Source organism: Dromaius novaehollandiae, chromosome 2 (assembly GCF_036370855.1).
Source record: "Dromaius novaehollandiae isolate bDroNov1 chromosome 2, bDroNov1.hap1, whole genome shotgun sequence".
Classification (NCBI taxonomy): Eukaryota; Metazoa; Chordata; class Aves; order Casuariiformes; family Dromaiidae; genus Dromaius; species Dromaius novaehollandiae.
In genome coordinates this window covers 156,262,693-156,334,781 of record NC_088099.1, presented here as the reverse complement: position 1 = coordinate 156,334,781, position 72,089 = coordinate 156,262,693, and the positions used below count along the sequence as shown (strand labels likewise).

Genomic DNA, 72,089 nt, shown 5'->3' with positions numbered 1-72,089 from the left:
ACGTTAGAGGCAGTTGGAGCAGTCATTACGGGCCACTAGTAGCCTGAAATACATTAATCTGTGAGAATACCCAGGATTATACTGTAAAGGTAATTTAGAGCTGCCAAAATGTTTATCAGACACCTCAAGTGTCAGCAAGAAATATAGTTTCATGCCCCTCCCCACCCGTTTCCTGAGCCGCATGGCCAGACGTGAGCCCAGCTCCCCCCAAAGCGCAAGCCCACCCCAGGAAATCCTGCGCCGAGCCTAAAATTGAGTTTGCTTTTTCATGCCTGACCTAGAGAGGCTCTGTGAGGCAGAGACAGGCAGCCCTCGGAGCCGTCCGCATCGGAAGAATACAGCTGCTCTTTTTTTTTACAAGGGGAGAAAAAGGAGGCTTTTATGGCTATCCCTGAAGAGAGGCCGCTCACAATGCGCGGCAGTGTCTGAGCAGACCTACGTGCCGCGATCCCACTTGGCAGCGCGGAGGGCCTTGCGTCGCTCCGGCTTCCCGGCTGCAGGCGCACCGTCCTGCCGCAGCCCCACGCACACTCCGAGGTCCGCGACACTGAAACCGGGACAAAAATGAAAATTGTCTTTTGCTATTGTCCGTCTATTTACCCTTTGCTTTGGTGGGTTTCCATAGCAATAAGAAAGGGATCGCATGCGCACCCGCCGGAGGAGGTGGGGGGATTTGGGGAGCGCGGAGCTGCAATTCGGCACACAACCGCGCCCCTCTGTGGCTTCCCTGTGACTGCGGCAGCCCTCGCTCCCCCCGGTCGTTTGCTCTCAGCGTGGCACAGCTCGGCTGTGTGCTCTTCTTCTTTGCTTTACAAAGCACAGCAACTTAAATTACGTGAATTGTTGAAGATACGTATTACTGCAGGCTCCCCCTGTGGTATTAAAGTGGTCGAAGGAATTCACTTAAGGCACTGTCGTCACACATGGAGGATTTTCGCATTACACCAGAAACTGTTTTGTGACACTTCTTTTTAACTGTATCAACAAATTTATTGGAGTGCTCGCTCTTTTCTCATGGGGAACTCATAAAGCCATGTAAAATGCAAGCTTGCAAGAGAAACAAACCTTTTTAGGCAGGTACCTGTCCAAAAAGTATCTCCTAGAACAAAGGAAAATCTGAAAACAGAAGGTTCAAGATAATACCTGTCTTTTCCCTGAATCTGTATCAGCTCTCACTGACATGTTCATGGCGGTGCAGAGATAAACACCAGTGTGTGGTGCTGGGTGTGTTCCAGTCCCTCTGCCTATGGCAAAATTCACTGATTTCAGCAGGGTGGATTGAAAAGAAAAGCTGCCTTCTGAATGGTCATTCCACCATCAGCCTTTTCCCTGGATATTTGATGAAGTCTGGGGAATTTCTACTTGCCCGAGCACAAGCACTCAGCCAAGGCCAACAGAATGTGGCAGCTCTTCCTCCATTATCCATGTACTTCCCATTAGAAATGTTATTATAGGATTAGAATGGATAGTACCTGTTACCTAAGACTCAGAAGTTAGGAAAAGTCCTAGGCGAAGGAAGAAGCCTGAGGTGTGGGAAATAAAGACACCCCCCCCCCCCAAACAGTGTTTACAATATTCAGAATTTTTCAGCATTACTGAGTCATGGATTCCTAGTTCAGTTCACTCTACAGCTTTATTGATATAAATGCATAGAAAAATTTAGCTGGAAGAGACCTCTAGATCTTACCTTCTCCCATCTCTTCCTCAGAGCAGGGCTAACCCCCAAGCCGGGTCGGGGCCGTGCTCAGGGTTGCTCAGGGCCGTGTCCAGTCCAGGTTGGCAAACCCCAGGGAGGGGATCTCTGGCCACCTGCTCCAGTGCTGGACAACGTTTTCCTTCATTCAACTCGAATTTCCTTCTTGCGACTTGTGACTGTTGCCTCCCATCCTTTTACTGTGCCTGTCTGAGAAGATATTTGCCCCATCTTCTTTGCAAATCTCCTTCATATAGGGGAAAGGATTTCCTGGAATACAGTAATAAAAAAGCACCCGCTTTCACAGGCCATCTTCTCACTCTCCATGTCTGTGCTTTCAGAGCAGATATTAGATGAACACAAGAAAGGGGGCTGACCAATTGCAGGTGCACGTCAGACCTCTCTTTTCAAAAGCTCTGTGCAGTCAGAACTAGGCTGCTTCTGGTATCCCAGCTGCCTTCTTCAAGGCTAATGTAGGCATCTTTATAGTTCATATCTTATAATGTCTAATTTATGAAATATCCAATAAATCAAGTGCATTTGTGGGAAGAGGCAAAATATGTATCTAATAAAGAAAATCAGAGGAGCAAAGATTATAACTAATCCACTCTTTGTGATGTATAGAGAATAAAATCCTAGGTTTGGAGGCAGAATTAAGACACTTTTGGTTTTAGAAGAGACCTTCTATTACAAACACAGAAATATTCCTCAAGACTGTTTTTCTCTGATACCAGCTGCATCTCACACAAACATCTTGTCAGCACTTTTTTCAGCAAAGGGATGTGGCTTACCAAAAAGAGGAACAGGGTACTTTTCTTGCTGTTTTCCAAGTGGGGAAATCATAAGGGTATTTCTGACAGTTGCAAACAGATCTATAAGCTTTTATTAGCCAGAAGTCTTGCACAATTTAAAAGTGTAAGCAGCCATATATTTTGTCTGTGTTTAAACAATCAGAAGACATTCAAGTTGCATGAAAAGCCTTTGACCTGCTTGTGCAGAAATCTTGCAAACAGTAAGAACTTTTCCTTTAGGTCATTGTAAATAATGGAATGAGGTTGATTTAAAATTGTGTTTTAATTAGTCCATCCGGTATGAAGAGTGCACATGGCATTCAAGTCTGTGATTTATACAGCCACATAAGAGTGTAAACTTCCTAGATCCACAAAACAAGTATATATTTAAACCACAAGCCAAGTCCACTCTTTTGCTCAGTCCCTACTGCAGTCTTACCTGAATCCAAAACTAGCAGCTCACATTAAGCTCATTGACTTGTCTCATGTGTCCTGCTAAGCAAATAGCCCATCCTAGTTCAGACATTACAGATAGATATTTAGGTCTTCAAGTCTGCAGTTAGGGGAAAACTGAGTTTCACAAAGCTTCATCTCTAACTCCAGAGATTGAATAGAGGTCAATGGTAAAAGCAGTTACACTGTTTTAACCAAAATCTGATCCTATATTTTGAAGACAGTCTGTAATGTTTAGGATTGAGGTAGGAATCTCTCTATTTTTATTGCAGAACAAGAAAAAACAATGTTCATTTCTGTCATATGAAAGTTTACACTGGAAAAAAAAAGACAGCTCTATTCAAGCAGATTAAAATAGCCCCGAATTATTTTTAGCTCTGCTATTCAGGAGCAAGGAGAAGAATCTTAGCATTTTCTGTTTCTTTATCAGTCAAGGAATATCTTTCTTGTGGCTACAGTAACATCTCCATGACGATAACAACATCTGGCCGCAAGCAGCACTTCTGATCCATAGGAGACTATCTACACTGCCTGCGACTATGCTCCAGGTGACAAAAGCAAAGACCTGTTTTTTACATGTGCAGTGCACAGAGAGTACGCCCAGCATCATGTTCCGTACGAACACCCTGCCAGACACACAAGCGGATGCTCTTTGATAACGCAAACTGTCTGCTCATGTGCCTCTGGGCTAGTGCACCAGTTTCTGATGAGGACCTCATGCTTTTTTTGACATTTCTTTTCCGCAGGCCTCCCTATGTCTGTCTGAAGCTGAAAGACTCCTCTGCCTTCTCCATATACGTGATGGAAACAAATGAGCCCCAAGAGAGAGGAAAATGACCTTTGCACTTCAGCAGCTTGGCAGAGGTGCAGCAAAGGCCTTCAGATCCTCCTCCAGATCCTTGAGGAACCCTGGGAGGTTGACAAGGTTCAGAGGGGATTCCTTTCCTGTTCTGCTTTCTGAAAAGAGAAAGTGCCGGTGACCAATTTAGAAAAATTATGACACTCCCCATTTGCTGGAAACATGCGATAAACAGATTAATAACTTGCTGGTGCTTTTCTTCTTTTTTATTTCTTTTTGCTTATTCCTCAAACTCCAACACAATGGTAGAAAAGAAGAGAGATGGAAAAGCTGTCTGACTGTTTTTCTTTGCAAATTGCTTGTTAAAAAGTAAGATGTTTCTTGAAAAATCCCATAGATAATAAAAGTCTGCAGCTGGTTAGGAAATTAGAGCAAAATTGCAGTATATTCACTATACTTGTATCCTATGTGGGATTCTTTTTTCTTCAGTACCAAAAACATATATACTCTCCTGTAAAACTCTGTTTCTTTAACCTCATGTTCATTCCTGTAGGTTCAGAGCCATGTTTTTGAAACCTAAGACCTAAATTTCTGGAATTTATCAGAAGATTTAATAAACGTTACTACAAAAGCTCAGTGTTCACACCTTATCTGTTTTGTCACAAAGTACAATAACTTGAATCTGCTAAGGATCATGTACTCATGTAACACATGGAATAATTTTGGAAAAAGTCATGAGAGACTTGATTCAGTGGAAATACTCATGATTTTAGTGGAGAGTAGGTCCTATCAACCACTCCCTTCCTTCCCTCCATCATTCCCTCAAATATTCATTGAAAAAATTGAATCAGAGACTTTAGGGTGATTTCAACAAAGCAGTACTTTCTGGGCTACGAGGAGGTGGTCCCTCTGGCAGGAGAATTTGAAAGAAAGGTCTAACAGAGCTGAGGTTCCTTGTTAATTGCCAGAAGCCTTCGCTGAACTGAGATGTTCATGTCTAGATCCTCAGTGATTTATGGAAACTCCAATGGGAGTCAGACATCCAAATAAGAGGATGTGATTAACAACCTTTGAAGATCTGTATCAAAAACTCTCCTAAAACCAATGCTCTTCCTCCATTTTTGAGTACCATGTTAGAAAGCCCTATGTCAAGGAGACTTGAAGCCACACATAAAGCTAAACTTTATGGCCAAACTGCAAAATTTAAAATTGGACATGTAAGGTCTGCACACATGATGCCTTATCATCAGAATCTTGTTGATTTTAGCAGGATATCTGAATGTTTGACCTCTCTGGAATCCAGATCATTTGTCCCAAAGGCTTAACTATGGATTTAAATGCTTAAGATCAGACCAGTATCTGGGAATTCCTACTAACTGAATCAAAAAAAAAATAGTGGAAACTAAGTATTTCTTAATCCACAAAACAGATTATAAACTGACTATTTTTAGGAGCTGGAGTTTTTTGAGGGGAGGGTTCTTCTGTATGGCATACTAGTAGCTAGACCGCAAACCAAAGTGAGAATTTCCAACAGAAAATTTGAACCCATACAAAGTTATACAAAAGGAAAACAAGCTCAAATAAATAAAACAAGTTGCTAAAACTGCTAAGATGTAAGGATAAATGCCTCTGGATATGGATAAATGACTCTGAATGGGAAGGATAAATACATCTCTACATTTGCACAGAGTCTAGTAAAACAAACATTAGTTTCAACTAAGAGATTCCTGTGCTATTCTAATATAACAATAATAGTGCCTAAAAGGGACAGATAGCCCCAAAACAGCACTGTCTGCTCAGGTACAACCAGGAGCAGTGAGACAGTCCTCTGTACGAAAAAGAGTAGTCAAAGTGATGCTCTGGGTCATGTCTAGTCTCCTGCTATTACAAGAAGCCATGCTAGAGAACCAACCTCCTTCATAAACTAATTAAGGTCCTTCTTAAAAAGAGATGCAGTCCAGAGCTAATGATCTGGACACCAGCCAGCGCACTCTCACCCGAGAGGACAGGGCTCTATATCCACCACAGAAGACTTCTGCCAAGGACCTGGCATCAGAGTGACTCCTGGAGATGGGCAGGGGAGAAACCCTAAGATAGCCAAACTGAGCTTGAGAAGTGACCTATATATATCACTTGCATGGATTCAATGCATGCAAAAGGAACCATAAAACTCTAGATCCCCCCAACTTCTTGTTTGATATAGGAAAGTATGCAGGTAAAAAATAATACACATTTATTCTAGTAAAACAAATAGTTACATTCTCCAGAAAATGAAAATGTTTCCACAAAACTCAAGCAAACAGTGTACCTGACAAGAAAACTCTCTTGTAGCCACCAGTCAAGGTATTTCAGGCATATCTCAGCTACAGAAACAGAGGAACACAACATATATTAGTTGGTGTTGGATTTACTGAATTAGCTATAAGGAGAAGAGTGTTGCTAAGGCCATGACACTCACCTTGTAGATGAAAAGATGTGGATGGCTTCATGGACAGCTGCAGCACTGATATGCTTCAAGTTAGGCAATTGCTCAACTGGCTGGATCAGAGCCAAGCTTTTCCTGATAAAAGGAGATACATTGGTCACTTTCTATTATTTCTAGGATTAACGCTTCTATACTTTGAAAATTAAAATCATAGCACTTCCTCCCCCATATTTCAAAGACAGTACGTATGTCTCATTCCACTTGCAGAACATGATACCACTACCCATGAAGCTAACAGTATAACATTTCAGCCGCAATGGATATGTGTGTGTGGTTCATACAGCCAAAAAACTTAGCTTCCCCGTTCCAGGGCTGCAGTCCCCCAGTCATCCATGTTGTATAGCTGATGTGTGTCCCGGGCTCGCTTTTGGAGTGAACCAAGCAATTATCTGGTTGGTCTGCATTGCTGTTTTAGTTTAGATAAGAAGTGAACTTCTGAAGCAACTCTCCCAGCTGCACCCACTTACTGTGCTTCGCTTCATGCTGCTGGGCAGTCTCCCAGTGCACAAACACTCTTCTTTTGGGGGAAACTGAACTGGAAGTATGCACAGCAGGCACCCCATCTGCAAAAAGGCATTCAGTCCAGAGGACCAGACTAGAGCTAGTCTGAAGTCAACCCCCTGAAACATGTACAGTGTGGAGATCAGGTGCTCAGGACCAACTGCTTCACTGTACAGATCCATTCCTATTGATCTGCATTGCCTGCTAATGTAGAAATAGCCTCTGACACGAACCCTACGTGCATTTCTGGATTGTGCTTCAGGTAGGTGAACAATAGATATATTGCGCAGAAGATAGTATGCATATACATATGCCCAGGAGACAATATAGACAAGACGGCATTGGTTTTGTCTTCCTTCTCTTTATGCACTCTTCCAGCACTATCCCAGAATACTTGGCACCCTCAGATAGCTCTATATGCTCTTCCTGCCCACTTCAGACCTTGCAACACCTCAGTTTAATGCCATCAGTCACCAGGGCAGACACGTTTGGTAAGGGAGACATAACCAAGTGGGTCCACAGTAGCATTTGCAATTCATGAGGAAAAATCTATTAGTGAGAGTTGCCTTATATTTGGGACTGGGGGAGAACTGCAATCCAAAAGTATCTTTACTTCCATGCTTTTTAACTTGACAGAATTACAGCCATGAATCAGGCAAGAAGATCTAGCTACCTATAAATAAAAGCAAATAGCTGTCCAAACATGGCTGCTCATTCAGGCTCAGAGCTCAGCAGACAGACCCCATCTACTCCAATACAATTAATCTTTGGGGGGGTTATGCACAACAGACCTTCTCTGAACTCTTTGCAAGTGGTGATTATTTCTTTCTTCTTGAGTCCACTTTGTTTACATTAGCAACCCTCGGACAAAGATTTAATTTTTGAACAGATATGCTCAGCAGCTTTCATCTTCTTTGCATTTATCCCATTTGGTTCATAACCTGGGACTGTGTCCAGCAGAAGATTAAATGAACAGACTTTCTCTTAGGCCCACATGTCTCTCTCATTCCCCATTGATTTATATCGGATAAAATACTATATGACAAAATACATCAAAAAGAGTCTTTAGGGGCTGAGGAGATAAACTGAGGTAAGGAAGAACTGGTTCATTATCTGTCTTACTCCCTTTTAGTTCCCACCACTACACAAATTGTCCTTTTAACATCCAGTTCACCAAACTCTTCACTTTTCCAGGATGTAGAACTGCTGAAGACTCTGAATTATTTTGCTTTTCATGTTTTTTTGCCTTCCTGAGCTTGTATGCTTTCCATCAGAGAAATCTTAGGGACTTTTTAGTAGACTCTTACAGTTATATTTGGAGATTAATTTAGGATGAACCTATATACCAGAAAAGCTTTTGTTCTCTAGAAGCTGCCTTGCAAATAATTCCTATCATCTCTAGCACTGTCCACCCCAATTAACAGCATTTTCATATGGAATCATTCACTTCACTTCTTTAATCCTTTCTGACACATATTTCTACTTGTAACCAAGGACCATACCATATAGATGCACAGCCAGAAACAACCGTTTCCCTAAACAAAACAGGAAAAAACAAGTCACAACAAGGCTGTATAATAAGTCAATGAGCATCTTAGTAGTAACACACTAATCTCATACTCCACCTACATTTTCTTGTTTGAACACTAGTGGCTTTCCAGCTCATGTCTTCAAGGATGCTGGCTGGCATGAAGTATGCTCAATGCCGTGCAGAATGAGGTCTTAAAGATGTGAGTAGCATCTGAGGTGCAGTTTCACTAAATGTGACAAAGCTGCTTCACAAAGTAACCCTTTGCAAATATCCACGCTGCAGCTCTCCAGACTCTCTGCTATGCAGGTACGACAGTGTGCAGGGCTGACAGTATCATTTAATTCCCTCATACAGTCCTAAAACTATCTATCTTTTGTCACTCAAGTAGAAAGAGAAGGAAAAAAATGTCCTGTTTTTTGTCACCACCTTTAATTTTCTCTAGGTGTAAGATATAGTCCATCAGCACCCATGCTGACTGCTTCCTCATTTTCAGTTAGGTTCATTAATTCTGCTCACATTCTTAATGTTATATGCATACAGTTATAGCAGGGCTACGGTCTACAGTCCATGTAACAGGTGGATATAAAAGCTGTATTTCCACTACCAGTATAAAGCCAGAATGCTCACTCCCTGTTGCAAAACGCAGCAGATGGGAAACTATCTGCCCACAAATTATTATTATTTTGTTATATAGGCTCCTATTGTACTATGACCCAACTTTAACATTAGACCAGGTTGCTAAGGGCCTTGTCTCATGGCCATCTCTTGCCTAGAACACAGTACTTTCCGTAGTTCAAAAGGAACAAGCAGAGGAAAAGGTGGACTTCTAATTTTTGGCTCGTGGGGATAGGCAAGATACTGTAGAAGATTCTATGCATACATTATGTATAATAAACTGGCTGGACATCCATCATCTTCTTAATGTAACATTTCAGCAAAAACACTGATGGCTGTTACACTTGGAGCACTTTGTATTGCATGTTTCCCAAGGGATAATGTTCTCCATTCCCCTCTCCCATTGTCTCCCTCAGGATCCCAGAACTGTTAGCCTGTGATACAATACAGCCTGCAGCACAACAAGGCATTTTAGGCTCAGGCCTTAAACAGAGGCAGAGCTAAGAAGTTGGAGAAGACTTATCATTCTTGACTGCATGCCTGCCGTTGGGCTGCTCAACTCCTGCAGACATACTTTCTCCAGGAACATTCTCCTAAGCCCTAGCAGTCAGACACATCCTGCTGTTCGCGTTAGGGCAAGCAAATTTCAGATCTTTTCATTCAGCAATTCAAATGTCTCCCATGTTTCCTCAACAGTCTTTTCAGCAACTTCTGAAGCCCAGGATTTTTTCTCAGCTGGGGATGAGTCTCCCAAATATCAACTAGCTTGCTAGAATATACCTGGGCAAAAATGCATATTAGAATATTTGCATTTAGCAGGCAAACCTACAGAGCTCCATCTCTGACCTCAATGCATCTTCAATACCAGTAGTTCACTGAATATATTAAACATGCTAATGACCTCTCCTTGTCTGCTGAGACACTCCACAGAGACCTGTGATGGTTCACTCTGGAGCTTTAGTGGTTTGAATGCAGTTATTTCTAACCTTCACTGGAAAGCAAAAGTCTCCCTGATGTGGCAGGCAGATATGAATAGGTCATTTTTGTGCTCTTTGACTATAATGGTATGTCTTTCTTCCCCCACAGCCCCACGCTGTCTCTTTCTGTCTTCTACAACCTCCACTTTTAATAGGCTTTGCATCCTGTTTTAACATTAGTCAGTTCCTCAGTTTTACATAAATCATAGCTTCAAATAAAGAAAAACATCTTCAATTTCCAGGCTGCTCCACAGATAGAAATAACTGGTCTGCATGTGTTTATTCTTCATCATTTCTGAATGTGTTTTGGAAGGCCATAGGGCCCATGAGCACTTAATGACAGTTACTCCTGAGCAAGGATTACAAAATCCAAGCCTTTAGCTGCTGAAGTAATATGAAAGCAATTAGCACATGTTGAGATGTGCCTAAAGTAGAAACAAGCTAGAAGTTGTGGACTTGTGTTTTTGGCTTTTATTCTTAGCATTAGCATTGGACATGACTTTAAAAACAGTTCAGGACTATGATATAGTGAAAAAAAGGTACTTCCTTTCCTATCAGCCTGTTTCACCTTCAAAATAGTGTTACCTACCGACAAACTACAATCCCTTCTACATTCTTGATAACAGTGGATCCATTTAAGAGTTTCTACAGCAGGTAATAGATGTTGTTTTGGATCTCAGAAAAATACATAGCACTTGATACTGAAGACCAAGTCTTAGGACTTGGTGTATAATGACTCCACTGAAATTAATGGTCTTATTCCCTAAAATCTGAGGATTGATTGGTGGTAGCAGGCTAATTTTGTACAGCAGAACAATATAGTCAGATATTGCAACACTGCAGAGACATTGGGCTTCCTGAAGTAAGGGGGACTGTTTTCATCACAGACCAAAAAGCTTCAGGAGTTCCCAGAAAGAATTATGAATGGTGATGGAGAAAGTGTTCATATTAGTGATAATGTAAGTAGGTCAGGGCTATCTCATGTGTTTGCAGCTTCTTTTTAATTCCAGTTTGGGCCAACAGAGAAATATTTATACAGAACAATGAAGTGTGGTTATTGCATCGTGTAGGAGATAAGCAATTATCCACCTGCTTCAATTTTGCTCCATTAGTCTTGTTCACTAGAGGACTAGGGGAAGGAGACAGGCTCTGCTGTGGTAGAAATGAGTATACTGAAATCTGTAGTAGACAAACATCCAGCAATACAGGAGCAGATGACAGAGTAGGAAATGCTGCAAAAAGGATTTACCCCATGGACTAATTACCATCTATAGCCAGCTCAGAGAAGCCTTTCAGATCTCAGAAACTACAGTAGACAAATCTTGTCAACAGTTAAAAGGGGGAATTCTGACTGGAGTGGAAATCCGCTTTGTGTATGTTAGAAAGGCTGGCAGAGCAGAGACAAGGTGTTCACAGCACATGGCAGGAAGTGAGGTTCCCGTTTCTGCAGCAGGAAGGTTTGTGGGACACTTTGGAGGACACTTCCTCTAGCATCAGTGAAAGCCAACCCAACTTTCAGGCAATAAATCCCTCTCCATTGAGCTCTAAGAAGTGCAGCTGTGACAATTAGGATTACAAAGAGAAGGCCTTTTGCATTCCTGTTACAGAGCAGACATGTCCTTTATCCCAGAGTTGACCAGTCCCTCATCTTACCCCACTTGAATTCATGTCAAAAAAGAACATTGCCTGTAACAAAACGATGAGAACATACTGCACAGAAAAGAGCTCGAAGGGACTTGGCTAACCCGATTTCTGTTCAGCCACACAATGGAGATGTCCCCCAGTTGCAGCTCTGGGCCACATGATGACAGACACTGTGCAAAGCTGTCAAAAAGGGTAGTCTTTACCCCCACAAAGTGAGACTGAGCAAAGCACAAGAAACAACATCTGGGTACACACAGGCAAATTGCAGAGCCCAGTAAAACCTTCACATCGTTTTGCTCTGCATAATAGATGGTGGCCCCATCTGTGCAGCTATGGTCAGGATTCAGGGAGCGTGCTGAGGGGTGCCAAGGGGTTGCCTGAGTCCCAGGAGAGGAGGTTGAGAGAAAGCCACCTGCTATTTCTGAATTCATGCTACTAAAACATAACATGGCTGTGTTTTGGGAGTACAGATAATATTAAGAAGCAATTTCAGAAATCTTAAGATCTCAACAGTTTTACTGCAAATTCTTTTCACTTCATTTTAGAGAATAAAAGTATTGATGGCAACTTTGCAGCACAGAATTGTGAGAGAGAGAAAACTGAAACCTTCTCAGAGGTTGATAGTGAAAGGATTTTTTTTTTTCCCCTTAAGAAACAATTTTCAGGCAGAAGCTCTCAAAGTCCTTTGAGGCCTGGAAGAGTAGTGATGTGCTACAAAGTCAGGGCTCTCTGTTGCCTAGTCCTGGGTGGTACATAAGATATTTGCAAAGGCACAAAGTATTGGCCTAAGTCTGCTCCCCTTAAAGTCGTTTTTTAAATCCATGTGATTTTCATAAGGAGAAATCCTTGATCTAGGCACCTGGTTTATGCTTCACAAACTTGTAGAAACAGCTGTTCCACATAAAACGTTATGAATTGCATCCTCTAGTAATGGATATCTGTCCCTGGGAAAGGTAGGCAAGGAGCAGTGGGAAGTGTAGGGGTGCTACGGGACACAGGGAATGATAGTGGACTCGAGGGAACCCTCATGAAGGCAGGGGAAATGAGGGCACGTGGCAGGTATGAAGGATTTGAGGACTGCATGTGTACGGAGAGGCTGAGGTCTTGGAAGCCTGTGGGCTTTGCGGTGAAGTGTGGGAAAGACTTGAACCCCAGTTTAGATAAACTGAGCACAGTAATAGTTCATCCCACTCACAATGCTAAAAGGTCCATGACAAATACATGCAAAATATGTTATGCTGGCATTGTCTCACATCTGGCATATCTTTATATATACTATGCAGCTATGACAGAGAGGATCCTCTGGTGAGTGACAGAAAAGGTGAAAAGTACAACATTGCACGTTATTACAATAACATAACAGAAAAGGACTGGTACAACTTAACACTAAACTTTACACTTTCTTACACCAAAGAAGCCTACATAAATTACCACAAAGTGTTGAAAGATTACTTGGCCAGTTGGCTTCAAAATGAAGAAAACAGCTTGGTTTGACTAAAGCTTGTCAAATACTTCATCAGTCCTTCTCAGAGAACATTCAGAACATGTTTTCTGTGTTGTTTATCACTAGTCAGTACCTAGTAACATAGAGAGAAATAAGGAAACATCAGTTTTGACCCACTGATTCCTGCTGTGAAGATGATGGCTTTGGCCCACCTTTGGTAGTGAGTGCTGTGCAACATGAATCGGAGAGGAGCTGTGAAGACCAGAGGAAGCTTCAGAGTAGAGGGCAATGAAGCAATACCACAAACATGCTAATAATATTCTGCCTGGAGGACAGATGACTAGCCCACGTGAAAAGAATATTTGGCTTGTATCCATTTAAAAAGCCCACAAACAGAAAGGAATTTGCAGTGGTTGTATCATAGCCTCTAGTGGATAGTTATCTGCGTCGTGCAACCACCAAGCAGTCCAACATCATGCCCTCTCTGATTACCCATGGATACATCTTTGCCTCTGCAGGATATAAGTGATTCTCAGCGAAGCCAGCAAGGTCCACATTTCCTCTCACCTGATTCTGTATGTTAGCTCTCTAGGTTTCTTCTACAGCCAGCGAAGAGAGAGGGAAATTGAATTGACTGATATAAAAATGTACCACTGTATGCAGATAGCATTCCTTATTTCTCTTGGCATGAATCACCTTCTGGAGGTACTTATCTATTGACTATGTAGCAAAAGAGATTACTTTAGATTAGAAGTCTACCTTTTAAATGGATTAGGAAAGGTGATGTGATTTCTAACCTCAAAAGTCATTCAAACATATTGGGTGTGAAATTGCCCAAAGATATCTTGCAACAAATATGAGTGGGAATTGCACAGCTCTGAGCCATAGAAAACTTGAAACTGGTAAAATGGATCTGTTGCGCAGAAAATAGCTACAAGACCCACTGGTATGGGGAAATCCCACACAATAGTATTGCATAAAGTGTTCCCTTTCCATGGTTATGCTTTTAATGGCTGTGTGCACACATCTTGGATGATCTTGGAGCAGAGACTAGGATAGCTGCTCCCCTGTGGGAAGAAGGATGTATATTTGGCATACTGGGATAGTTTGTCATTTTAATCCAGTGTCCTAAAGGAACAAGACTTACGTGATCACAGTCCATGTGTGTGTGTGTTCATCTCCATTTCTAACAATTGAACAACTGGTCAGTTAAAAACAAAAGAAAAAAGCAGAAGAGTAAAAGTTCCAATTTGAAGAAAACAGGCAGATTGGTAGAGGAATTCCAGTGGCAGAAAGGTTTCAGCAACAGTTCAACCCTCATTAGTTATCAGAGGATCCAGACAGAGAACACACATTATGAAGGACACACATAAACAGCTTAAAAAGAAGTTCTGTTAAATATTTCCACTTCACTGGGTAGCAGAGAATCCAGCCATGAAACCAGCTCATTGTCTCTGTAAGCTGCATATGTGTGTGAACTAATTGGAACGCAATCAAGTATAGGACTGTATGAAAATATTCATGCCTTTAGGTTTAAACACATACCTCTTTAACACATTAACAATTATTGCTTGGAATACAGAAGACAAGGCTGTCTTAGACAGACTGGTGAAGAGGAAGCTGTTGCTGCTGATAGCTGCCAAATGTCATCTGATCACGCAGAGCCTGCAGCACAATCTGGTGCATGCGTGAGAGCACATATTTATTTCTCAAAAGTCTACTGCAGAACCAACAAGGGAGTATTACGAGCAGCAATTTGAGATAAAGCACTTCTACCACACAGCCTGAAAATTCTGGGAATTGAAAGTCAGGCTTTATGGTCATGTATTTTTTCTTCCTGATGATGGGCCATTTCCTGCAGTAAAACAAAAAAGAAGGTTGGAGGCAAACTGTAACTTCTGCAAGTCTTGCTTTGCCTTCTTGCCTTCCGACCAGTTCCAAAGAAGTCTTCCATCCTCACAGAGGCACAGCTCAGAATAATACTTGGGCCTGTGGCTGCAACTTAGTTGACAATTCTTTGAACAACGAATGAGCCAAAACAGTAACTTCCTTTTCCATAATGTTATAAGGGCAGCTCGGAGGAGCTCTCTCACTGGTGCTGGTAACATAAGCAGAGCTGAGAAAATGCACACACATGTACTAAAGTGCATGCAGAGAAATCTGTGTTTTGCATGGGAGTGCATTAATCCCAGTCACATTTCCCTCTAAAGTCTTACCTTAGCAAGCTCATGTGTTCATATGTGTGTTATAATGAACTTTTCAGCACCAGTAAGGGACCAGTAACGGACCTGTGCTGCTGACTGCAGAACCTGCTGCCACTGGAAGGAAGGAAGGATGGGGGAACGAGCCAGCAGCAAGTACTGGTACTGTCAGCCTTACTGAATTGTTTTGAGAAAATGGTACTTCAGAGGAAGATCCACAAAAGATGCTCTAGTCTGAGGAAGACATCCTCATAGTCTTTGTCAAGCACGCAGAGAAAGCTATGGAAAACAAGGTAGAAATGAAAAAAGACACTTCCCCCTACTTTCCAGCTCTGAAAGATGAAGATGACAAAATTGACCTGGCCCTTATTTCTCAGTTTATATCTAATACTTTGGCCAACACCTGGAAAACCACAACTTATTCGAGAATGGATTATCTGCTATAAAACCATCAGTAATGTAGAAAAGTAATAGGAGTAACAGGATGAAAGAGTAACAAAATGAAATTACTGCTGTACATTCATTTAGTTTAAGTTTAATTAGATCTCTCTTCTCCCATAATGTGCCCTCTGAGACATCTTTGGCATTTTCAGGCAAGCGTGCGGGAGAGTGTGGAGGAGGAAGGGAGAGAGGTACATCAAGTTTTGCTGCTTCAAGGAAATACAGTTTATTTGTATCCAGTTTGGTTCATGCCAAAGGAACAGATGCAGCCTAAAGAGTGTTCAAGCTAGACCCCACATTTAAGAAATTCCTTCTCTGTAATAACCATTTGTTGATGCAAAGGATCAGCTTCCCAATAATGTCTTCTCTTTTTCTCAAAGTTGGAGGGAACTGACTGTTGTTCCAAATTTCTGCTTTCCAGACCGATGCCATAAAGATGAAGGCTATTTCCTTTTCTTTAGACCTGCAATCTGTGCTAGTTCAAAGGCAATAACATTGCCAGACCTGGTGAAATCTGAAACAGAGGGAGATCGACACTGTCGTCTCCCAGCGAGGTCTGTAGCACATGGCTGGGTGCAGCAGGCTCTCTCCCACTCCATCCTCTCACGCGCTCAGCACAGCTGGGTCAAGCAATTCATGATCTCTTGACCACCAATATCATGTTCATGGGAGCCTGTAGAGCTGGGCTTTCCTCCCAACCTGCCCCCTGCTCAGGGCCACCCTCTCCTGTCCCAGCATACCTCCACGTCCTTTTGCAGCATCTGGCTTAGCACCATTACCTGGAATCATCTCAGGCATTAAAAAGGTCATTTGAAAGGTTGGGTTTGAGCAGATGAAGTGCTGCAGATGCACCTCACCTTACTCTCCAAGTCAGCCTTGGTTTAGCTTTTCTGTTTCTTAGTGAACAAGTGATGTCAAGGTCTTACAGGAAACAAATTGCTAGTATGGCATAGGCTGGGGACTGCAACTTTATATGAAAGCTAAGCTAATTTTGTGTTTTTAGCTTCTCCAAGTGAAGGATTTTGCAGAATCCAGAATCTCTCTCTACCTTCTTTCACTTCATGATGTACCATATTTACAGTAATTAAACACTGGATATAAAAGCTGCCTAAAGTATCCAGTCTTCAACACCTAGTGTAACTCTTTTGGTGTCCTTTTGGTTTGAAGTCTTAATTCAAAAAAATCAGTGTATCTTCATTCAGCCACTCCCTCAAACTCGTTCTGGTATTTCACCATTGTAAAATATGTATAGTACTGTATTTTCACAGACAACCAAGAAACTGTTTTGTAGTAGCAGTATTGCAATTTTTAGATAGGTGTTCTCGGTTGCTCCAGTTTTCTGAGAGGTTAGATAAAAAGTCCTGGAATTCAATTTTTTTAGCATTTTAAAATTTAACTTCTTATAAGCCTGACAACCACAAACAAATAAATAAACAGAACCATAAACAAAATACTATAAACAAAATAAAAGCAAACCAGAAAAAGCACATACAGTTTTACCAATATAATCACAAAGATCCTTTTCTAACACTGTACTTTTAGCTCTCTATCCACTTCATAGTAACTGTCCCCCCTGCAGTTCTTTGTCTGATGTGGAAAATAATTTTAAAATTAATACACATTGTTTTACAATACAGAAATAATTTAAGATATAAAATGCTTGTCAATACTGTAGAAATTTTTATTCAAAATAATTTTTAAAAAATAACACAAACCTTTGAATGGTTTTCTTCATTGTATTTGCTAACATTCAGCAAGTGACATATATATAAAGCAAAAGAATAGCAATTTATCTATCTTTGGTAGCATATTTTCTGGTAGTATGCTAATTTTCCTTTTAAAATAAACAGTCAGGTCTTGCAATATGTTACTAACTCTTCTAACTACTTTAGAGACCCGTGACAATGGGTGTGTTTCCTAAAGCACCATCTTCCCAAAACAAGAGATTAAATTGAAATTCCAGCTTTCATTTACAAAAAGAATAAATCAGATTTACATTCTAGACATTGCAGCCACAAAGGAAAGCTAAAAATCTTGCATAAAGAGGCCAGAAGTCAGGCAAAGAAGCAAAACTACTTGCTAACTAATTCTTTTGCTTGGTAATGTGTTGGAGGACAGCTCATATTTTTTAAGTAGCTGGGGTTGGCAATACCAGCTACAGGACACAGTATAAACACGGTGGTTCCTAAGGGCTGCACAGTCATGTTCTAGTTATGTCAATAGCAGCACAGCAAAAGAGAGGGAAAATAGTTCAGTGTCAAGAGGTTTTGCAGAGTAGACCATACAGACCATACCAGAGTAGACCAAACATAGGGAGGGCGTGAATAATTCCCGTAACAGGCACGGTCAGCCAGGGTAATCACCCCGAGCCCTGCTGGGTTACTCTTGGGACATGCACAAGCCATCTGCTCTGCAGATGGGAACAGGGGAGGACCCATGCCCTGAGCTTCCCCCAGTTTAAAACTATCTCTTGCCATTGAATAAAAGGCAAAGCCAAAAGGATTTCATCAACTATTTAAAAATCAAATTTTGGCTTGAAAACAGTGATAAAGTGTTCAAAAGGCCAGGGCCAAGAAATAAACATTTTGTGGCTCTGATACAGGGATGTGACAGCCAAGCATTGCCCTCCTTCCTGGGCCCTCTAAGAAACTCCCCAATCAGCATGTGACCCTTCATTTCCCCCTTTTTGGGACTGCGACTTAGGCATTAGTCTTTCCATCCTTTGGGCTCTGCCAGCACTGACCCATCGAATATTAGCAGCAAATCTCTCTAAACTCCACAGTCACAAGCAAAATGCAGCATCCTACTGAGGAGGGGAGGATGCAGGTGGGGGCTTGTTCTGAAGACCCTTCCCATCCTCCATCCCAGGGATCCAGACACCACTCACTAGCTCAAGCCACTACCTGAAGTGGAGGGGCATTGCTTTTCATAGTATTCCCCCCAAACAGTTGATTTTTTGCAGATATAATTAAGTATTAGGAAAGGAAGAGGGGGACAAGAAGGGGAAAGGATTTAACAATACTGACTGTCCAGTTAGTTTTATTTACATCTACCTGTGCTTTGTTATGGAGTGCACTTCACTCTTCAGTAAAGGAACAGAGCCAGCTTGCCGTATTTGGGGCCAGCTCTGCTCCTCTGAGTATCTGCAGGTCTCTGAGCAGTCACTCCCACCGGCATCAGCACCAACCAAGCTGGTTGCAGGGCTCCCACCTCGCGCGGTGCTGGAGTCACTAGTTGGTACTTGCTCTGACAGCACCTCCTGAGGAGCCCTCTGCTTCTCCAGAGCTGCAACCACTCTTCTTTGGGGGGGATGTTTTGCCTGCAGGTTTGAAACCAACCACTCTTCTAACACACTGTAAAAGTCACATACATAAACCACAGATAAGTAATAATGCTTCCCAAAGACTTCTGTCCACCCAAAGAGTACAAGCTCTCAAAAGAGAGAAAGAACAAGCCAACTCCAGGGCACAAGCTCGTCAGTCCAAAGATCCAGATCTCCAGTTTACACCAGTGAAGAAGGTGGCCCCAGGAGCTATTCTCAAGCCTACCATACCCCCTCAGGACTAGGCAGCAAATTTCTTCAACTCAGCAAGCTTTAGTTTCCCCATCTAAAATGAAGATTGTGATAATTATTTAGCTTTTTAGAGCTCCCTCTTGAAAGGCAGATGCTAAACACTTCCATAAACAAATATGAGTAACAGTGAAGTCACAGCTGAGAGGATATGGCTGAAAGCAGGGCAAAAGAGTTACAAATGAGGAGAGCGCAGTAGGGAAGTCTACAGCTGGGCGAGGGAGGGTGTGTGTGAAGAGAAGATAGTTTTTATTTGAAACACATGTGTGCTGGTTAATCAGGGCTGGAACCTAGGATCGGGCGAGAATCTGCAGTTGAGAAGAGGTGGCAGACTCAGGGAAATTATTTTTTATTTCAAACATGTATTAAAATGGCCTTACGTTGATGAAACTCAATAAAGGGGAGATTTAAAGGGGGATATACTGTGATGGGAATTTGTAGCTGGGAGGCAGAAGGGAAACTGATCACTTGCAATAGGCATATGAAATCACTGCGTGCGCTTGGTGCAGAGACAAGGGTGGGACCCAGCTGGGGGAGCAAGTGGAAAGGAGAGTCCCAGCCACTGCTGTGGCAGAAAGCGGGAAGAAGAAATAGGCTTGTCCAGCAGGAAGGGAGGGAGAAGTATGTGGTAGGGGATATATTAGATATCTTTTTTAATTTCTGACTTCAAACACAACTAAAATTGCTCCGTTAATATATGATACTAAAGAATCAGTCTGGTCAGTCCTGTGAGTGCTTTATTTCTCACTGCAGCATGTTTGTGCTCTCTTAACATTTATAGCAGGATGTCTGATTGAGATTTTTGTGTTTCAGTCAAAAATTTTGTAATCTTTGTCATTCAATGTGAAGATAGCATCTCACTTTCTCTTCACAGTTTTCTTTTTCTTTGCCTTTTCTTTAAAACAATGTGTTAGACAGCTATGTTCCTAATTGGGTTGAAGGTGAGAGCTGTTATCAGCTTTGCCTCCCTGGGGAGTCTGCAATCAGAAACAACAAGAGGTTTTATTTAAAAACATAAACACATATTACTATAAGTAAATAAAAACAAATTCAGAATGGTCAAGACCTGACCAATTTACATATAGCAGCAGAGGAAAATTGGTGAAATCTCTGTTTGCATGAATAGCAATTTTGAAAGTAAATAAGTGTCTAGATCCAATCTGAATTTTACCTTGAAGAACACCAGCAGTCAAAATAAAAGGGAAGAAACCTTTCCAAAATTTGGTGGCTACCCAGAGGTAAGCGTCTGGATGAGTGCACAGCATCCAGACTTCCATCACTGTCAATGAAGATCTCATCAACGTTGTCACCAGGGTCCTGGATGGGATGCATCTCACCATTTACAGGTCTTTAGGTTCAGGTAAGAAGAATCCCCTCATTGACTATACTGACCAGCTGTCCACGCTTTACAAAAAAAGACTAGAGTGGCTTGCTCAGATGGATGGGCCTGCCTGCCTTGGATAAGCCCTCTTTTAATCAAGAGAATCTGAAGTGTTTCATTTTTCCTACAACAACAGGTTTTTGTAAGAGACAAAGACACATGACACTTTAACACATATTTTTAGGCACCCAAGGACGCAAATATACAACTAAGTTACAGTAACAAAGAGCACATGCTCAGTTGCCATGGCACTACCAATATACAGTGACTTGTTAGCCCTAGGAAATTCATTGCATCCCTAAATCGGTCATAAAAATAGCTGAATTTTCAAAAGCTCTCAGACAGACCTTAGCCTTGGAATTTTCAATTCAGTTGCCTGAACCATAACTTAAGCAGCATTTAATTAAAAATTTGATCCAATATATGCTGTCTTGTTCTCATATATGGATGAAAAGTGCTAAGCATTTGCATTACTTGTGACTTGTCGTTAACCCAATAAAAAGAAGCAATTGGAGGTGCGTGATTCTGGGCTGCACTGGAGTAGGAAATAGCTGTTCTGAAGCTCTGGGGTGCAACCCCCTCTCACCCCCCTTTTTGGAGGTCTGTCCCCAGGAAATGAAGCAAAGATCCTCCACTGCAGCCACAGCTCAGCCATGTCGAGGAGAAACCAAACCAGCACCCACCAAAGTCCTTGCTGTTTGCACTCTGCTGTAACAAAGAAATCTCTCCAGAGATTTCTTTAGGAGAGAAATTTTCTTTCCTTCCACTTTGGATATCACAGAGAAAGTACAGTTGATGCAAAGAACCAGAATATGCATTAGTATTTAGGGCATTTTTCTGAGTTTTTCTTGGCTCTGTCTTTTTAAATAGCATTGCCAGTTTGCAGCAAAAGGCAAAGTAGAAATCCATGGGAAAGAAAACTGAACTTACATCTTGAGAAAAGCTGTTTGCTATCAGCTTCTGCTGGTTTCAATCCACTGCATGACTAGAACAAGGCCATTTTATGCTCTAGGTTTTCCTTTCAAAATCCAGACACAAGGGAAGTGCCTGTCAAAAATTATTAGCATCTTGAACAGGGTTTACTATAGACAAAGACATTAAGATACATTTGAAAACGCCCATGTACATTATAAAATTGGTAGAAATGTGCTTTTTCCAACACTTTTTTAGGATAAAGAGAAATGTGTATTGTGTGTTTCTTTTGGGACAGATTCACTAGCAGTGATTTGACCAGAAAGAAGCTTCCTTAACTTCTCTAGCGTATAATGAAAGAAAACTGAGCTGTAAGTTAAAGATTAGGGTGAAACCCTGATCCCAGTGAAATTAATGGGAATTCTGCCATTGATTTCAAAGGGGCCAGGCTCTCAATCAACATATAAACTTTATTTTGTTCTGCCTTGATCTGAGAGTTACTCTGGAATAGTGCTATGCATGAAGGTGGAGTTGGGTTTTTTTTCTGGGGGGGGTTCTCTGTCCAAAGTAGGGGTGGAGGGAGAAAATAACCCCCAGCCAAACAAAACCCACTGTTTGTTTTGCTAAAACAACAAAAATTCAGAATCCATTTTTTGTCAGCAGAGGCATTTCTTTTGTCACAGTGTAGTGTTTAGGAGTCTCTAATCTCTCAGGCTTCTGTCTTAATTTATTAATGAAAACAGTTTTCAAGAAAAAACAATTAAATTTTTTTAAGATGTCCAAACAAATTGCTTAGTGTTTTCTAAGTCTTCTATCACCCAATGCTTTTGTCCAATAGCACTCACTAAACTCAAAAGGAATTCACTTGAATTATTCAGAAACTTAACATTTTGTGAAAGAAACTTTTTTTTTTTTTCCCATAAAAGAAACAGACCTATTCAGGATTTCAATCTGGCCAGGACTGCAGAGAGAATATAGATTAGCTTTGAAAGAATCAATTACTAGATTAAAACTACTTTACCTGGTAGTGAATTGGAATTGTATTTCAGAGGATATCTTCAACATAAGTTAGCATTTATTTTTTGTGTAAGTGAGTCACAGATGGAAGAATGTGGCCCAACATTTAGTTGCAAATGACAGCATCAAGCGTATTTGAGATCCTGGTGTCTCTAGCTCTGAAAAGACAGGTACCTCTTATTGCTTCAAAAACATCTCTAAAAAACTCCCTCACCTCTTTCAGTTATGGATTCGAGGGAAAAATGTCATAGTTGCATATGGACAGGTACTGGGTCATAGACAGGATCATAGCACAACCCAGCCAAAGGTGTGAACTGTCAGAGTTTGGGGGGTTGGAATTGATTGGGGATTTTTGTTTTTTTGTTTTGTATATCAATGTAAAACAGGTTTGAGGAGTTCAGACTTTACAGAGCTCAAGTAGAAATGGAAAGTCCTAACCACAGATTAAATCATCTGTATTGTATTATGAATAGTCAGCTCTGTTGAGAAAGGACATTTGACTTTGCAATGTGGTAGATATTAGCAAACACTTAAGAGAAACCACAAAACCTCATGTATTTGCCTGGAGTAAGGCTGCAACATCTGCTTGAACCCTTCTGGGTCTACACTGTTAAGAACATAAGTCAACTTGTTGGTCATTCCTCTGAACTTGAAGCCAGATGAGCAAATCCAAGCCATTTCATGGTACAATCACTCTAATCATTTCAGTATGGTTACTAGGGTTTTTTTTGCAGAGGACATGAGCTTCAGAAAAGTATTAGGCAGCATTTGCAACACTTCCCTCCCTCACAGAGATTAAGTTGTGTGAGTTGCAGAGCTCTGAAAAAAAAGTTCTTATCTGTCTGTCTGTTTTTTAGTTCATTTATTAGGTTACATTCCCAGGCCTTGTAGTTCAGCTTCATGTACGTAGCACTATGGGCTGTTTTCTTCATGACCTGAAATTGCCCATTTTGTATTCTTACTCAAAAGAATGGCTCCCGTCTATATACATGAAGCAAAGTTTATAAGGATACTTGTTTTTTATCGCATAATATTTTAATAACTGCTGGGTGTACAGGGTATACTGGGTGTACAAATAGCTCTATTAGGTGGAACTGGATTTGGTCAGCTGACACTGTAAGTCCTGACAGGTGAGTGAATAGAGGTTATTCTCCTCAGCTGTTACTAGTAGATTTTTAAAGCCACCAGGCATATCAAGATAGTCTTGGTGTACCACAGCAGCAAAAGAGCAGTGAAAGCACAGGCAGACACAAATGCGTTGCTATATTTGTACAGAATCATGGATATCGATGGCAGCCTGCAAAATCCTGAAAGCAACAGGTCCCCATCCTAGGTACCTCACAATCCTGAAAAGACACAAGGGGATAAGTCATAACAGTAGGTGTGATAAAGAACAGGTTTCTTCTGTGTGGTTGCAGATGTCTTATTAGTTATGGTTTTCCATCACTGCTTTTATCCTTTTAATCTGTTTTGGGACAATTACGTTTGCTCATCAGGCAGACATGATTTAATGATAATGGGAACAAAATTTATTGCCCAATTAAGACAAGAAGAAGCTCTTCAAGTACAGAATGATAATTTTTCCAAGTCTGTGTCATTTTGGAAATAATCACACACTTCCAGGTGTCTGTAGACAACTTTCTGTTTTGAAAAGAGGTGGACAAAATGAGTGTTTCTTGAAGCCTGGGTATCGATGGGTAAAACCTATATTCTTGGTGGAAATTTCTAAATCTGATCCAAGCATTTCATATGGGAACCTGGTCAAGGCTTCTGCAATGGATGAAGCCAAATTAGAATTTTATTAGTAAAAAAATAAAAATAAAAATAAAAAATAAAAATTGGAAATCCCTGCTGCCTGGTTCTCCTCTATTGCAGTAAAAATGAAAAAATGTAAAATATCACTGCTTTTTTTCTAAAATGAAAAAATGGAAGGAGAGGAAAGAAAAAAAATCAAGAAAACACAAGCATTTTTGAAGCATTCACTTGTAACTAGAAGAAATGAATTAAAATGTAAGTGTGTTCCAGAAATGCATTTCCTCACAATAGCCACTTTCAGAGCTGACCAAACAGGTGGGTACCTCATATAGAATACAAAAAATAACAATGGCTGGTCTTGAAATGAACTTGAATAAAGATTACCCTTTCAAAGTTTGCAAAAATCCAAAGGAGTTCTAACAAAAAGCTGGATAACTTTTAGAAAAGTGTGGAAACTTATCCATTTTGGGTATCTTTTTCAAAAGGAGGCAGCTGGAACCATTTCTTTCAATGCTTTCCAGAATAAATTACTCTTGGGCCAAGTTTGAGCAAAAGGATTTGTACCTAAAGGAATTTAGAGAAGATGTGGGTAACCAGACATAAATATAAGCTAGAACAAAGGAGATCTGGCTTTCGATTATCTCATTCTACCACTGCAATTACTGATGGAAGTCCCAAATCTCAACAAGTACAAAATGATGATTGATATGAGCAAAAGCGAAGAGCCAGAAAGACAGGATAGACCCAACTGCATACACTGTCCATGTACATGCTATAAAGAAGTAACAGCAGAATCATTTGCTGGAACCATAGCACTGAGTCAACCAGTGGCATGCTGCCAAGCAGAAACTTTCAGGGGATTTTGCCCTTAATACCAATAAAAATAGAGTGCATTGGCAGCTTCTGGGCAACAGCTACTATGGGGATCCCCTGAGGGCATTTCAGTAGAAAAGCCATCAGAGGGTGAGATGATGCAGGCTTTCCTTCACCATCAGCACTGACAGGGGAATTACAGCCAAGACAACACAGGAGTGTGCCAGAGAGGTGGCCAGGGCCACTTCCTCCCTTGGATATATCAAGAACTGAGAGACTATTCATTTAAACTATTAGCTACTGTGGGTTTTGCAAGGATCTTGCATGATTTTTTCCAAAAGAACCTCTGAAGAACAGAAGACAAATATGTACATTCTGATCAGTTTTGATTTTGGTAAGATCTGTCTCCTTCTGCTTTCATATCCCATGCCTGTATTTCTGTTGACTGAGGGAAGATATTTCAGATATCACAATTGCCCTTTGGCCCTTTACTTGGCAGAGAGAAAAGAAGGAAGCCATTTCATCCCCACTTTGCTCCCTGCAGAAGGGGAATTCACCTGATGCTTCTGAAAAGGTATATTCCATATCTTCTTTATAGTCTGTAGGAGACCTACACCAGTAACTTGGATTTTTTGCGCAGGAAAAGATACGAAAAAACAACGGCCCATGAGTCAAACATCTGTTTGCTCTCCAGCTCTAAAGGCACCTCCCAGTTCGTTGCTCATTGTTTCTGCATCACTTTTTACCTGGTGTTATCACCTCCTCACAGCCATGAGGGAATCATTGCAGTGGGCTTCCACAATCTGTACTTTCCATATTCCTTTCACAGCTTCAGCTACAGCCAATTCCTAATAGCTTACACAGAAACCCAATACTTTTTCCTACAGTGAAATGATCCCTACATGAAGCTACTAGAGCTGGAGCTCTAAAAGTAAAGAAAACTGACCCCAGGAGTCAAACCCAGGTTAGCCTGCCCCTGACAATGCTCAATTAAAAAAACAGAGCGGATGAGCAGTCTCAGAATTAGTGGTATGATCCTCTGGCTGCAGGCATTCATAATATATCTGGGTTTTTTGCATGTGTGACCAGTCCACAACACAGTGTGTTATTACAGTTGAGTATTGTATGCATCTGTTGCAATCTGCAGGAATAAGTTATGGGCTGTCTAAGCATCCTGAAATTGCTCCAGAGTTAATGGGCCTCCTGGCCTCCTAAGGGCACCCCCTGCTTTGGTTTCCAGCATCACCTCACTCAAGAGCGGGAAGCTCAGTTAGCTTTCCCGCAGGAGGGTTTTTAAGGGTACAGTCCCCTTCCAGTTCTGTGTGATTATCTCAGCAGGTCTGAGTTTAATTCAGCAGATCTGCTCTCTTTCAAAGATAATGAGAAAGTCTGAGAAAGTTAACCACTGACCAACCACTTTTCACAGAGCAGACTATTTGCTAAGGCCAAACCCGTTACAGAAAAAGCCTGTAAAACACAGAGTTCACATGCGTGATATCTGGTACCTCCTTCAACATAGGGCCTTCTCATATACAGGACATAATTTTTAAGTACTGAGAGTCAGCATAAGCCCTAGCAGAACAAGTCTTTTATGCATGTTCATCTCTTTTTCTTTTTTTTTTCCTTCCTCTTTCCACAAAAATAATGTTTGTTCTTCTTCCCCTCCTTCAGGCTGAAATTTCCATAGCCTGGTAACCGGTGACATGAAGCTTCCTACCCATGAGGTCAGGAACGCAGAGCTACATTTAAGGTTTATACCACTGACACATTAGTCTTTGAATATGCTGTTGCACAGGCGGCATTGCCTCTGTCACAGGAATGCATTTGCACAGAACATGATTTTGTCTATACATATTTCTATACAAGCAAATTTGTTTGAAGATCAAAAAATAATTGGAATATCATAAAGATGGTACCAGGAAGGTTTCACTGGCTACTGCTGTAAATTAACAATAAATCCGCCTCACTCAGTTGCCTAAACTGTGCCTAGAAGTTAGGTCTGAAGTAAGTGCCTCTGTGTCAGCACAGGCAGCAGAGGAGGAAACAGCTGCCAGCCTCCAGATGAAGGTCCACTCTGCTAAACTTAGGTGCCTAAAATTATGCATGCATTAGGGCCCTACACCATCCTAGATGTCCAAGTTCATTTTAGCACAGTCCAGAGAGCTCATACATTTTAGCATCTGCTAAAATCAGAACCTATTTCTTACTCCTTGTCCTATTTTTTTTACCTTGCCATAAAACACCTTTAACAGAAACATCAGCTTCCATTTAAGCACCATTATAAGTAAGCTACCTGATTCTCAAAAGACTTCAATAACTTAGGCTTTAGAAAAAGAAAAATCTGGTTGGAGGGACAGTGGGAGCTTTTAAGCACTGAAAGTTTCTAAAATTTTATCCTTGAGTTACATATCCTAAAGAAAAGAATCAGGATCTTCTTAAAAGTCCAGTTTCATGAATAATGCACGATAAGAAACTTGCCTGAGCCCAAACCACAGTTCTTAACACACCCCAACTCTGGCTGGTTTTGCAACCCAACTGATCTCAATATCTGTTTTTGTCCTAATTCCAATGGAATAAATCCAAACTTCCTTTTCTAAAAGGTTCCAGGTCAAATTCTGAGGTTTAGACTGCCTTTTGCTTCTAATGGCCATAGCAGAGTGAAAAATGCCAGAGCGTAAATCAGATTTCTTTAGCGACAGACAGGACGTAACCAAATGTTTAAAGGAATTGATACCTGAGCCAGCAACACATTTCACTTAGCCGTCCTTTTTTTGCTTCTAAATATAAAAGAAAATTAGGGCCAGATCTGAAGTGAGACTGAAGTGTCCAAAACAGGAGTTAGATAAACTTCACATGCCAAAAACCAAAACTGCAGTTAAAAATCCCTTCTCAATTAGAGTTGAGCGTTAGCTGTTACCTCAGTTCAATCTGAAAGCGTGTCAGACCATGCTGCTCAGCACCGCACATGTCCTCAGAGCTCTCCCAAACTAGTAGCCTGGGGGAGCTCCCTCATCTAGAGCAGCTGGAGGCACAACATCTAAAAATGAGGTTCCTCCAAACTAGTCATCACACTGCTTTAGTCCATCTCCAGGTGAAGATTGTAAGAGGCTGAAAAAGCAAATAGTATGTGCCTTTAAAATTCAGACAAGTCTCTAGATTTTACAGCGGTGAAAGTGGGAATATTCTCATCCGCAATGTCGTGCACTTAGCAAGCAAAGAGCTTCAAATCCTTTATTAATGAGTTCATTAAAAGTACTAACCATCAAGTTCTGGTGCTCATCAGTGCTGGCACTCTGCTTTTGAGAGACTATTCATCTTCCAAATATGAAAGCTTCCAAACATTATTAGTAACTTCTGTGCTAAGCAATTAAATTGGAGATACCTGTATACACTGAGAGCTGCAGACAAAGGGGCAGCCAAGCCAGATCTTTGTACATAGAAAGATTTTCATTAGAAATTGTACAATTCTTAAATACATTGACTTGCTTTGACAAATGGCCATATTGTGTAACTTTTCTTTCAGTTTCCTTTAATTTATAGACAATTGCAGCTTCCATGTACAGCCCCATATCAGGGAAGTACTGACCCAATACTTATTGTCGTAGATTCAGAGGAAGAGTCATTGGTGCCTGTGCACAAAAAAGTAAGCAAACTGGCAGCTGAAGTGGTTGAGCTGTCAAATACCAGTAAATAAGAAGTGTTTCTCTTTACCTAGTCACTTGTAAGGCTCCTAAGGATCCTCTTAGATGAGTTTAATTATGTTTAGCAGCTCCTTTCAGGAAGGAATTAGGTTATATGCATGAACTTTGGAACTTGGCAAGTACTAGACATGCATTCATTTGTTAAACTTTTGTATTTGCCTAAAAAGAATTAGGAAAGTACCCACATATAAAGTTTCTGGTACTCTTCCTTGTGAGAGATTCATTTTCTTTCCAGACTCTGCTGGACTAATGAAAAGCTACAAAAATTCTGACAATCTTTTTTAGTATGAGAGACATTATTTGGTGAGATCCAGGCAAAGATAAAACACTTACATGAATGACTTTAGTACCTGCAGGTTTGGTAGCCATGATAATTATAAAGACTTACCAAACCTTCTGCTTTAGCACATAATTTAAGTGGCTCAATAAAACCATCCCTTAATTCATTGAAAATATTTTCATTGACTTCAGCTGGTGCTGTTTAAGGTCCCAGCCTGGTTAATGACTCCTCCCCAAACTATATTAACATTGGCCTGGCTAGGAACTTAACTGGAAGATAATATTCCTTCATTTGTAATTATTGATACTGATTACCTGGTATTTGTCATCATTGAAGACAGGCTACTGAGCTAGAAGAAACAATGGTTTGATTTGCTAGGTTTTTTTTCTTTTTTCCTAAACAAGAAGGAAAAGATTTTGGTTAAGGTAAGCTAGAAAAAAAGTATCCTTAAGAAAATCTATTTTCTGCTTCTTGCTTTAGCTCTGTTTATAAAATATTATTTTTTTCCTCATATGTGAAGAGCTAATACAGACTAATCAAGAGGTAGTGATGAATTTTTGGTTGTGATCAATCTATCTCCTGGATAAATCAGAAACATTAATCCCATGCAAAAAATCAACCACTCTATTTCACAGTAGTTGGACACTGTCATAGGAATAGCAGAAACTAATACTTCTACAGCAATCAGTCAGTTCATTAGTATTCTCCATGTTTCACCAAAGTGAACTCTGTTAATGGAGATGGACCATGTTGGTAAGTCTCATATACCATACACAGATGTCAAGCGCAATTTTTATAGGAACACCAGGAGAAGATGCAGATAGGACATTCTGAGATTACAAAATAAATGGATATTCTTCAACATAGAGGTTTCCAAGAAGCAGATTTAGTGCTTAGCAGGCATATCTCTGTTTCATAATAATTTAAAATTTCTGTAATTATAACACATGTTAACAATCCAAGCACTTGCAAATGTATTTCCTGCCAAAGTAAAAGCTTGCTGCTTCTGTGCTCCATGTTAGAAGATTAAACTTCACCAGAGCTTGGAAAGCCAGGATCCAAGCTATCAACTTCAGGCCTCTGATGTTTATTATCAAATTCTGCTTAGCTGTCTTATACCAAAACTAAGTAGCATAGGAGGAGGTTAACAAGAGAATTTTGCCTGTTTTTGACTCTGTATTCAAGGTAACAAGTTGTTGTCTTCATCACATTAGGATCTGCATTCTGATCAGCTTGAAGAGACATTTAATTCCATTTATTCCATAAATGATCCATCTGGGTGAATCAGTGGAATTAGATTATGGATAAACCAGGGTGTCTTCTGAAATTACAATTTATATAATCACACGGCTTTCACCACAATGGTATGTGACCACTTCCTAATCTAGTTTTGCATAACAAGAAGTGGAAAAATGCAATCTTCTTTCTACAAGCAGAGAACTCCAGGACAAAGAGAAAGAGACGCTTTCTGAGAGTTTCACAAGTGGATATCCCCTTTTCAAAAGTACACAATTTTAAGTTCACAGCTCAGATTTGCACCTGAGTTCTTAAAAAAAATCCTGTAAGTGACCTTGCCCAAGTCAGTTGGAAACCATACCAGTATGATACATATATTTTCATTCCTGAGCTGCCTTCTTAATGAGAAGTCGTCTTTGTGGGACCATCAGAGGTCTAAAATACACCTATTAGCACTTCTTGACTGTTCCACTGAGTCGTTGTTTCAACAAGACTTTTCAAATGATAAAATTAACCATCATATAATTATCATCTTAGATGATTATATTTCTGGCCAAGACAAGTAGGATTTCTCTCAGCATTCATGCTTTTAGAAGTTCATGACTGAACAAGATAGCAGGAGACATGCATATTCTCAGGAACTGCTGTTACGAATAACCGTCATAACCACAGATCCATCTACCACCAGAACTGTTTCTTCTCCCTCCAGTCAAGTAACATGTGTACAGCTGTTTTTCTGGGACTAGTGAAAAATACAGCTTTTCATGTCTTTCTTATACAGTCCTGAAATACCATATTCAAGGGCAACAGTAGCCTATGAACCCCATTTTTAATGTTAGTCATAGAATCCAGCCTGATTTTGACCTTTGAGTCTGAAAGTATTCTTTTGTCTTAAAGCTATGAAGAGTGATTGAAGTATTTTTAACTAGAAGTTAAGGATCTAAGTTTGTTTTGGCTTCTTAAGTCACCAGCTATCTGTGTTTCAGGTTTTCCCACTGAAATTAGAGAAAGGAGGTGTAACAGCTGTACTATACCCAGCATGGCAAGTGTTTCTAGAAGTTGGACCTCTGGATCCAGTAAAGGTGCTGTAGAGTGAAAATCATTTTTCAAAATCTGGCTTTGAAAGTGAACATTTTTTGTCTGAAAACCTAGCCTATGCTCTTCTCCTTCTGACAATCTAGTGGGTAACTAAATAGAGGTTGTTTCAGTATAACCCCAAATGGGTATTTATAATTAAAAGCTCTTTCTGGTAGCCTAAACCTAGTAAACATAAACCTGGAAATCCACTAATGTCTAAACTGAGATTCTGGCAAATGTACTGTTTTAATGAAGCCGGTGCACTGGGGATGTTTGCCTCTGGATTTCTGTGTCCTGTGTAGTTTGAGGCAAGACCTGTCCAAACGGCCATGTGCTACATGAACATCTTTCAGCACTTGACAGGGAATCACGGTGCTCCACTGGCCTCAGACCAAGGTCATCAGCGCTGAAGTGATGTGCTCATTTACACAAAGTCTGAATTGGGTCCCAATACTCTCTTGAGCTTGCTCAAAAAAATCTGTACAGAAAAATCTCTACAGTTTTGTTACAAAATCAAAGTCAACCGAAGAAAAAACTCTTATGACTAATCAAATAAAATAGAAGTTTAAGTACAAGAATTACAGGCAGACAGTAATCCAGACTTTTTAGCCTGAAGGCAGGGGGTTATTTATCTTCTGCATTTTAATGACAGTTTCAGAGAAAAACTAAGGAAATTATTGCTTTTCAACCTTACTTCACTAGTACTTTGTAAAACTATTATCGGTTTGAAAATCCCTTAATAAAAGAAAGCATGTCACATTCACAATAATAGCCAATTTAACAGGCCCACAGATAACCTGATTACTATCAGGTTCCTAAAAGGAAATGGTTCACCTGGCAAGACTTTGAAGAAGGGAAATCTTTTGCGTTGTTTTGTTTCTGTTGCATTTTTGTGTGTTAAGTTTAACCAGTTTCAATTTTATACAATCAAGTCAACCATAACCAGCCTCCAGCACCTACAGAAACTCCTGTGATATTTTGTTTTTGTAGAATTAATGGTGTATGCAGAAGACAGCCTGTGCAAGAAAGTTATGCATCCTAAAGGAACAGTATTCAGCAGCAGCAAACATTCAGGGGTAAGAACTACTTTCATCTCCACATGGTCCAACCATATGAAATGCACATGTTTTAACGATCTCTTCTCTGAGCCTCACCGGAGAGGAACTCTTTATATGTATATATATATATGTATTTTATTCCAGTTTCCAGGCAGTGGCCTCGCAATCTGTGGGTGGGACAGTGGGGCCCATCAGCCTAAAAGAACTAGACTAACTAGCAAAATGCCTGAAATATTGTGGTAATATGTTACTACTACAGACTTAACAACTCCCAGTTAACCTTTTCCCTCCTCATTCCAGGCTGCCTATTATAACTCCATGCTTTGGAATAATTAAAGTATGATTTCACCCTTCTTAACCACTTGTAAAAGCAGGATTTCTTCTTAACTGCTGTAGGTACTAAGAAGACCTGGGGACACCACTTTAAACACATGGAAATGATGGAGGTGACAACCAAGAAGCAGTGGGAGAACTGCTGAGAAAAACTCCATAATCCAAACAATGTTTGTGGACACAGCACAGTGCAGGGTCACTCAGAGATACCAGATGCAAGTATTAAAATCTGTCTTAGCTTTAGTTGCCTTAGAATAGCATTTTTCTGGCAGGCATAGCCATGTTTTCAGCAGGGCTTCTGCAGCCAAGTTAGTTCATTCAGCACTGGCTCGGGTGTCTCTGCACATACAAATTGCATTGTGTAGGAAGTCACAGAGGGTCTAGAGCTGGATGTTGAACCAGGACCAAAGAAAAACTAAGACTCAATTCCATGATTCACTGTAAACTTTCTGTATGAATTTGGGCAAAACAGATGCTGGAGATGAGGTAATTTGCCTTGCTTAACTTTAAGCACTGGTAGGCTCTCCTATAAGCACTTAATGTTGCTCTTCTCAGCAGCTGATGAAGCTGATGAAGGCTTTAAAATCCCCAACACATTTTCATCTTAGAGAGCACTCAGACAAGCAGTACACTTAGAACCACTGACTGCAGAAGAGGGCATCTGTCCAGGGGCTGGTGATATGTCCAGACTTGCACTGTGTGATCAACTGCACAGCCAGGGAAAACGTCGCCATTCTTTGGTTTTGAGTACTACTGTAATAGCCACCACTATGTGTTTTGTTTTTCAAGTGAGAAGATATTTCTTCTCTGCTGCATTTTCCCAAGCTTATGTCATCTCTCTCACCATACCCCCTGCAATCACTTTTTCCACAGGGCCAGCAAGAAGGGAAGGTCATTAGAGATAAAGCTTTTCACTCTGGTTCCTGCAGATCAACCCAAGTGTTTCACCCCCTCCTTTGGTCCTCTGTTCATAGAAGAAGCAACTGTCTTAATTTTGAGCCATATTTTGAAAAAAAAGAGATGCTTGGAAAAACAGTGTTATCTGGGGAAATGTAGAGTAATTAGTTTATTTCTGCAGAGAGTAGGCAGTGAACAGAGTAATATACTAGCACATGACGTAACAAATCTTGTTTTATTTCCACAAGTATTTGTATTTAAACAGCTAAGAGTGTCTGTAAGAAAAGCTCTAAGCATCCGGAATCAACTGAACTTGCATAAAACACTTATTACTACCCTGTAAACCCAGTAAACTCATTCAATGTGGAAAGACATGCTTCATCTTAACCAGCTAGCAAGCCACAATAGCAGAAAAGCTCCTTTCTTGCCCGAGAACATAATCTCAGCTTTCCCCAAAAAGTCAGGGAAATACATATAACAAAACCTCTCTGCTTGCCTGCAGTCCTTTTATTGTGATCTCTTCAACATATATCTCAGATACCTTTGAACTACCCTGTTATGTAGAAGCCATGGACTTTTAAAAGAATATTCAGTCAAAGCAGTATGTATGACAGGCAAAAGATACAGTCACCAAAAAACTTTAGGCTCACATGAATTCTCCATTTCATTATGGAAAAAGCTAGCATCTGAACACTCTCCAAACCATATGGCAATTCTGGACTCAGATCTGAACATTCAGGCTCAAACCTACCTCTCTTTACTGATAACATTTACATTGACACAAACCACATACGTTATGTATCTGCCTCCTTTTCCCCTTTTAAATTGGCTTCCCTGTTAATCTGAGAGAAAGAAAACATTAATTTCTTTTTATCTTATTTTCTGAAAATGAAAACTCTCAGTTCTGCTCCTGAGATGTAGAACATTGTTCACAATATTATCATTTATATTCACAGTTCTCAAACTGGTGGCAATATCTGCTTTTACCAGGAACTGAAAATACTGAATACTATGTGAAAAAAATACTTCCCTAATTCTTACTTACCTTGGGGTAGCTGGGTTGATATGACTGTATTCAGCCTATACTTGGTAGGCTTTGAAACACTCATGCTTTGGCTCAGGGTCTATTTTGGCAAGCTATGTAAATAAAAAAATAAAATTTTCCAAACCCATAGCAAAGAGCAAGAAAAAGAAGTGCCTGTTTTTTTTTTCTGGGGTATTATGAAATTGGAATCCAGAACAATTATTTACATGAATTAAAGTGTTAGGCAAAGATGATTAATAAGATCAGCAATGCACTATAAGCCTCTTTTGAGGATGGATTCAGGATGCCAGTTGAAACACTGATTCTATTCCATTTACCTGTGCTTATAATGCATGGATATTCAAGAGTTTCAAGAAGTATTTGGATGATTCTTTGCTTAGAGTGAATGTGGAGTTGAACACTGGAACATGTGTACAGTATATAATCCCTGGTTTGGGCAATTATCAAAGGATTTGCTAAAATATCTCCAGGCAAACATTCTAAAATGGTTAGAGATTGTTGAATTTCAGATGGAAGTTGTTGCAGGGATCTTATAAAGATGTGGAGTCACTAATTAACCCAAAACAACACTGTATATTTATGGACACATAAATCCGCAATGACTGGAAAGAAGTGCTTTTCCTGTAGTTTCTGAAGTAATAATTTATTTGGAGACAGTTTTCCCATGACAGCCTACAATTACTTCGTTGCTAATTATTCTTTCCCTTTTATGAAAAGTGAAGGATGAAATGGAAAAGTAATGGCAGAAGAGCGACCATATGTGATGAAATGTGTGTTCTATAATTTGCCATTTGTGTGGGAAGAAGCAAAACTCCTACCTTCAGCTAGGGAAGTACAGAAAACAACATATAACCTTTCTCCAAGGATTTTGTAGATAAGGAGATTGCAGGGAATGCTTTGGTATGTTTATTGTACAAGTAATGAAGTTTATTCCACTCTGCAGGAAGTGTTGAACAGTTGCAGGAAGAGTCCCCAGCCCTTGTCCGTCATGAGTGGATCTAGGGTCTATGAAAACCCTGTCTCTCTCCAGCCAGATCACAGGAGTGGTTCAGGTAAACCGTAACTCTGGAAAGTCTCTTGCAGGTTTGCTTCTGTGACTGCTGTGAAGTGAAGACTACAGCCCTTGCCTAAATGTCATTACTCTTTTTTATCAAGGTGTGGCAGTTCAAAGATATTCTTAAGTTAAGCCATGCCACACTGGCCAAAAATGACAGTCCTGGCATTTGCTAACAAATTATCTGCCCAGGTGTTCAGTAAAAAAATACAAAATGTAAAATATAAAACATAAAACATAAAATATAAAATATAAGAAGAGAGCATAGAATGTGTAGGAATTAGTTCCAAAGCTTAGACCTGACAGCAACGTGATAATGACTGCATTCAAAAGGAACATCACAGGGACATAAAATAGTCAGATACAGACACATCTGTAGTGTGGATGACATCACAGGTGTAGAGGCCTCCAGCATGCAGACAGATAACTAAGTGCATAATATGACTTATTTTGACTTGGTCTGTCTTCTAGAATTTGCTTATTTTTATATTTATTACTCAACACATTGCAGATAATTTGCTAACATCAGCTGTTCTCACCCGCTGCCCTTAGGAGCCCTTGGCAAATGAATATATTTGAAGTCAATAAAAAGCAATCACCTTAAGACAGAGAAAAAAGTTTATTTCTCATAAGGAACAAAATGTTTTTTCACCTTCCAAGTATTCTGTTGTCTGTTTTCAAATTGGCAGACATGAAGTTGAAATCATGTCTAGATGGGTTATGTGAGAAGTATAGGATTTTTTTTATTTTATTGGGGGCAAAAAGAAAAAAAATCAAGAAGTTTCTCAGATATCTGCCAATATTTGCAACAGTAGTTATATAATGGGTTAAAAACCAAAATATCAGGAAACTCAGGCAAGGAGATACGTTACACTTAGCTTTTTCTTTAATCATAGTTTACAAGTAGAGACAAGCAGTAGTTACCTTTGTACTGAAAAAAAGGATCTGTATTAAAATTAACACAGAGACTAGTCCTTGAAAAAATAACATCACAGCACAGCTAAATTTCTTACAACTTTTTGCCGCTTTGCACTAGGCACTAGGGACTCAGTTGCATTGGTTAAGTCACTAGCCAGATGTAGTGCAGAGGACTACAGGACTGAGCGAACACTTCAGTTTTCAGCTCATGTTCGTAGAAACTTGCCATGGTTGCACCTCCTTACGGAGGGCTGCAGTCTCCACACCTTGCAGTGGCAAGCCGTTTCTGCTGGCCAGAAAAAGGAGTGAGGAAAGAGCTGTAGAAATTTACTGATTTTGTAAATATGAATTCTTATACCAATGGAGAGCAGGTATAGTGCCACTTCATGACTGCAGGTGCCTGCACCTGTCAAGTAAAGAAATGAAAAGAGTTGGCTAGTCAGAGACAAAGCAGCTCTCCAGACCAGTTTCTGTCCTTGTCTAGCATGGGGAATGCAGCTACGACAACATCTAAGATTAAGAAAGCAACAAGTGATTCACGCAGCCTGGAGCCAGATCTGCCCAAAACCTGGTTCGCTACACAGGTAAGAGAAGAAAATACTATAACACCTCATTGACTCACTCTGTACCATTCACCTAGCCCAAAATAATAGGCACCTGCTAGAGTAGGTGCAATCCAGCTGCCCCAGGGAGCTGGCTAGGACACCTGCTCACACCATGGGAGGCCCACTAAACATCGAGGCTCTTACCCCATCTCATCCTGCAAAACACGGAATTTGGCCCTTCTGCAAGGCATGTGCCTCCCCAAAACTGCAGAGGAAATGGTGGCAGGAATAGGCTGCCGAACATGTACCTGACCCCTTTGTCTTGCTTGGCACTGCAGGTGCCAAATTCCTTGAAATCAGGGAAGTGGCCACAACCCTGCTCTGCCCACAGCCTCCAACACCGCATCCACGGAAAATAATGGGCTCAGTGCAGCAAAAAAAGTAACTATGTCATCTCTAAGCAGATTAACATACTTACATTGCCATTGCTAAGGACGAGGCCCTTCAGAAAAGAAAGCAAAATCTTCTCTTAGACATTTAATATATTATCCGCGTACAGACAAAACTCATACAGTGTGCATCTATAGACACTGAATAGATCAGTACATTTCCATGCTCTGCAACTTTACCACCACTGCAGGGAATTAATTGCAAAATAAAGGTAACAAAAAAAGTAAAAATGCCCGAGATCACCATTTTAGGAAACAGTTCCTCTTTTATGACAGTCATCTAATGACAGTGCCATATGCATAGAATATTAGAATAGAAGTCTAATTTAGTTTTCTTTCATCTGGTTCTCCTTGCTTCTATTAATTGTTCTCTTTCTAGTACTTGACAGTAGTGAGGTGATCACTGTGTTGTTGTCACTAGTGGCTTTTGTTTTCATCTACATGGGTACAAATGAATAAACACAGAAATTTTCTGCATTTATTTTTCCAGCTATCTTTTCCCTCCCACTCTTTGAAGTTTCTGAGGATATCCTTGAAAAGTTTCTGAGGATATCCTTGAGAAATCACCAGTGTTAGTAACAGTGACCAATTGTTTCCTGAACTGTCAAAAGACATGCTGTGGAAATGAAGCTGAGAGTGTCATGTACATAAAAATAATGTTGTCTAAATGAAGGTCAGTACAGACACACTGAAAAGACAAGAGAGGCAGAAGTCTGAGGTATTTTAGAAATGGTATCAGGACAAAGTTTCCTTACGTATTAGAAAGAAACATGGAGAAGCAAACCTTAGATGAGGGTTAAAGTTAGTATCTACTGATGGGGCAGCAAAGAATAGGCTCCATGTTTGTTCGAAACGTAGATAAGAAAAGGATGGTCACTAAATATGAGAGGTGGGATTTGTCTGATCAAAAATGGATGACTCCATCTGAGCTACTCTGTCAAATTCCTTCTAGTCAATAGCAAGAACTTCATCTCATCCTGAAGCAAACCCCAAAAATAGGTCAGATGAAATGTTTCCTAATAGTGTGTGATCATTACAATGACTGCACAGGTCCCTCAGGAGACAAGTCAGGCGTGGAAAGCTACTTTGTAGGTATCCGGAATGAGAGTGAGATGAATCTACTATTGGAAGCAAAACAGGGATTCTCACTTCCAAATGTACCTGAGCAGGACTGAGTTAAAAGTCTGGACAAGTGCTGTAGTGTCTAGAAGATCTTGGTCTGTGTTTTCTTGAATAACTCAGCAAGTATTACTGTACATTCTTTAATATGTCAAGTACTTTATATAATCAACTTTTTCTGTAAACAACACAATGAGCACTTAATCTCTTCCCCACAAAAAAGTGCAATACTCTTTGTGATTTCAATCCAAAACAATTATTGAAAGATCAAAACAAATCTTTTCTTTTGTTTTTTTAATAGAAAAATTAGTCCTGCTCCAGCCTTGTCAAACCTTGCCACATGTCTACCCAAGCTCTCTTCAGGAAGCTGTCCAAAGCCTGACTCCCCAGATGTGGTGGCATGGCCATTAACTGTTCCTGACCGATGTCGATATACATGAAATGACAGCATGACAAAGCTCTGACACGTTGTTAAAGGACAGCATACAGGATAGACGACAGAAACAATACTGGATGGATAAGTTTTAGACTGTAAAATAACAAAAACGTTGATATACTTAGTAAAGATAAAGCCTTACAGTTTACAGTTCTGTCCCAGGCGCAGTAACAGCAATTGCACCCTCTCCCTGGGCAGAGTGAGGCTGAAGGCCATGGTAGCCATCCAAAAGCTTAGGAGTGAGAAAGACCTTCCAAAACTACCTTCTCCATCAGCCATTGCTTGTGCATTGCAGTGGACAGAATTTGGCTCTCAGTACGGAAATATTCACTCCAGTGTAGACAAAATTAAATTGTGCTATCCCAAGAAAGGAAGTCCAGGGCTGGCTGCTCCTGCCTTGGGAAAGGGAGAGCAGGACTGGGAATCCTAAGAGGCGCAGCTTGCTTTTCACTCTAGGGAGGAGCAAGAACAGCAACAGGTTCTCCTCCGCAGTGTCCCCTCCTCAGCGATTGCCCTCACGCCTCAGCCCTGGTCCCTCCTCCCTGGCAGCAGCAGAGGGTCCAGACACACACCACAGCCTCCTGGTCCCCTCCTAGATCTAGCTCTTTGTTTCCACATTGCCTTTGTGTAAACAACATCCCCCTTCCACTTAAAAATGCCATAAATCAAAACGAAGCAACAGACTGCTTCAAACCAAAGTGGCAAAGGGAGACTTCTGCAAAAATTAATTTTTTTAATAGACCCTAGTCAGTTCTTTCAAAACTGCCACAGAGCAAAAGAGCAACTTCCTTCCTGCCCGCTTGTTTTGGTGCAGCTTTATCAATATTGCCTCTTGTATGCCCTGGATTGCTCTTTAGTCAGGAGGAAAGAGCGCCTGGAGTGGTGGGCAGGCCAAAGCACCAGCAGTCTCTTTGGCTCTAGTCGTGTCTAGCTCCCTGAAGACTTCTGTGCGAGTGTCATCACCTATGAAATGCTATTTTTGCAAGCCTACTGAACTGGGATTAGACAGTATCGATTTATATGTGTTAACCCCTTCACCTGAGAGCTGGATATTATCTTGGAATAGACATAGTCTGAGAAGGAATTTCTTTAACTTCACTTAGAACTGAGACACGGTTTCCTTTCTCTGTTGATAAATAACAGAAACATCTATAACATTTCCTTAGTTTGGTATATCAACACTGTTTTGAGAAGAGAAAGAGAAGACCCACAGCAGATTTAAAACAAAATGACCTGGAATAACAGCAGATTAATGGAACTACACAAATGTGTGTGGGGGGGGGGAGGTCAGGCACTGTCTTTGTGACTGCTGCATGGTTATGTCATGTCCCACTGTACTTGCCAGATCATGTTTCTTCAATTAAAACACTTCACTCTTATTGTGCCTTTCATGAAAGAATCTTGAATTATTTTGCAAACACTAATTGACTGACTTTCAGTATTCCACAAAGAGTAACGATGGTCCAAAGTCATAAAATTTTTCAAAAGCAGAAAGAAATGTTGTCTTGGTTCCCAGTCTCATGCATCGGGCACTAGTTAGGCTCATTGTTTTGTGTATTCATCATTTAGACATTAAGAAGGTAATAGGAAAAAGGATATTTAAAATTGGCAAAGACTAATCGATGCTGTCACCAGAGAAGAGGGAAAAAAATTAAAGTAGTACACATCTGACTTTTTCAAAATCAAAACAATATCCTATTACCAGTCTCAAATAAAGAAAAATGAAACAAAAATGCACTTTTGTGTATTTTATTTCTGTAGCTGTATATTCTATAAATATCAGAAGCTGAAAGGAAACAATAGGATTTATATAACCAGAGCATTGGTTGGTGTTTCTGCAGGCATACCATATCAAAGATCAGCAAAAACAATATATTGGAACAATGTAGATCTCAGTTTATATAAAATATCTGCCCTGTTTCTTACAGAGAAAGCTGTATTGAAATTAGTTGCCTTTCAAAGTACCTGTGGACTAGCTCAAGATTTGCATTGTAAGAAGAACTATGAACATGCCTGTTTGATATGAATCATGCGATTTATATTTTTCTAGGGAAAAAGATGTTAAAGATCGATTTTAGTGTGTGTCATATTTATTCCTTGCAAAGAATTAGAGGAAAACGGGCCAGATTTGCAAGCATAAAGACTTCCCTTTAGACACCAGCAACCTTCGCCTCCCTAGATCCTAGCTCTGCAGATGTATTGAGTGTAATATATTCCATGTCTCTAATCCCTCAAATTTAACTTCCCACACTCACAGTGCAGCCATTCCCCATCAGTCTACAATAAAACAACATTTTTTTTTGCTATGAAGCCTGCTCTTTGTGAAAAGCAGAATGGAGTCACTGATAACACTAAAGCAGAGTTTTGCTCAGCTTCATATTAAAACTATCATGTCCTTATTGCATTGCTTTCTGAAATATGTTAATTGCTTAGTTTCCCATCAAATGCCATCTGAAAGCAGAAAACACCCCCAAGAATGGGTACCATGCTCCTTAACAGTACTAGGGGTACAGACAGCAAACCCCTAGCTGATCCTTTGCTCAAAACCCTTCAAGGCAGTGCCTTCATCTGCCCACAGTCTCATAGCTCACAAGCCAGACCACCTGGGCTTCTGCACCACCTTCTCCAGGATCGATTCTTAAGACCTTCCATCACCACAGCAAATAGCCAGTAGTCTGATCTGTCTGATAGTGAATGCTATCTGATCAGTCTGCTCTTTTGGGTGAGTACTTCCTACGCTACCCAAACTCTACCAAACTTTGCAATTATGATTGCAACAGGGACATGTTCCTGCACCTCATGTCCAGACTTGGCCATCTCAGTCTTGCCCTCCACAATTATCTGAGAATATATGCTCCAAATACAGTTAAACACAGTTTAGGTGGAACTGCTAATAAAACAACGTTTGTGTTTTCACAATGCGTTGCTAAGGGATGTCATAACCACAGACTATTATCTATACAGTCAGTCTGTTTACAAGCAAAAGAGCAAAATGACTGAGGTCTTTCATCCAAGTACCCTAATCAGATATGACCAGAAATGATGTCGTTGTTTGCTTTCCGTACATTAATGTCCCCAGTGCTTCTGTATTATGTAGACATTAAAAGATTATTTTTGCTGATATTTATCATTTCAGTTCCAACTGTGTGGATTTGGTGAAACTTCTATCATGCAGTTGTCTTTTTCTCTGTTACCAAAACTTACTTAAAGCCAATTAAAGTTTTAAATACTTCTTTTTTCAGATGCAAGTCACTGAAAAAGATAGATTGGTCTTCAATTTGAAACATGACAATCTGACTTCAGTATTCAAGCACTTTCATTCTAAATCCTCTCTTTTGTTTGCATTGAGGGACTGCATGATACTATGCCAAGCCACACACCAAACGCAAGATTTAAGATTTAAAAAAGATTACATCAATGAATATGGCAATTTTAACATATAAATCTACACACACAATCTGCAGTCCCTAATGCATTAATAATCTTCTGATCTTTTGGACTAGTTCCTAAAGGCAAAGATTTTAGCCATGGATGAGAACAATAGAGACCACAGTTCAGACAGATTAATGAAGTTATTGTTTAGTACAGATGTAAAATCTAAGTAGAAGATCTTTGTTCATGCCAAAATATCATCGATTAGTGATTTTCCTTTTCACTGACCCCTCTTTTCCTCCCTTTTATTGTATACAGTACTTTCCTATGTTCACACTAGGTTTTAGTCCTAGCAGAGCAAGAGAATGGGTGGAGCATCCACTCCAAGGAAACCTTTTATCAAGCAGTGTACTGAGCGCACAACTCACTAGCCAGCTGGTAGTATATAAACACTCAAGGTCATATTCAGTCCATGCATACACAACCTCAGAGCATCATCCAAGCCTTTCCGCTGACTGCAAGGGTACTGATTCCTGTTCTAAAGCAAGGGTAATAACGTGTGTAAATCTCTGCCATCTACACTTTGATCAGATTTGATTAATCAAGGCACATCTCCTCCCAAATTGCATCCAAAACTCTGCAAGCCAAGTGAAGAACAAATACAATTGAATAAATTTCATGCAAAGCTGATTAGATAATTTTCACTTGGATCTGCAGGAGGAAAAAATTAACAGTTGTGTTTGCTCACTGGGTTGCATTATGCACTTTATAAAATAAACTTCTAACAGACTAATAAACTTCCAACTCATTTTTATAGAGGAACAGATAATACTGGCCAACAAGGTTGCTCTCTTGAGAAAAGGAACACTGACTAAATGAATCTTTTCTTACACTGTGGAGGAGAAGGGTAAATAGGGAACAAATTAAATCTTTAACCTCCCAACCTGGAGAGTCACTAGAAAAAGGCATCACGGACCTCAGTTTATAATAAACAACTTTCCAAATTACTGCACATCTAACAATACAGTGCACACATTTCTACTGCTGCGCTGAAATGTCATTATTGGTTATGAGCCCAAATCCCGCTGTGGGACTTGACCATCTGGTACAGAGAACAGGACACTAATTGATGCACAATATTATCTGTGGAGGGGAAAGCAAGTCTAGTAACAGCAGAATGAGGCGGTGCCTAAAATGGGAAAAGATTATAAAGGAAGGACATGCCAGCTTGTTCCGTTACTTCATTCACCTTTTAACTGTGAAGGAGAGATTCTTGCCCAGATCCTCAAAAGGAGTCTGGTGGAAAACAAGTTGACCATGAGCTAGCAATGTGCCCTTGTGGATTTTGGGGGGAATGGGGGAGAAGGAGGTGATGATACGGTTGAGTTTGCTAAGTTGTCTTCTGTAACTTACACTGTGCAGTTTAAAAGTGAATTTGGAACATCTTTAACAGGGTGATGGCTTTTTTATGGAGAAATAGGCAATACTGTAGCAGTGGCCAATAATGTTGCTCTCTTGGAAGAAGACGTCTTGACTTAAAGCTGTCTATTCATGTAAGGAACAAGAAATAAGATTTTCTTGAGCACTTTCTCAAAGGTACCTCTGTACAGTGTTTTTAGCTCCACTAAAGCCAAAACCACAATAACAAAAAGTGATATCCAGTACAAAGCCAAGAAAGTTGAATAGGGAAACACATTCAGATTTTGTGATGCTTATGAGGCTGAAAGTGTCAAACTTGATGAAGTTTAACCATCATTAATCTGCGTAATGCAAGACTAAGAGAAAATACATAACTGATCCATGTGGAATAAAGAAACAACATTTTCCCCTCTCATATCATTTTTGTCTCATTCCATTTGAACTAATTCTGCTTTTTTTTTGGTACATAGCCAAGTTGAAAACTGGCTTTAGCTGATTAGAGCATTTCACTTCATTATTTCAATTGGACAGTAGCATGTTAAGATCTTTGCTCAGCTATATTGTTCTACGCAGATCCCCATCTCACACTGTCTGTTTTAGCATATTACAAAATACTATCACAGCCCAACACTCAGTCTTAAGGCCTTCTTTAAATAGGGTACAAGAATTTTATCAGCTCTCCATTAGCTTTTAACTAGAAAACAGCATTCTTCAGCCTGCTTTAGGTGTAATGTATGCAGGTGTTGAAATGGTTTTCCACTAGTAGAGAGAAAATAGTTCAGAAACAGAAGGAAACCTTGTAGTTTAGATTTAGTGATCTAAACTACTCTGGAAAGACAAGTGAGTTTTAAATGACTGAGTTGGTCTTTTTGTGTTTTTGAGCTGAACGTGATTTTCAAAACCAGTTATACATGCGATTTCATTTAGAGCTTTTAAGGCAGCAAGGCTATAAAACAAGCACACCAATCTCCCTAAATTTTGCCTTTTCAAGTCCTGTCTGTTCCCACAGGGAAAGAAGGGTGAAGGAAAAACGTGGAGGGATGCAGCTTGCAGCAAGCAGGAAAACTGCATTTCTGTGCGTTACTCACATGGTTTGTGTTTAAGCACAGCACTTCAGAGTCATCAAACAGCCTTGGGGGCAAAATTGCTTTCTTTAAGGGCTGGAGAGGCCCCTGTGCTCAGTGAGACTCCGTTTGCTGAGATGGGAAGAAGGTTTCTGAGGAAGTCACAGCCATCCCCAAGGGAAGGAGTCCAGGCTGGAGGTCCTGCCCCGGCGCTGGCCGGAGCCCCAGAGCCTGATCTCGGCCGCTTGCAGGGAAGCCATCCCGGCTCCCGCCCTCCCTGCGGGACACCATGCATTTTGTCAGCCTCTGGAAACCCTCACAGGGTGTAAAAACAGATCCTGAATCCCTCTAGCAGTGCTGTAAGATTCATTCAGAGACTGTATTTTTTGGAGCTGAGCATGACAAAGTTGAAGTATTGCTCGCATTGATTACTCATTTTATTTGCACAAGCTTCCATGGAGGATAAAACTGCTTGCTTGAACACTTTTGTGCTTACTTTACTATTTTTACTCGTTCTAGATTTGTTTCTCTTCACATTCATTCATTTAACCAATTTATTCAAATAGGGCCACAGGCCAACGCATTTCATTTCAAGTATAAAAATTACAGAAAAATCAAGCAGTGCTGCTGGGTGAACACTTCCCTCCCAAGATGGGGCAATCAATTAAATAACAGACAACAGAGGGGAAAAGAAGGTTTCTTATCTCTGCATTACTGCACTGCACACTTCAGAGTTTCCACATGTAATTCAGTTTACTTCCACATTTGTCTGAAGTTTGTCACTTGTGTGATATGCATCTTTTTATCTAAAGATGTCAGCTCTATTCCATTTTGACTTTTTGTTCTTACAGGCATAGAGAAGCATGCAGAGAAAAACTGCTCAGTTCACATCATAGCTTAGGAATCAGATGCAATCAAAGAAGTTTATTGATTTATTAATGACAGGAATCAATCAGCAATCAGTGAGCTATACATTCAGAATCAGCATCAGCAACTCAAGGAGATAAACCACAGCGCTATACACGGAATGTTAGTAAAAACCTACAAATTTCTTAACACCCTTCTATAATTCCCAAACGCCCTAATCTCACACAGATCAACATGCACACCCGCTCCCAGGCCATGTGGGTAACAAGCTCACCCTCCCTGCAGGCAGGTCCTCAACTTTACGGCCCTCTGGCTGGAGACATTGGTGCCCTGCTCTGCATCGCCACGCTGCGCCCCATAGCTGGAGAGAGCCCCCGCGAGAGCACATGGGTGCAAGGGCAGACCATACAGGCATCCCTATGAGAAGTCTTAACTTTATGTTGAGGCTTGTATTAGCTGCTTTAAGCATTATACAGGACAGTACTTCCAAGTGTCCTAAGGCTAATAATGCTGGTAACATCCTTCAGTACAGTCAGAAAGTGTTTTGTGTGTCACTTGCTACCACAGGTAAGCTCAGCTAGTAGTAACCAATGCCAAAAGATACTTATGGCAAGATTTAATGCAGCAGATATTTTTGTATGAACATAAATATTTATAGAAATATTTCTAACAAGAATAATCATTGGAACAACTTACATATTGATGATGTACTCTCCATCTATTCAGATCTAGACAAGATACTCCTCTTAGAAGATACACTGTAGGTCAAATAGGAGTTAGGATACAAGAAAGAGCTGGTGGTTCTGATTGATTGGCCTAGATTCTAGAGTTCAGATCAGATAAGTGCAAGTGAGGTTACCACATGTTTAAATTTTCCTAATGTGTCCTATTTGCTACCTAAAATTAAATTAATTTGCATTTGGAATTCAAGGATTCAGGCCATTTATCTAGAAGTCCCTACTACACATGTGCTGAGGATTTCAAGCCCTGTCAGATGTGTTGGGTGCATGCTGTGCAGATGACCTATGCATGCCACATGAACCCAGAAAGCCTTACAGATGTCTTACTATGCAGCCCGTGCATAGCAGTACCTTTCCCAGATATGTTATAGTCACCACACACACAGATGTGTGCTACAGAAAGCATATTTCTGCCCAGCCAATGTTATGGCAACCCTTATCATAACAGCTATTCCCACCTTAAAGTTTCTGACATTTTTCATTCAGTCCTACACTTTGATGAGAAGCTTTCCAGAAACTACAGAAGTGCTGCCAGCCATAGGTGAGAGAATACCAGAAGATACTCCATCAGGTAAGTGGAAATTCAAAGGGCAGCATGATTATGTCAGTTATAAGCACCGGGAAAATGAGTTAACACTCAACAGATTAAAAAACCCACCAGTACCATTCTCATTAGACCACATTGTCTCTTCATCTGTCATTGATAAACCTTTAAGCTGGCTTCATTTCCTTCTGGTTGGCCCTGATCACAGGAGAAAGTAGAGCTCTAAAAACAGGGGAGGATACTCAGACAGCTCTATTTCTCCAGAGTAAATGGACATAGCTGTCTGAATGGTGTGTTGTTTGGTTTGGTTTGGTTTGGTTGATTTTTGCAAGTTTTTCATCCCATTTGTGCCTGAAAGTGCAGGGGACATTGTAGTCCCTTTTAAGCCAAGTTCATGTGTGGTATCCACTCCTACTTTCTCTTCTGAAAATGGGAAGATGGCCAAGGGACATCCAATCAGTAGGAAAATGATCTTCAGGGATGCTTGAGTGAGGATCCATCAAAGTAAAGAGCCAACACAGCTGGAAAAAATAGTAGAGAGCAAGACCTCACTGAAAGCCAGATGTTGAATGCACATTGTCTTTCCTATTTTTTTATTATAATTTTTAAGAACAGAAAAGTAGGCTACATTTTTTGTTAAAATACAGTCAGGAAAGGAGATTGCTCATGAGTTTAAGTAAGAGTGTTTTATTATCTTAATTACTTTGAAATAAATTTAGATTTAAAATGTTATTGATTGGAGGAGAAACATATGCTTCTTGACCTGGCAACAATCAATGCAGTCAGAGTGTTAGATTTGTTTTCTCTTTGTGTACTTTCACAAGCAGCCTGTTGTTTTTGGATTAGTCACATGTAGAGTTAAATTTATATAAAGGGATTTAGCAGACAAAACAGAGACCCTTTAAAAAACTCTGTTATGCAGATTTTGATGTAAGTAGAGATATAAGATGATGGGGAAGGGTGTAGCTAAGGAATTAGAACTCTATAGGGAGTGTTCCCCTCCACAACTTGAAGTATTGGTACATCCAGCACTGAACTAATGTACAAGGGATTATGACTGAAGCAATGCCAAAAGGAAGAAGTGGGGAGGATCAAATGTCAAAAAAGCCAGAATCGTATTGAGGGAGTCAGTTTGGCTGTAGACTGCTAAAAGAACTTGGAAAAAAAGATACCTAGTTTGGGCCAGATGTCTCAGCATCTGTACAGGTGTGACTGATATGTCCCTTGATATTCAGCAAACTTGAGGAGAAAGAGCGCTCAACTGGGATTCGAGAGTTACACTCTTGGCTCTGTTATTGACTTTTTCTGTGTGTACAGCAAGTCCTAATCCTCCCTCTTTACGTCAGTCTCGGCTGTGAGCTCTCCTGGAAAAAGAGCATGTCCTATCACGTTTTCTGCTTTTTTCTAAGAGATGTGCATTACTCTTCTAATAAATGCATACTGAACACAATAGTGATAGATGCCAAGAACCTACTAAGCTACTCTAATGAATAGGTATGCTTTTAGAATCAGGACATAACTGAAAACTCGTCTTAAAAGTTCTATTCTGCAACATCCGATAATTTCTATGGTTTTTGAATTAACAGGCAGGCACATAACTTAGTGGCAAATTGATGCTGTTATAAAAGGAGATGAACTGTTGCTGTATATTAGGGATGTGATAGATAAAAGAGATAACAAGGAGAAAACAGAGTCTGCTTGGAGCAAGTCTTCTGCAAGCCCAAAATTAGACTTACACCTCTATAGTGTCACGATTTATCACGGGAAACGTTAAACCTCTCTGAGACAAACTGGAGAACAAACGCTTTTAATAATGAGTTATTTCCATTTAATTTCACTGAGGGATAAAAAAATGGAAAAATGTGCTAGAATTCCATGTAGGTTTCATAAAAGGTACATTCTGCAAAAAAAACTGTCTGGCAGCTTTCTGTGATAATTGTTTTTCCATACAAAACTGGATATGCTTCATCTATATGGATGGTAAACTGCTTGTTATGAGAAATTACTAGTGACAATAAAAAAATCCAAGATAGGTAGAGGAAAATGGTGGGGGAAGATGAGAAATAGATTTGAAAGCATGGAAGGATCAGCAGAAGGGAGTACACGCTTCAAAGTTCAGCCACGTCAGGACTAATTTTGTTTAATATTTTCACTAACGAAAAATAGAAGTGGTTTGAAAAAGTCTGCTGGTGACACCCTACAACTTTGTATCAATACAGTGGGGACAAGCATCACCCCAAAATCTATTTGAGAATAAGAGTCACAGATAGGGAATGAAACCAATTAGCACGAAATGCATCATTTGGAAAGAATTGAGGAGGAGGAACGATGTACACTTTATCAGTGGATGACAATGAGCTAATGGGGCAGTGCTGCAGAAAGGCAATGCAACCCCAGGATGAAGGGAGGAACTATTCTAGGCGCAGATAGGGGAGTATTAATGAAAGTGAACAAGTTGCTGATGACATTTCATTTAGCAGACTAGCAGTAATTATCATCGTTATTTAAGCAAGATTAATTGAAACAATAAAAAAAAAGCAGAAACAGCAACTTGAGTGATATGGGGAACATTTAGGTTGTATGGCAAGCAGCAGCTGAAGAGCTTAGCTTGTTTGCGTTTGCAAATGAAACTTGTAAAAAATGTGTCTATCTTGGGCTAAGAGCTTTTCCCCATGAATGAAGAGAACTATTTGTATTGAAAGCAATTTCAGTTCAAGAACAAGTACATACAAACTGGTAGAGAGACATTTTTGCTAAGAAGTCAGAAGAATTGGAAGTTAGGTGTTTCCCAACAGTTTAAAAAAAAAAAAAAAAAAGGAATTTCAATTTCTAGCAAGTCTTTCAGTTAAAGCTCATAGATTTTATATGTATATATGGTATATAGATAGATAGATTCATACACACATACATAATATGTACACATTTATAAAAAAAATTATTGTTTTTACTACTTTTAAGATAGGATTCAATATTCTTACCAGGTGGAATTGAAGATGGCAGGGATTAGAGAAGACAGCCCAGGGGACCCAACCCCATGTTGTGTTCCAGCTTCCTGTCACAGTTCTTTTGTACTCGAGGAAGGATTCACTATCATCTTCAAAGTCATCCAATTCTTGAACTATATTTGGCTGCCATTCAAGATTTTTACAGCCCTTTCCTCCATCTATGCAATTACCCTTCTGAGCCATCCACTTTGAGATCTTCCTAGTCCTCCTACTCTGACTGAACGTTTCCAGCCCTGGCCCATCCACCTATAACCTCCTGCTCAGAGATAAGGAGCTTCACAAGCCCTTCCCCAGAGGTCTGTATCCTGGCTGAGCTTTTTCTCCTCAACAGCTCTGAGGCTGGGCTTCAATTCTGCTAGAGAATCACCCACCCACACAACACCCTTAATCCTTTCCAGAGGAACTAACTCCCCCTGGAAAATTCACTGGGCCAACAAGGCAGAGTGAAGCCTTCTACAGGGCTTCTGGACCTGAGCCTTTAAGAGAACAATAGGTTTCCCCTACTTCTAAAGACATCTTGCTACCACGTATAATTCCTTTTCTCCCAAAGACTGCTTGTTTTTAGCCTTCATATGTCTTTCCAGACATGGGAAGGGAATGGGATGGAAATAATTGGTGTTGTAGACCTCCTCTGACTTCACAGGACCAGTATCTTATTACTGTACATTAAAGGCTTCATTTTATATTAACGTTTGAGTATAAAGCTCACTGAGAAAATAGACCTTTTCTTTGTTTCAGACTCCAAAAACAGACCTTGCAGATATGCTGCTTTATGTAGAACAGCTTGATTCACAGAAAATGTTTTATCCCTCACTCCCAATTAACACTTTTGTTAGACTCCAACTTCTAATCCCACCAGAAAGAACACTATGATTATACTTTTCTTTAAAGAATGTTTTAGGTTATAATTCTTTTAATTAAGACCAGTTATTTCTAGTACTTGGAGTTCTATTTTCTAGGGCAATGTATAACTAAAACTATAAATGCAAAGAGTTTTTGTTATAAATACAGTAAGTTACATACAATAATGCAAAAGTTCAGAGTAGTTAATTCTCAGAAGAAACTAATATTGAATCTGTTTTAATTGCATGCTATTCTTGTACAACTTCTGGATTAATTTCACTTTACAGAATTTTGCTCTAGCTTAATGTTTGCTTGAAAATTCTTTGGTTCATGAAATATTTAATCTTTAAGATTTTGATACAGTATACTGACTTTCTTAATAGATAAATTTAGAAGTCAAGGGTATTTTTGCAGTCCCTTTAAATATAATAAAGTCCTAGAACTACTGTCTTTTTCTTTAACACTGTTAATTTCTCAGAATTAAGAAGAATGGGAAAAGGAAAAAAAAAATCATGGGAAGGAACCTTAGACAGCATCATTTTACTGAATGCACTGTAGAGAAAAAAGGGAGAGAGAAGGCAAGGTTGTTTAGATATTCAGTGACTAAAATATTTAACTCTGCATCAAAATCAAAATTTTAGAAGGTTTAATTTAGCAAATTTAAAAATAAGAATTTTTTTTCATGACTTTACATGGAAGAGTAATTTTAAGAGCTTTATATTTGCAATATCCAAATCTGAAACAACAGCTATGGATTTAATTTTATCAGTTGTTCATAGAGAAGTTAGTTGATACTTACACAATACTTTAGAAGTGTGAAATCTATATTGATTTTTAGAGAATTGGGTAAATTCTAACAACTAACAAATGTGAGGAGAACATCTGTAGAGTTCAGTATTTTTTGCCATTTTTCTTTTGAAGTTGAATTTTTGGAACCCAACTCAACTCACCAAAATGTATTGAAAGGAAGTGATTGTTGGGATCCTGTCACTTGAGTGCTGGAGAGAAAGTAAGAGAGCATTCAGCCCTTACGATTGCCTCAGGGACCCATGTACATTTGCCCTTTTCTTCTCTTCATGAGATCATATTGTGTCAAAATCATCATACATGCAAATGAATTAGCAACGACCTGCCCAAGTCTCCAAAGTCCCGTGTCTCAACTTGCGGTGGGTCTAGCAGATATGCTGAGCCAAGGTTGCCCCTCGCATGCAAACATGCCATTTGCTGAGCGTTAGAAGCAAATGTGAGGGCTCTGACCTCTTTTGACCTCTAAGGCTCTCCCCATGTCAGCTCTCAGAGGGAACCTCCTTGGGAAACAGGTGCTAGACAGTTTCAAAAAAAAAAAAAAAAAGATCCTGGGCTCCTCTAACAGCATGCCTTTCTCACATCTATCATCCCTCTGTGTTACAAATAAATGTGAATGATCAGGAACAGCTCGCGAGCAATTTGGTTTGAACCTTGAAGTCTTACAGTCTAGGAGAGACGTTTCTGCTGTCATTGGCATAAGAACAGAATATTAAGATTACTGACCTCAGTGTCTTTTATACAAACTGTGGAGAATTAGAGGCAGTTTAGTGGCTGCAGCAACTTGGGAAGAGATTTGTGACTGAGTTAGCCCTAACTTATATCATGTAGAGCAGACAGGCCATATTCTTGTCTTTAAGTTACTCCTATTCCTACAGGCCTCACTTGAACCTCTTCACATGTCACCTGTGAATATATACAATTTGTGGCATTACCCATTCTGAAAGAGAATTCATGGCAAACAGAGCTGGTAAGAAGGGAGATTTTTCTGATCTGGGTGCTCCTGGACAAAAGCAAAAAACAGAAACTAGCAAAAGAGCAGAAGAGGAGTTCTGTTTGAAACAACAGCAGAGAAGCAATGGCTCCTCTCCTTCCACGAGGAACAGACTCCTCTCGGGACGAGTGCAGCTCTAATGAGGATGGGGAATTTGCACAGGGAATCGTCTCATGTTCTGCAATGCATGCAGGATCTGGAGGATACTTGTGGGAGGTCTCCAGCATCCTCTCAGGCAGCCCAGCCCTCCAGGCAAACATTTTGTGAAGTGGGCAGAGTTACTGTATTTGCATAGGATCAAAAGCTTGATTTTGGTCTCAGAATCAACACTTCTGGCCAATTACCACAAACCATGCTTCTCACAAGAAAGTATCAAACCTGCTAGTGCCGCTGCCTTTCCGTTTTGTTTCTGCCATGAGAAATCTGCTTTCATGTAGACTGGCTCTTTTTCTGCACTGTTTTTAAACTTAGTATTTTAATCACAAGCAGCTGCCTCCATTAGTGAAAAGCTCATTTTCTCCCCAGAGTAAGAAGTGGGGTAGAGAAGAGAAGAAAGAGCATGACAGCAGCATCCGCTCCATCCCAGGAGGTAGCGCACCACAAAGGGAGCCCTTTCTCTGTCCCAGGCGGGCTGGGGACTGGAGAATGATTTTGGGAAAGTCACCTTGTTTCTCCAGAGTTTAGCTTTCCCAGCTATAAAAGTGAGGATAATGATACTCATTTCCCTTATACTATATATCACGGGCTCTTGGAAGGAAAGAAGGGCTATTTGAGAGCCTACTACATACAGTTCTATAAACTGGAAAAACGTTCACATTTCATTGGTACAACTGATACCAAATAAACTGGCCTTACGCAGATCTGTAAAAGCACAGGAGGTAATAAGGACTCATATCTTTCAGTATGTAGCACATATAATGCCTAGACATGCTACATGAAGGAGAAAATAAATCTTCCCTGAGAGGGACAAGATGGAGATGGCACCAGTAAGGGGAGGGAAGAGAGGAACCTTTAGCACATGTGTCAGCTTTGCTACAGGGAAATAAATAATACAGTATAAAGAGATCTCCCTTACAAAGGCTCTATCCCACGCAGCATATCTTTTTCTCTGACAGTGCCTGCACTGTTTCTTTGCTGGGAGATATGCAATGTGATAAATCTCTGCTGCTAAATCACTCCTATGCTATCTGGCATCAGGCCACCTTGCAGGTTTGAAACTTGAGGATTGCCTAATTTCCGCACTTTTAGTGTTAACCCTCACCTGATGTTACTTCTTCATGCCAAGAATTCCTGGTCTAGCATCAAGTATGTAGCATGAGGAGATTACTGTCAAACATAAGGTCAAGAAACTTCCCCTGAATATACCAATAATCTGATGATTATTGACCAATAACTGAAAACCAGTGAAGGTACCAATCTAATGGGCACGCCTCAAAGCACTTTGGGTTTCATGCTATGTAGACTTCCACAGCCCTAAGCTCAAGTGAAAAATCAGTGAACTGTATTTTTCAAAAGTGTGCAGTGCCAGATGGTACTGAGCACAGGGAGATGGCTTTTCACGGCCTGAGAGCTGCTGATTTGGTACCCAGTAAGAGGCAGATTTTCAAGAGAACATAGTATAAGATACTGTATACCATATTGTGATATACCTGTTTAGGTCTGCACCCAGAATGCCTCTGATCTGGTAATTTCAAATTTCAAATTAAAATTTATTTATTTTAATAACAAAGGCAGAAAGAGGAAAGGTTTCTAAAATAACAAGCAATCCATATATACACCTATTTTACCTATGTATTATCACCTTATATCACTGGAACAGTCCTAACACCTCCAAATGCCCTAGTGCAATTCTGATATCTCACTCTGGCTTTTCCAGAAAACTACTGCTTTAGTGATCAGGGCATCCTTTTCAAATCTGCTGTACTTTTTTTTTTTTAATAGTTTTTATATATCCATAAGTCTGCATGCTCAGTTGGGCAAACACTGTTGGCTTGCTGAGATGAGGGAGGGTCTCCCACATGAACAGAAATTGCTCAGTGTTAGAACTAAGTATTTAGTGAGAGGTAATTGTTCGAATAAGCTATTTTTTTCCTGCCCATATTGCAGACAATCTTTACCTAAGCCAATATATTCATACGCTAGCAACCCAGTAATCATATCAGCTGGCACTATGCGTAAGTAATCACAAAATAGCTCTGAATACATCTCAGATGGCATAGGCTTTTTTACTGTGGTAAAGCCACGTCCATGGTATCATTAAAATGGCAAAACATCTTAGTATAGAGAAGAAAAATGTTTTCATCCTTCCGCAGCTACCTTTAGCCAAATGTAACATACATGAAAATGCAGCATTTGGAGAGTGCAAAATCCTGGATCACTGAAGGAAGCACATCACCACGAACTGGCTCACTCATCATCCTGCCATACGATTCCTCCTTTCCCAGTGTTGAGTTGTCACTAACCATGCATGCACTAACCATTACCTCCCTTCAGTGTAATCACATAAACATTTTCTGAAACATAACTCAAATGCTTGCAATCTCTAGCAAGAAGTTCTGCTAGTGGTTCCCTTAGAAATCTCTCCTGGGATAGAAGAGTGACCACAAATGATGAGACAGCGGAGAAAGACAGATTTTTCCTTGAGTACTGGCACTTGTGTAGTTTCAGAACGTGTTAGCACATAGCAAACGAAGTCTGCCTTGCTTCTTTAAAGCTGGTGGTGTAAGCAACAGGAAAAAACATCTGTTTAGGCAAACAGCAAGCTTAATACTTGAATACCAACAGTTTCCTTTATATAAGCTCAGTGTCTCTGAAAGCCATGTTGTACAAGATCCAACGTACTTAGGTGCCTGGAACAGAGCTGAGGTACAACTGAACGGTGAGGAGTAATCCATGAAAATTCTGGCTACTAGTTAGGACCCTATACCTTCATTAGGAAGCTATTTAAGTGCTGTAAAGTATACTACGGCACATTCCCAGAGATGCCACTGTCTTGGTGAATAACATTGGGAACATTTGGGATGCACAAACTCATCAAACTCCTAACAAGGCCGAACTCACCAAAAGGCTTCAAACCTTCATGCACATGCAGAGCACACCTGAGGCTCCTTGACAGCATTAATCCTGACACATAACACTGTAGCTGTAGTCGCATTCACACCAAAACACAAGAGTGCAGGCTTGAGCCCAAGTCTTCCAAATCTTGGACAAAACTCTGGACTTCTGTGAGAGGCAGGAGCAGCTTGACATGGTACCAACCATGCACCACAGCAGCCAACATTTTTAGCCTCTGAACCTAGCTTCACATAGCTACAAAATTCAGAGCTTCAAGTCACTACTAAAAACAGACACATGTATGTCTGAGTAGCTCTTATTGTTTGGCTTATTTACTCAGAGGTGATACAAACCATTCCTAATCATCACATTGCTCCTGTATATCATGCCAAGCAGCATTTCTCAGGCTCTGAGCCCTCATCACCAAGGGATTCACCTTTGCATCAGAAGAGGTTTCAGAGAACATTAGGCTGTCTTAAAAAAAAGTTTTGTCATGCTGCAACTTACATATATATGCATTCTTTTTCTTTTTCTTTTTCTTTTTCTTTTTCTTTTTCTTTTTCTTTTTCTTCTCTCTCTCTCTCTCTCTCTCTCTCTCTCTCTCTCTCTCTCTCTCTCTCTCTCTCTCTCTCTCTCTCTCTCTCTCTCTCTCTCTCTCTCTCTCTCTCTCTCTCTCTCTCTCTCTCTCTCTCTCTCTCTCTCTCTCTCTCTCTCTCTCTCTCTCTCTCTCTCTCCTTCAATTTTCCTGAGACAACAGCAGTTCTTATAACATAAGAGTATGAACAGCAACTGTCATTACTGACTGCAAATGCTTATACTAGCCAGGGAATTGATAATTACTTTTAATTGGCAGCAGCCACTTAGGGCTTTTTTTTTTTTCTTTTTTTTTTTTTTTTTTTGATAGCAGCCAGGAGGCACCAAAATTTACATTGACAGTAATTGCAGCTGGTTTTCATCCTGGGCTACCCAGGAGGAACAAAAGCTTCTAACAATTATTTCTTATTTTCAGTTTAAACTTGGGGATGTGGGGAAAAAAGAATGAAGACAAATGAGCCAAAAGAGAGTAACACTTTTAAAAGCTGGAAAAACACTGCTCTAGAGAATTTATGCCCTTATTTTGAGGTTGCAAATTCCATCACCGAAGTGAGGTAGATGTAGCAGGGTTAAGGCCAGTATATCTAATTCCATTTATGAATCTGGACTGGTGTGCAAAATGTATGTCAGAAATAATGAAACAGGACACTCTTCAGTAAAAGAAAGAGGTCTGAGATTTCAAATTACTCTTTGAAGAAGACTTTCTAGCCTTCATAGAAGGGGCAACTCTTTCAGGGAATCTAGCGTTAATAACCCAAATGTTCCAGCATCCAAAGGGGAAAACCATAAGTGGGTCTAATTTCCATAACAGTCATAATTAAGTAAAAATAGATATTTAGACATAGAGATTTTCATTTATCATTTAAACTACAACTATCAATTTATAATGGAAATCTAATCAAATATTTTGTCTTAGCTGCCTCATGGGAATATCTTCTTCCCAAGGCACACATTTTTATCAATTTTTTAATTATATAATACTAAAATATTACTATATTAAAATAGTCACATAATGGTGTATATATCCATAGCACTTCACCAATGGGCAATTCAGGTTCTGTAACTTTCCATGCTCTTCTTAATTCTCATTGTATCATGTGCAGGGTCAAATTAAGAATAATATTTATAATAAAGGAAGAAAGTTGTTTTGAGGGCTGCTTTTTGGCCAATATTTGAACAGAGGAGTATCAGGATCTATTCATCATGATTTCCTGAACTGGGTTTTAGTGAGTCATAACAGCGAAATTTATTACTGCTGCTTTGATTTGTGCTCAGCAGAACTTGGATGCCCCAGCTACAATTGAGACTTTAATTGAGCTAAGTGCTGCACAAATAACGCTTCAAAAAGCTCAAAATATAAAAGTGGAGTTACCTAAAGGGACTGGGTAAGCCAGAGGGGAGAGAAGAGGAAGTACAAAGCTAACGGTGATCAAATTCTGGCATGTAGTGTTGTGTATTCAGTGGGACAATCACAAAATCATAAAATTATAGAATGATCCAAGCTAGAAAGGACGTCTGGAGATCATCTAGCCCAACCCCTGGCCAAAGCAGAGCTAACTTCAAAGCTAGATCAATCTTCAAAGTTAGATCATGTCAGACGATATAATGTTATGTGGTGGTAAATCCTGCCCTAGGCACTTGGACACACCCAGTAACTGCAGAGGAACTGGGTTCAGGTGGGCAGGTTCATCTACACATCATTTACTGAAGGCCTGTGGCTCCTACACTGCATGGCTAGCATGGGATATGCTCTACCAGGATGTTTTCCTCCGATTCCTTCAACTTGCTCCTGCTCCCCTCCAGGATCTCCTCATGCTCTTGCTGCTGACAGCTTAATTTCCTCTGTCCCTTATATTCCTACTGCTGCAACCCCACAGCAGTCCTCTTCTCCTGGCTTGTTCTCTCACCTCCCTTGGCCCGGACTTACTCGCTCCATCTCCGTGCCCTATGTTGCTCTGAAATTTGAAAGGTGCAGGTATCAGTTTCCACCACTGGTTGTACTGAATATCCTTTTCCCTACCCCTTGCCTGTGAAAGATTTCACATCCCTGGGTTTGGTCTCCATACTTCCTCGGCGGAAAGTTTCTGTCCCAACAGGAGTGCTGACACAGAAATAACCTCTAAGCACTGGGAAATTACACTTCTTGACATGAAAAGAGTTTCCATCTTAAGACAAAGCTGACCAAAAATATGTCTCGCAGGCCAAACACAGCACCCTGCTTACCCTTACATTTAATGCAGAGATGGAGTTTGTACAGCCTCAGCATAGCTGGATCTTGCTGTTTAACGCAGCTTTGTAGCTTGAAACTGGTGGTCTCTCCTGAAACGGAATGAGGGTGGAATGTGTAGTCTGTTTTTTTATATTCACTAGGCTAATATTTGCAAAAATTATGAAGTTAATGTTGTACTGAGCAAAGTTCACCCGTCCCTAACCTAAAGGATCAAACTCCCACTGCACCTGCTACACTATATATCCTAACTCAGGATACTGCAGCACTGCGACTAGTCCTTTAAGGTTCAGGCATGTGTATGTCAGCATGCAATCTTCAAAATCAGAATTGATCCCATCCAGTTGTTGCTTACGTTGGTGTCCATCTATATAGCTCAGTGATGGTATGTCCGTCAGCATGAAATCACCTCAGAAAGGATCTTCCAAACAGTGGGAAAAAAATTTTTGTAGATTCAGTAGCCCATGACATAATTACGAAAATAAATGGCAGTAAATCTGTTCCTCAAAGCTTAACTAGAGAACCAGAAGACATACTAAACAAAGCTCTGCTCTCGCTGGGCTTTTCTCAAGATGATCTGTACTGTTTTAGTTTATATGGGATATTCGTTACATTCTTCTTTTTGTCTCAGAACTGTTTTTTCCCCCTGTATTTGGAGCCTAACTGTGAGGTTTTTTGAATTTTATTTTTCTTCTGGAATCCTGTGCAATTAGTCATTTTTGACATGAAGCGAAGCAGTGAACTGCACTATGCTAGGAAACATGCCAGTGATAATTGCACTCCATTTCAGTGTTCCCAAACCAAAGTTCCCCTTTCAAATGGTTTCCTAAACACTCTTTCCTCAATAAAGTCTCATTTGAAAGAGGCACTCAAAAAATAGTGGTCTCCTGAGTTTCTTTCTTATCCCAAATAATTCTCTAGAGCTAACTTCACAAAAGAGTCAATAAACATTATAAATCATGAATGTGCAATCACAGAATCAAAACTCTGTGTATCGTGGCTTTGAGAGTATTAATCTCGCTATCTGAATCAGAAGCAAACAGTTCTGGAGGAGTACCAAGAACACAGCTTTTAATAATGACCATTTGTTACTTTTTGCCTTTTAATCCCTTGATTTTGCTTCTTTCAGTGGAAAATTCTGCAAAAACTCAACACTGCTACAGCTTCAGCAGAATTTTGGGGAAAGCTACTGTTAACTTTTTATTGTTCATGGTGCTTAATCTTCTACTATTAAAATCAAAATCAGATACATAAAGAAAAATAACAAATACAGCAATTTTGAACCAATCTGTCAAACCTGGAAAAGATCTTTGGTCATTAAAAACATAGGAATAGTCCTCTCCACCAAGCAGGACATATTTATTATCTATTAACGTATGCCTGGAATGGAGAAAAGATGAAAAGAAGTACTTTTTGTCCTATTACTTTGCAATACAAATAAACAATAAATCATATAGTATCTTCCAGTTACCAAGCAGTGATGTTTCTTGCTGTTCATAAATCATTCTATCCTTATTTTGGGGTTTTCCAGGTTTTTATGCATTACTTATGTTGGTAGGAATGGGTAGGCTTATTAACTTACCTTGTTGTTGCTCCACATAAAGCAGGTGATGTTGAAAGGCTTCAGAAGAGCATTGTGTGTGGGTAGGAACGTTCCGTCTTGGAGTATTTCAACCATGAAAAAATTGCTATCAGAGGAAAACAAAATTGTGCAAAGTGATGCAGATGTCAGAGGGTGGGGGGCCTCAGAAAGCCAGGATAAAGTGAAGTCTATTTTCTAGACCTGGAGAAAACATGTGTTTTGATGCACAATTGTTAGTCAAATCTGAAATGAAGAAGCAATCTTCCAATTAGAAAGGAATTTTTCTAATATTAGTTAGACTTATTAATTAGACAAGGTACGTGGTATCTGTGGAACAGAAGGAAATGTTGGCAAGGAGAGACTTAAGAAAGTGGTTTGCTCTTATGAGGGAGTTAGAGTGAGGACCAGAGTTGCCTGTGCAACACAGAAGGCTACAGTTTGAAAGAGGCAGGAAAAATAATGTGCTGTAGAGCCTGTACCTTTGCTGAGTTCATGATTTTTAGTGTCCAATATTATGAAATCTAGTTTGGAGATTTATCATTCAGTCTCTTTTATAGGGTCTCCTATACAGATAAGGATTTAGATATTAGAGAGAGGGTAGATATTTGTAAGAAATATTCCCTTTCTGGTAAATGGGTGTTTCTGGCCTTTTTTGACTGTCTTCATGACCTCATTCTGGGGCACTGTGGTTTCCATGAGGGCAGTGTAAATAAAGTATCCACAGATCCTGATAGTTCTGTTGTCTTGGGCATTCATTGTGATGGTTGTGGAGATGTTTTGGAAATTTAGATATTATTGCTTAGGCAATGTCTTGATCTGTTCGATGTAGACATTTGATCTATTGATGTTTGCTTCTGATGTCCATTTTACCTGATTCCAGAATCCTGCTCATTATTGCAATTCCCTGTTACTGAGTTCATGATACAGTGATGAATTGTTAGGAAGTAATGATTTATGTACTGGAGTACTTTGCTTTTTTATGTTCTGTCTAAAAAAAATCAACTTCTTACATGAGGTTGTGGTCTATTAATAGGATATGTCAGTGTGATGGTTATAGGACTAAGAACAATAGCACTGCATGGGTGCTTGCAAGCACACACTTTCCAGTTGAGCGATGCATCCACTTGGGGCCATATTCCTCCCTGCTCTCACTGTTCTTGCCAAAGTTTAAATACTTTGCAGTAGAGATCATTAGTGACACTGTAAATGCACATGTCAGCTAATGACAGAACTGCTGCAATGTACTTCCCTGCTTGAGAATGAAGCTCTGTGCAGCTCCCCGAAGCACCTTTGCTGGTTTTGGAGCAATGTTACCATGATTAATATGGCTCAGGTAATTTGGACCCGTATTCCTGAGCTGTTGTGTCAAAAAGCTGTAGAGAAAGCATTGAATGTGTGTGATTAATTCATACATATAAGAAGGGAAGAAGTGTAAAAATTTGTGCCTTTTTTGAAAAAGGTACTTGTCAGTCAGCCAGCACTCAAATACTAGATCTCTATAGTGGAAGAAAAAACTAAGAAATAAATGTGCATACAGTAACTTGAAATTCTTGTTAAGCTTGTTCCTTCTGCAGTGATTAGTCAAGGGCTAGTTCATTACACGTAATTTAGTAGTAGTCATAATTATGGTTAGCAGCAGCAACTAAAATATTCTCCTATCAATAATGTGAACCAAACACATTATATTTACTGCTTCCACCTCACTTTAGAGAATTTTTCTCCATAAAATTCAGCATGCAGGTAAATAATGGAAAAAAGGACCATACATTTGCAGACAGTCCACAACATGCTGAGTTTTCATGGGACAATTAGGGAAATTATCAAAGCCAAAGGAACATCTACACTCTGAGGAACACAAGGTGGGGTGTAAATAGGATTCAGGCACCAAAACTCAAGAGCATAATGAACACTTATATTCTAGAAAATTGAAAAGCAAGAGGTATCTAAAATTTTGCCTGAAAAATTGCGTAGGCACCAAACATATTCATCACAAAACACAACAGCCACAGACCTTTCTGTCATTCAGACAGATGTTGCTCACCATCTGTAGGTAGCAATCTCACCCAGGAGCCACGACTCTCAGCAATACATTTTTGGGGGAGTTCAGAATCCACCTCTTCCCTCTCCGAAGAGAGCGCACAAATCACCTGGCTAAAGGCAAGGTTGCTGAAAAGCAAGTCTCACCCCACTCTTGAAGCTGTGCCTGTGCAGAGAAAGGACACCAGGGGTGCAGGCTAATGAAAGGTCTGATAAGGCTAGAAATATGTAGTAGCATTCAACAGACTTCTGAGTAACTGCAGTGGGTATTGAGCTGAATTATAGAGAATATAGTTAATTCCCTGCATCTTCTCTGCACTCACAGTGGCTGGTGCAAATGTTACAGAGAAGACTCCTTATGAGATCCACCGACATCCATGGATCTTGTCAGAGGGAGATTTTTTTAGCCAGACAGCTCCATTACCCATCACTCTATCGGTGATATGTTGGCCAGTCTGCTCAAGGTACTTCAAAATATTTGCGATCCTGTGGCAGCCTGTAAAGATATGCGAGGCACAGAGAAAGCCATCTGTCCCAGGACCATAATAACCCATCTGCAGAGCACTATGTAGAAATGGAAGGACAGATGCTTTGAGGAAGAAAGGCTGATTTCTGCAATCAAAAATAGTAGTTCAGGAAATAGGACAGCGAGCAAACTTGTCACAGATAGGACTAAAGGCCTAGCACCCCTAATTATCATTGATCCAAACTGATTTGCTTGACATGATGGCTGGTCTGAAACAAGAGCCAGTAATGTTCTGCATGCCCTAACCCCAGTTATATCATTTTAAAAATCGTGATTTACAAGTTCTATCTTTATCAGCATATAAAATTCATTCTGTCTGAAAAATATTAGCCCCACCTAACAGAGACATTGTTTGACTTCACAACGGATTAATGATGCCTTTAGGATGTAGCCAAAGGGGGTAATCCTTAGCCGAAAGGACATTGTATGTGCCTCAAAAGCTGGAGGAGAGTGACAATGTTATGGTGCTTCCTGGCTGAGTCAAGAATGAAGAAAGGATAAGCAAGGAGGAGGGAAAAAATTTTAATCTGAAGAGATCTCCAAACATGGGACTTAAGAGAAAGCATGGGGTCTGAGCTGACGTCTTCTTCCACGAAAGCAAAGAAAGGGCATGCGGATTTAGCCAAGCAATAGCTCCTCAGCTACAAAGCAATGAAGTATCTTAATAGTTTGTCAGCTGGATACCACAGAAAGAAAGGTCTTCTAAGCTAATCTAAGTGTAAGGACTTATAGGGTACATAGTTTCCTCTCCATTTCTTTTCACTCCTCCTAAGACCTTTACAACCCTGTTGTTTCTACTCGAATTCTGTAAATACAATCTCTATTTTATTTAACCTCAAGTTGCTCTGGATTAAGGGTGATTTCAGGGTAACAGGGAAGTTGAGATAACAGAAGTCCCTCACTGCAAGTCAGGAAAAGTCCCTGGTGGGCAGTAGGTTAGAGGACAAAGTGCTTGATCCATGAGCCCTTGGACACATAAAATAGAAATGACAAGGCAAGATTGATACAATTAATGAAGTAAGACTTCAGGAATTTAATAAGAAAATTCAATGAACCTCTTTCTAGCAGAAAACAGGCAAAATTAAATAGGAATATTAGGAAACTCTAAGTGTAATTAGAGAAAAAATTAATAGAAAGAGAAAAAATCAGTTACAAGTTTGCCTACCTTTGCTCTGGTCCTTTTGCTTTTGAGGTACTCCTTTATTTTTCTCTGCCCTCCCTTCTTATTTTTCTTGAATATTTTTGTCACTTCTGACTGTAAGTTCTTTGAGACAGAATAAACATTCTCAATTTTGACTGAAAACCCTGGGATACATTAGAGGAATGTAAGATGAATAATCCTGGAGAAGTTCCTAAAAAGCTTGTTCCCGCTGTAGAAACACCATTAAACAGGGTGTTTTAGCTATTAAAAAAAAAAAAAAAGAATGATTTTGTCCTGGCTCCATAAGTGTCAACACAAAAATTGCCTTTCCTTTCAAAGAAGCCATAATTCCACTTCATTTTTAGATATAAATAGTTGCGGATTCAACCTAAGGAGGACCTTTTCATAAGAGAGTACAGCTGGGATGCCTAGAAATACGACCATGAATTTCCTAAGTTTATATTTTCTGTGAAAGAGACAGAAAGGCTGGACTAAGTTGATTTGGCCCCAGTATCATATCCTTCCATAAATGTGAAGGTTGTTAGAGATGAGGGCCAGGTTTACTGACCCATTCAGTATTGGAGGCTTTCATCTGCCATGTTTTCTGGCACCCAAACAAGCCAGCAGGCTTTATAAGGGAGGGAATAGAAGTGGGATAATTTGGCCAATGTAACTATGGCCTCTCTGCAATAGATGTTCTAAATTATATTTTTATGTGCATGAAAGGACATAATGGAATTACTCTTCCATTACAAAAACTAGATAACCTTTTCAACCCAACATTGTCAATTCAAGATAAAAAACGTTGCTCAGAAATTTTGAAAAAATATTTTAATTTGAAAAGGAATTTGGCAAGTTCTAGAGGGCTATAGAACAACAAAGAGCAAAGGATTTACAGTAACAAATCCCAACATTAGCTTCGTCACCCACTCACTCTGATGCCGAAGTGGTCACTGGGGCATTAGAAGATGTTACAGAACGATGACTCTCCAACTTACTGAAAGCATTTCCTTTGACCTGGTAGGGTGCAGACAGCACATCTGGAAAGTCAGGTTACTTTCTCTTGATGATTTTCTCTGTGACAAACATATTACCCTCTTTTTTCAATGCTGGGCCATTTTCCTGTTTTTAAACCCCAGTGTGATGCTTGGAGGGTTTTGCAATAGCATGATATTTTTTAGTATGTGGCCTTCTATAACCCTCAAATCCTTTTCTGAAGAGCCACTAACTAGCCGGTGGTTTCCATCCATTTTTTGTGGAACTGATTATTTCAACTTAAATATACTGTGCTGAAAATGTACTTCTTCTTTTTGTCTTTTGGTTTTCCTGTATCATTGTAATGTCAAGTCATCTGCAGATTTATTATACTTAATCTCTATTCCATCATCTCTGTCATTAATGAGAATATTGAACAGAAATAGACTCAGGATGGGTGTCTGCAGGTACTTATCTGATGATAGCCTTCCACCTTAACAATGAACAACTTGTAGTTTTTCCTATGGTACAGTTTTCTAACCAATTTGGCATCAATCCTGAAACTGCTTCACTGAGAACACATTGTTTACCTGGCTTATGCAAAAGTCACGTAAGGCTTGTCAAAACTTTAGTAAAGTCAAGCTATGTGGGATTGTCTGCTTCTACTTATCACCAGGCCTGTTTGTTGATGAAGAAAAAGAGAAGTGCTTTGTTTGAAATGGTTTGTTCCTGACAAATCCCTATTGTCTTTTACCTTCCTTCTTTCAGACTTTTAAGTGTTTACAAATGGCTAGATCTTTTTTTCCAGAATTTTTCTAGAAATTGAACTTCAGCTGACCAGTCCATGATTCCATGGTTCTTCTTTTTTTTTTTCTGTTTGAAAGATAAGCTTTTTCTTTCTTTCTTTTTTCAGGCTTTCTTAGCAGTTCTGATATCGTTTCCAACATCACCAGGCCCAGTCAATCTGAAAGTCTTGAATTTATCTAAGTATTTTCTTTCCTCCTGCTGCTTTGATATATGCTCCAGCATTTGTTATTATTTGCAGTTCTCCAGGACATCTGTTTGCAGCTGACCTTTTTAGTGGTGACTGAGACAATGAGGCATTAAGTATCTGAGCCTTCTCCGTATCTCCCTCTGTGGAATAGCAGACTTACCCTTTCCTCTGTCTTTCTTCTGCTCCCAGTGCACTTACAGAATGATTCCTCCATGTCCCTTGCTAACTGCATCTCAGTTTGTGCCTTGTCCTTTCCGATTTTCTCCCTATCTGCTCCTGGCTTTTTTTTTTTATTTGCCTGACCCAGTTTCTGTTATTTGTATGCTTCTGTCTTGTAACTGAGGTCAGCAAAGAGCTCATAATTTAGCCAAGTTGGTCTCATAATATGCTTCCGATCCTCCCTCCACTTTGGGATGGTTTGTGTTTATGTCCTTAGCTTGGGAGATTACTGCCAATAATGGGAAAAAATTAACAGTCTCCCAGCTGCTTCTATTTAACTTTTATGTTTAATCCTGGTTTCTCTTCTGAACGCAGCCTCTCAACCAGGACCCTCATTATGTGGGATTCAGTTAGCCATCACTGTCTTTTCATGTACCCTTTTCCATATATATTTGTGCCAGGTTTAATTAGGAAACTTTCAGCCTCTTGATTTTCATCACCCTCTTTCCCAGCTCCTGCCCTGCTGGCAGGAGGTTTCTTCTCTCCTTTCATTTCTTGAAAAAACATTTCAGTCACTTCTTTTCTAGCCAACAATTGAGCATCTACTGCCCCTTCTCCCTTCTAAAAAGTGGTTTTAAAATACAGCAAGGCACACTGCTGGTATCTGGTATCAGCCTGGAACACACCACAAACCATCAAAGGCTGACACAGACCTCAACAACATTTTTAGATGTTTGCAGGGCCTAAATCTGGGAAGCTCTAACAGGCCTGATAATAATTTGCGTTCACATGATCTGGCTGGTACTAGCTAACTGCAGTCACCCACAGCTCATCCGGCTGCACACAGCCCGGAAACCTTTGGATGACGTGCACAGGGGAAGAACAAAGCCACGGCAATCAGCTGGCTGAAAATACCCAAAATCAGTATCGCCCTTTTCTTCAGGGAGCCACTGAATTGCTCAGAAACAGAGTGTCGTCCTGCCATGTTAAAGCGAAGAGACTGAGCTTTCTGCCCATGGTATACTGACTTTTGCGGAAATGGGTGAGGGATTGAGACCTAGAAAATACAAAGAAAAAGACCTCAAATTGATGAAGATATAAGAATTTGTTATAAAATTCTCTGAGTCACCAAATCACTATTTTTAGAGAGGCCCCAAAGGTCTTCTTATTATGTATTTATAGGTATATTTCTACCTATAGATTATAAATAGATTTTATTACAACTACAAGTTTATAAGTAAATGAGGCAATTTAAAGTTTTTCTTATTTATCATAAAAACTGTGGAAAGGACAGTATATTTCATCTGGACTCCAGAAAAGATACCTAGATCCCTTGTGTCTCTAGAAAAGGCACCAAATGCATGAAAAGTCTGACCTCCGTCTTTTCTGTGCTTCCACATGGTCTTCAGGTGCCTGTTTCAGGACCCTCTCGGGAAGTATCCCATTGATACTGTCATTACACATTAGCTCACTGGCAGCAGTTATTCATTCATCAAGAAGATATATTTTAAGTGGAATCCTTCAGAGTTTCAGTAACACCCTGTTTCAGGCAACTTCCTTAAGATGAAATATGATATGGATATGCTTTTAAAACTGCTGAGGAAGCCCAAATAAATCCTATCTAGGCACCTGGCCATCCAGCTACCTACCTAAATATGTTTAGAAATGGTTGAGTCTCCACAAAGAACTAGTGTTGTGCAGCCACTGACACGTGTGTTTTACAGAGCTTATGGGCAGATAAGACACACTTTCTGTATCCTAACTAAAATTAGTGTGGGTATAATATCTCTGCTTTTAAGATGACATACTTTTTTAGTCTCCATGTATTTTTCAGTCTTCCCTGCAGTACCTTATTACCAGCCACAAAGGAGAACTTCATTTTCTGAATGATCAAGCTTTTGGGGGGCAAGCTTTGTTAAAGTGCCTCCCGCTCCATTTATGTGTTACTTACAAGGCATGCTGTGAAATCGTAGGATTTGTAAGCTTCATTTTCATTGCCGTCTTCTGCATTCCTAAGTGTCTTAACCAAGGCAGCAGCCTGCTCATACTTGCCCATTAATATTTTGTATACTGAACATTTTGAAAGCTATTATAATATACCTTGCCTATAATCAGTGCAGAAGAAAATTAGACACAAAATGTGACGTTTCCTCCTACTTTCATGAATTAAGCTATTCTGCTCTAATATTTTCCCCATATCAGCTTTTAATAATGGTAGTTAAAATGGTGAACATTCTCTTTCCTTTTCCCCCGGCAGTTAATCAAAACCCAGCTTCCAGCTAGAGCGAGTGCAGCATTTGCACAGTTAAACTGCAGCTGTTTTTCATATGGGCGAGCTCCAGGGCTGTTCTGAGGGATTCTAACCCTGGGAGGAGTCAGGCGCAGAAGGAGAAGGCTCTGTCTCAAGTTATTTCCTGCCTTCCCAGTTATTAGAAAATCCTATAAAAATTATAAGGAACTTTTCATTTAAGTTTCTTTATGTTGGTTTTTATCTGCTCCCTCATGCTTTTTTGGAATTCAAGAATTTTAAATACACATTACTTTTTTGCAATTTTTGAAGGGAAGAGAAAATGGCACGCAAGTATGTTAACACATCATTTTGCTCACCATACAAATGATATGTACTTTATAAAATAAGAGACTCCTGAAACAATATACAGCCATTGCCAGCTGTCTGCAACAGACCAAGTACTAGAACAAACAAATTAGATGGTTTCTCCCTATTTCCATTGGATATACTGTTTCTAAGTGCAGTTTCCCAAGGGAATGAGGCTGATACTATCCCACTCCCTATCTTTCTCTCACTAGTTTTGAACCCATTGCCAAATTAAAATAAATTTAATAGAAAGGGAGAGGCCTCAATGGTAATTAAGAGCCCTCAGGTTCAACAGAAGACTACGTGGTAAAAGAAATAGTCCCAACCACTGATGGAGAGGTAGGTGGAAGATAGTATATTGTCACCTGGTTTGGCAATCAACATGTGCACAGCTCTAAGCTATCCACAGCCTCCTTTCTTTGTCCATTGGGCTCTCAGAGAATTCTCAGAAAAGATCGTGGGCAAAGGAGAGCTTAAGGATACAAAAGACACAAATTCGTATGAAATCAGATTTGTTGCATTCTTCCTGGAACAAAGCAGGTTTCTTCTGTGCTGCCAATTCCACAGAAATATTTGTTAAACTTCTTTACTCAAAGAAAAAAATAGAGTTGTAGAGTGAAAGATGTCATTTGATAAGGAAAGGGCATATCCACCTGCAGCCTTATAGTACAGGGTTGTTTTTAAAATAATTAATGACAGTGCACAGTTTGCACATTTTCTGTAGTTTCATTAAAACATTTGTAAAAAATTCATTTAAAAACTTGTAAAAAAACTACAGAATGCCAAACAATGAAATGTTTTATTTTCATATTTTTTAAATAAACAGTTTAGGCTTTTGGTCTGAAAAAATTTTTTGTGAAAAAAATAATTTAATGGAGGGATGGACACCCGAGAGGATCAGTGGTTCCACTGTAAAATAGAGAACATGACTTCCTTTGAAGATATGCAATCCCTCCAATGACTACAGGCAGAGCCCATGATCAGCAGGGTGAGGACACCTCTCCAGTAGACAGTGAAAGTTCAGTGAAATGAATCCTCCTTTACCTGTCTTGCCCAAGAAACACAGGACATGTGCCTCAGAGCAGGGAGTTGAGCCCTCTCACCTTAGCCACCTCACCAGCTTTTCTTTCCAACCCTCCTTTAAAACGTTTTGGTCAAAATCAGGCTTTGAGGCACACATTATTGAGGCACATATATATACGACATCCAGTATTAAGGGGTAAGAAACTATGAATGTATATGCATATATAAAAGAGACTATGAAAGAAACTATGAACTATGTTTCAAAGTCGTGGTAAGCTTTATCAATACAAGATTCCACTTTTCCATTAGTGGTGCAGGGGGAGGACAGCTCCAGATCTGTGGTCAGAGAAGTTACATTTAGCCAGATGTAGAAGGGTAAAGCACAGCCCCTCTTCCCTGGGTTACAAGCAAGAAGGCAAAGGCACCTAGGCAAAGAGAGAGACTGCGAGTTGACACTCTTGGCTCTACTTCATTTGCTGGCGTGGGAAAGACACATCCCCGGGCTGTGTGTCCAGCTTTCCTACTACAGCTGTGAAATATTGATTAAACTCTAACTTACGCGATTAAGGATAGGACAGACATGGACAGGTCAGCCCATTAAAAGAACATCATTTATAATAATGGTTGCTTTTATGAAGTGCAGTTTTACTGTAAAATAAATGTCATCATAGAAACTAACAACAGGAAAATCTTTTTAGGCCATCTCCTTCATCTCCCAGCCAGTACTGTACAGAGCTTTTCTCTAATGAACACCTAGCACCGCTTTGCTCTGTGTGCTTGTAAGAGTACCAAAGGATCAAGCACCCAGCATTTCCCTTAAGTATAGTAATGGTCAATAAGCCGCTTCTCCATGAATTTTACATTCCATTTCCAGACTTCTTTTCTTCTCTTTCTTCCGTATATTAGGCTTCAATTCAGTATGCCAAATGCCTCATTTCCTGTAACTCAGCTATAGTCAATGAAATTACTATGGGTGGAAAAAGTGGAAACAAGTGTTAATGAAGCCAGAATCAACTCCCTTTGTTAAGTGTATAGCACAGATTACATATGATAAGGACATAGGTGACTGGCTGCCCCAGAGGTCACTGTTACTCTCAGCATCCTGGCATAGCCCTGTTGAAGTCCACATTCTCGCAGTGCTTGGATTTCCACCAGTAAAGCAATGGAGATGCCTAAAATTATGCCTCTGTCTGATGCCAATGATATTCCTCCCATTTATCTTCCACATAAGTCCCAATAACATCAGTAAAAGAGAAATTATTTTATCAATTTCAGCGTGGGCCCAAATTAGATCAGTGCGTTCAAGCTACCGCTAACCCTCCTTGCTCAGCACTTAGAGCACTCATCCAGAATAGAGAAATCAGGAATGCAAACACTTTCCTCTGGCCGAAAATAAAAATTCATATCCCATGATGTGAATGGATGTAGGAACTTGATGTAGGACTTCTGTCTGCACAAGCTATTCCACTTAGACATTCATCAGCCAAGGGAACACGCAGCTGGAAGTAAGTATGACTGTGTAGCCTCGCATTTGGCCTATTTGCCGGAGACTGGGGAGGTCTAGTCTAGTCCATGCTCCAGTGCACACCTAGTGTAGCATTGTAAGGTTTATGCAAGATCAAGGCCTCTGCTCCATCTTGGTGACTCTCCAAAAAAATTAAGCTGAATTTTTTAAGACAGATGCAGAACCGTTCTCACCATGCCTCAACTTTCTGGTTCCCAGAATAGCTAAGCATTTCGTATAAAGCTGGAGCAGCTTTACCAGATTGATTGGAGAAAAATGTTTATAACCTCATGTTTATGGACTATTTCAGGAAGGTAGGAGACATTGTTTCCTGAAACAAGGAGGAAGCTGGTGGTTTGCATCCTTGATAGGCCCCTCAGATACTGAGTGGCTGGACAACAGATGGGGGAAAGGAACATTTCTACTTCAAGCAATTATTTAGAGACCTTACCCTCTTACCAGTTGTCTGTAGGCTTGTAGAGATGGAAATGACCTCAAGAAGTCAAGTATTCCTCTTCTAGCTTTGAAGGGAGAGGCAGCAAGAATTTAGGCACCCTGGGAGCAAGAATTTAGGCACCTAATTTGAGATTAGGTTTTTCTGGCAGGACTTAGCTGTTCATATATTCCCTGTACCTGAGGGGCTCAAGTGCAAGACTGAGAAGACACTGGAGAGCAAGCAAAGACAAATTCTTGCCATTATCTGAAAATGTCCCAATTTAGTCCTTTCACAAATATTCTTGCCAGATCAATTAGGCTTCTGTACTCGCATTTTTGGATTCTGAATTCTCTCCATGTGTATATAGGAATCACTGGTATCAATCCCTACTGATTACCTGACTTAAATATGGCAGCA

The 72,089-nt window shown here is 40.0% G+C and overlaps 3 long non-coding RNA genes across 4 annotated transcripts in view; 2 read left to right on the top strand and 1 right to left on the bottom strand.

Moving 5' to 3' along the window:
* LOC135327639 (uncharacterized) overlaps nucleotides 1–4,367 on the top strand; it is a 7,168-nt gene extending 2,801 nt beyond the window's left edge. The window contains exon 3 of one of the 2 annotated variants that reach the window (XR_010388045.1): nucleotides 3,684–4,367. This is a non-coding gene — a long non-coding RNA (uncharacterized LOC135327639). The other variant, XR_010388044.1, reaches the window with a different exon arrangement.
* Nucleotides 4,368–36,806: 32,439 nt separating this feature from the next.
* Nucleotides 36,807–40,551, top strand: LOC135327363 (uncharacterized). Its single transcript, XR_010387479.1, has 2 exons — nucleotides 36,807–37,207; nucleotides 39,038–40,551. It is a non-coding gene; the product is annotated as an uncharacterized LOC135327363 (long non-coding RNA).
* Nucleotides 40,552–45,931: 5,380 nt separating this feature from the next.
* LOC135327362 (uncharacterized) lies at nucleotides 45,932–50,414 on the bottom strand. The gene is made up of 2 exons (XR_010387478.1): nucleotides 50,157–50,414; nucleotides 45,932–47,699 (listed from the first exon to the last, which is right to left on the bottom strand). It is a non-coding gene; the product is annotated as an uncharacterized LOC135327362 (long non-coding RNA).
* Nucleotides 50,415–72,089: the final 21,675 nt, after the last annotated feature.